The following is a 72,089-nucleotide window of genomic DNA, read 5'->3' as shown; positions in this document are numbered from 1 at the left end:
CAAACACTGACAAGCACTGCACAAAGGTGAACGGCTGCACCCAGGCACTCCAATGACTCCCTCCATAAGCATGCAGGGAGGTTCCTTCCCTTCCAATGGGTGGAAGAGACCTTCCCAGGAGAGCAACGCAGCCTGGTTGCATATTGCACAGGAGGACACAAACACAGATGTCTTCAGGTGGATCAGGCTGCAGTGGCGCAAATCTTTCAATGATCACGAGACATTACTGCAAAGCCACACTCAATTTCATTCTGCTATGCCACTCATCACATCCCCATCACTCTGCCTTCCCTACCCTACTCATACACATGCTTACTCACACCAACTTACTTTGCACTTCCACCCATCCCTCTCTATTTACATTATCACTTCCCCATCTCACTAGCCACCCCTCACACTCACCCTCATCCTTGTCCAATCATACCAACTAACAACACACAAGGGTAGGCACTTGGGTGTTTTAACCAATGTTCATGTAAAGTTTCTGTTAATGTGCTGTCAAACATTGAAATCTTTATTTTCAACACTTTGTGTTCTTGGGACAGATTTGTGGGCACCTTTGGAAGTGGCTTAGTGAGTTGCAGTAAATGGTGAGACATAACGGTACTCCCCGCAATGGTGATGAGTGTGAAAGGAATGGCTTGGGCATTATAAGGATGCTTTATGGTGTTGGTGTGGAGTGGTTCCAACCTGCCGCATCATGTGGCAGCCAGGGTGTACAGCATCAAGTGAAGTAAATCTGGCAATGGTGAGGCCATCCCTGGCCTCCCGGGCAGCAATGTCGTCGGGTGCTGATGTCCTGTGTCCTGTGCAGCATCAATTGATGCGGACAAAGTTGGTGTTGGTGTTGTTGGTGCTGCTGGTGTGCCTGGTGCAGCTGGTGTTGGGGTTGATCGTGGAGGGATCCTGAGGACCAAGGTGAGATAGTTTCAAGGGTACCGATGCTAATGTAATAGATGGCAGATGAACTTGAGATGGCAGAAGCAATCTGTCAATGGTGAGAGAGGTTGTTCTAATGAGGTGACTGTCGTGTATTTCACCATCTTGCAATGACTATAAGTATGTAACTGTAATTCATGCATACTGTAACTGTAATTCATGCATACCCTTGTAATGCACACCCTGACCACAGGAAGTGAGCTCCTCACCTGGGCTTCCAGGTATAAACGGGGAGGTCCCACCCAGGATCAACACTCTTCAGCCCTGGAAATAAAGTGAAGGTCACAGAGTGACCGTGTCTGATATAACCATGCCTCATGTGAATTTGTAATAAGGTGCAGAGACACTACATCTGGCGACGAGAATCGGGAATCACCGAACCACGAGGATGGCCACCAGTGGCACAGAGGAACGCTACTGTGTGGGTGAGGACTGGGACGACTTTGTGGAAAGACTCCAGCAGAGCTTTGTCACAAAGGACTGGCTGGAAGAGGCAACGTCTGACAAGCAGAGGGCGCATCTACTGACCAGCTGCGGTCCACAGACATATGCGCTGATGAAAGACCTGCTCGCACCCCAAAAGCCAGTGGACAAGTCCTTCGAAGAGCTCAGCCAGCTGATCAGTGAGCATCTCAAGCTGACAAGTAACGTACACATGGCCCGGCACCGGTTCTACTCTCACCGGCGTCGGGAGGGTCAAAACATCTCAGACTTCGTGGCAGAACTGCGGCGTTTGGCCAGTCTCTGTAAGTTCTCCGATGCCTGCAGGGGGGAGATGTTAAAGGACTTTTTCATCGAGGGCATTAATCATGCCGGCATTTTCAGGAAGCTCATAAAGACCAAGGATTTGACTTTAGAAGGGGCGGCGTTGATAGCTCAGACCTTTATGGCGGGGGAAGAGGAGATCAAGCTAATCTACGCACACAGCCCTGGTTTTAAAGTTGCGTTGAACCAGGGAATCAATGTTATAAAAATGACACAGAACTCCACAGGCAGGCAAGGGCAATTCGATACTGTCCAGGCAGGCAGGCAAGGGCAATTTGACACCAGCCAGCAGCAACAAGCTCCTGGCAACAGGGACAATGGAAAGGGGATCGGTAATTCACGCCATCACGAGGAACAATACATCCTGTGATGGGACAATTAACACCCCCCATCAGAAAGCTTAGAAACAGCCAAAAGGGCCATCAGAGAGGAATGCCTGGGAATAGTCCTTTTGTTAACAGCAATCTCAGCTTATGTTGAAGATGTGGGGGCAGACACACTGCAAAAATCTGCAGGTTCCAACTTTATACCTGTAGGATTTGTAATGTCAAAGGACACCTGGCCAGGATGTGCAAAAAGGCAGTAGCGAGGCTAGTCTGCGAGACAGATGAACCAGACAAGAGGTCTGAAATGCAGGTTGAGGCCTGGGGAACAACCATGGATGCTGAAGTTCAGAGAGTGCATGTGGCCGACGTCCATAGTTCATACACCAAAACGCCACCCATGATGATGAAAGTCTTACTGAATGGCATCCCGGTGCACATGGAGCTGCATACCGGAGCTAGCCAGTCCCTCATGAGTGCCCAACAATTTGAGAGACTATGGCCACACAGAGCTAGCAGGCCCAAATTGGAACGCATTGAGACGCAGCTATGTACGTACACCAAAGAGATCATCCCAGTGCTGGGCAGTGCAAACTTGGTGGTAACGCATAATGGATCACAGAACCGGCTGCCACTCTGGATTGTTCCGGGAAATAGCCCCGCGCTCTTGGGGAGGAGTTGACTAGCTGAGATGAATTGGAAATGCGGGGATGTGCATGCCATTTCATCCATGGAGCGAAGTTCATGCTCGCAGGTATTGCAAAAATTCGAGTCACTCTTTCAACCCGGTGTCGGAACGTTCAAGGGCACCAAAGTAGTGATACACATCACTCAGGATGCTAGACAGTGCACCACAAAGCCAGAGCGGTGCTGTACGTGATGCGTGAAAAAATTGAAAGTGAACTGGATAGGCTGCTCAGAGAGGGCATAATTTCGCCCGTTGAATTCAGCGACTGGGCAAGTCCCATTGTTACCGTCCTCAAAGCAGATGGCTCGGTCAGGATTTGTGGCGACTACAAAGCCACCATCAACCGAGTGTCGCTGCAAGACCAATACCCGCTCCCGAGAGCGGAGGACCTTTTTGCCATGCTGACAGGTAGTAAGCTGTTCACGAAGCTTCGGCCTACATGACTCAGGAACTGGCTGAAGAATCCAAGTTTCTGACCACCATCAAGACACACAGAGGATTATTTGTTTACAATAGGTGCCCGTTTGGCATTCGTTCGTAAGCAGCTATCTTTCAGCGATACATGGAAAGCTTGCTTACGTCCATCCCTGGAACAATCGTGTTCCAAGACGACATCCTTATAACGGGTCGAGACACTGAGGAACACCTCCGCAACCTGGAGGGGGTGCTACGCCGATTGGAACGGGTAGGCCTGCAGCTGAAAAAGGCCAAGTGTATGTTTTTGGCCCCAGAGGTCGAGTTCCTGGGCAGGAGGGTTACCGCAGACGAGATCCGGCCCACTGAATCAAAAACTGAGGCGATTCGCCGGGCGCCCAGGCCCGGCAACACGTCGGAGTTGCAATCATTCCTGGGACTCTTGAACTATTTTGGGAACTTCCTGCCGAACTTAAGCACATTGTTGGAGCCGTTACACATGCTCCTCCGTGAAGGTTGTGAATGGTCTTGGGGGGGATTGTCAAGAACGGGCTTTCAATAAGGCGAGGAACCTGCTGTGTTCCAACAAACTGTTGACTTTGTATGACCCCTGTAAAAAACTGGTTTTAACATGCGATGCGTCATCCTACGGGGTTGGGTGTGTTTTGCAGCAGGGTAACGATGACGGCCGACTCCAACCGGTGGCTTAAGCCTCCGGGTCGCTCTCCCAGGCAGAGCGTGGATACGGCATGGTCGAGAAGGAGGCACTTGCGTGTGTGTACTGTGTGAAAAAGATGCACCAGTACCTTTTCGGTAGACAGTTCGAGCTAGAGACGGACCACAAGCCGTTAACATCCCTGTTGTCCGACAGCAAGGCTGTCAACGCTAATGCGTCAGCTCACATACAGCGATGGGCCTTCACGCTGGCTGCGTATGACTACACCATACGGCACCGGCCAGGCACCGAAAATTGCGCTGACACACTCAACAGGCTCCCACTGGCCACCACCGAGGGGGCGTCGGAGCAGAGTACCGAGATGGTCATGGCCGTTGAGGCTTTTGACACTGCGGGCTCCCCCATCACAGCCCGCCAGATCAAACTCTGGACCAATAGGGACCCCCTCCTATCCATGATAAAGAAATGTGTCCTGACTGGGGACTGGGCGCCCGCACACAAGGCATGCCTCGAGGAAGTCAGGCCGTTTCAGAAACGGATGGATGAACTCTCCGTCCAAGCCGACTGCCTATTATGGGGCAGCCGGGTAGTCATGACCCAGAAAGGAAGGGAAGCGTTCATCAGGGATCTCCACAGCGAGCACCCTGGCATCGTGTTAATGAAGGCCATTGCCCGGTCACACGTGTGGTGGCCGGGGATTGACTCAGACCTGGAACACTGGGTTCGCAGGTGCACGACATGTGCCCAGCTGGGCAATGCCCCAGGGAGGCCCCACTCAGCCCATGGCCCTGGCCCACCAGGCCATGGTCACGCATTCACGTGGACTATGTGGGCCCGTTCATGGGAAAAATGTTCCTGATCGTTGTCGATGCATCATATTGAACTCGTGCACGACATCCATCACTGTGGAGAGTCTGCGTACAGTTTTCGCAACCCACGGCTTGCCGAACATCCTGGTCAGTGATAATGGCCCGCGTTTTACCAGCCATGAATTCCAGGAGTTTATGTCGGGCAATGGGATCAAGCACGTCCGGACAGCGCCGTTCAAGCCGGCCTCCAATGGCCAGGCGGAACGGGCGGTCCAAGTCATAAAGCAAGGCATGCTATGCATCCAAGGACCCTCCGTTCAGTACCGCCTATCGCGCCTCCTGCTGGCCTACAGCTCCCGGCCGCACTCGCTCACGGGAGTCCCGCCAGCGGAACTCCTCATGAAACGCACGCTCAAGACGCAGCCGTCCCTCATTCACCCAGCCCTGGCAGACATTGTTGAGGGCAAGCGCCAGTCCCAAACCGAGCTCCATGATCGAGTCTCAAGGGGGAGGTGTATAGAAATAGATGTTCTTAACCATGCTTTGGGACCCAAATGGCTTGAGGGCACCATAATTGGCAAAGAAGGAAACAGGATCATGGTGGTCAGACTAAACAATGGGCAGATATGCCGCAAACACTTGGACCGCAGACACGGAAGAACCGGAAGAAGAGCATGATGAGATAGCACCCACACCACTGCCAGCGCACGAGCAACAAAGACAGCCCTCAGCATGCACAGTCCCTGCGGCTGGCCCGGACAGGCCAGAATCACCTCAAGTGACAGAGACGTGTGCTGAGGCTCAGCCACCAGAGCCACAACTGCGGCGCTCCACGAGAGAGCGCCGACCACCCGATAGACTTAACCTCTGAAACTAAAAGACCTAAGGGGGGAGGTGATGTCATGTACTTCACCATCTTGCAATGACTATAAGTATGTAACTGTAATTCATGCATACTGTACCTGTACCCTTATAATGCACACCCTGACCACAGGGAGTGAGCTCCTCACCTGGGCTTCCAGGTATAAAAGGGGAGTTCCCACCCAGGATCAACACTCTTCAGTCCTGGAAATAAAGTGAAGGCCACAGGGTGACCGTGTCTGATATATCCATGCCTCATGTGAGTTTGTAACAAGGTGCAGAGACACTACAGTGACACTGGATCGAGAGATTGCTCCAAACACTTGCAACCTGCATAAAGCTCAATGTGCCTTCCAAATGCTGTAAGCAATAGCTTTTGATCTTAGAAAGTGAACAGCTGTGAGATGGGAGCTTTTCTAGCACAACTGCAGCTGTCAAGTAATGAAATGAATTCATGGTCACACAACTCCTGACATCCTTGCCTGACATGATCCCCAGGCAGCGTAAACTTCATGGACAACCTGGTAAAATGGTAAGTTCAGCTCAAAATTATTTTTAATAAGCTCTTAACAAGATCATAATGACCTAAATTGCCTCCCCCTCTGCTGTGTGTCGGGTCTGTTCAGCTTTGACAGATCCGACATCTGGGAAAGTAGCGTGGCGGCGGGTTCCTGATCCACTGTCAATCATTCTAAATTTAACAGTCTGAGCGCTGGCATAATTCCGGCCTAGTTATTTGGAGGGTCTGCTCCTCATGGTATCTCTGCTGGAACTAGTGTGAGCTCTTTGCTGATGGTTATGTGCAGCCTCTTTCTTCCTTTGAACAGAGACTAAAGAGACCATTTGAGGACAAGGAACACCCTAATGACTAGACTGCAGTCCACCTGGTATGAAAGGGTGAGCAGGGCATATTCAAGTAATGCTAGAAGCCATATTGTGAGTTGGTGAGAAAAACATTCTAGAGTTGTGTCAGTAAAAGGAAGTCAATCCCTTTGGCAGCCACCAAGTTGAAGGTGCAACTTCAGTTCTTTAGGGTGTTTAGAAAGTGAGAGGTGGGGTCACTACGTTGCTAGCTGCATTGTAATTGTGACAGCAGATTCCAGCTGAATGCTTGGTGCATGCATAGTACAGCTTACTTTGAGTGGACACTTACTAGTCTTTCCTACCTTGGCACTCTTCCTCAGTCTGGAGAACATTTCCTCATTTGCTTCCATGAGTGATACAAAGGAGTGTGTATTCACCCAATTGGCCTATTCTTGCCATGCCTGCTGCATAGTAGCTCTGTTAGGAGGGTACCCCTTTGCCCCCAAAATAAGCATTTTCCTGAGCATCACTTCCTCCAGGAGAACCTCCAGACTCTTTCTACTCAGTGAAGGAGGCAGTTCTTACAACTCAAGTTTAGTATCGACTCAATTCATTTCATGTTAAAATTGCTAATTGAGACCTGCTCTAGATTGAAATGGAGTCCAGATTGGTTTGGCTAAAAACTGATGACTCCATTTGAAATTTTGAAAGCAGACTCAACATGAGCAGCCAATGTAAAATCCTGCAGTACTGATAGTAAATAATTCTAAGTAATTTCCTATTTACAATGGATCAGACCAACCATCAATAATATTGCCTACAGAAATGTGGTCTGAACTGACGATATTATTGTAGTACAATATTCTGGACAATAGTTTTGGTTAAATCAATATATTTAAGTAATATTTATCTACATTATATCTTTCAACTTCTGCTAAATAGTATGAACAATGTATTTCAATACAAATATGCACAAAATTAATAAGTCACAAAAGAAATAGCCTTAGAAACATAGAAACAGAGAAAATAGGTGCAGGAGTAGGCCATTCGGCCCTTCGAGCCTGACCACCATTCAATATGATCATGGCTGATCATTCACCTCAGTATCCCTTTCCCGCTTTCTCTCCATACCCCTTGATCCATTTAGCCGTAAGGGCAATATCTAACTCCCTCTTGAATATATCCAATGAACTGGCATCAACGACTCTCTGCGGCAGGGAATTCCGCAGGTTAACAACTCTCTGAGTGAAGAAGTTTCTCCTCATCTCAGTCCTAAATGGCCTACCCCTTATCCTAAGACTGTGTCTCCTGGTTCTGGACTTCCTCAACATCGGGCACATTCTTCCCGCATCTAACCTGTCCCGTCCCGTCAGAATCTTATACGTTTCTATGAGATCCCCTCTCATCCTTCTGAACTGCAGTGTATAAAGGCCCAGTTGATCCAGTCTCTCCTCATATGTCAGTCCAGCCATCCCAGGAATCAGTCTGGTGAACCTTCGCCGCACTCCCTCAACAGCAAGAATGTCCTTCCTCAGATTAGGTGACCAAAACTGAACACAATATTCCAGGTGAGGCCTCACCAAGGCCCTGTACAATTGCAGTAAGACCTCCCTGCTCCTATACTCAAATCCCCTAGCTATGAAGGTCAACATATCATTTGCCTTCTTCACCGTCTGCTGTACCTGCATGCCAACTTTCAATGACTGATGAACCATGACACCCAGGTCTCGTTGCACCTCCCTTTTTCCTAATCTGCCACCATTCAGATAATATTCTGCCTTCGTGTTTTTGCCACCAAAGTGGATAACCTCACATTTATCCACATTATACTTCATCTGCCATGCATTTGCCCACTCTCCTAACCTGTCTAAATCACCCTGCAGCTTCTTAGCATCCTCCTCACAGCTCACAACGCCACCCAGTTTAGTGTCATCTGCAAACTTGGAGATATTACCCTCAATTCCTTCATTTAAATCATTAATGTATATTGTGAAGAGCTGGTATCCCAGCACTGAGCCCTGCAGTATTCCACTAGTTATTGCCTCCCATTCCAAAAAGGACCCGTTTATCCCGACTCTCTGCTTCCTGCCTGCCAACCAATTCTCTATCCACGCCAAAACATTACCCCCAATACCATGTGTCTTGATCTTTTACATCAATCTCTTATGTGGTACCTTGTCAAAGGCCTTTTCAAAGTCCAAATACACCACATCCACTGGTTCTCCCTTGTCCACTCTACTAGTTAGATCCTCAAAAAAGTCCAGAAGATTTGTCAAGCATGATTTCCCTTTCATAAATCCATGCTGACTTGGATCGATCCTGTCACCGCTTTCCAAATGCGCTGCTATTTCATCCTTAATAATAGATTCCAACATTTTCCCCACTACTGATGTCAGGCTAACGGGTCTATAATTACCCGTTTTCTCTCACCCTCCTTTTTTAAAAAGTGGTGTTACATTAGCTACCCTCCAGTCCATAGGAACTGATCCAGAGTTGATAGACTGTTGGAAAATGATTACCAATGCATCCACTATTTCTAGGGCCACCTCCTTAAGTACTCTGGGATGCAGACAATCAGGCCCTGGGGATTTATTGGCCTTCAATCCCATCAATTTCCCCAACACAATTTCCCGCCTAATAAGGATATCCTTCAGTTCCTCTTTCTCACTAGACCCTCGGTCCCCTAGTACACCCGAAAGGTCATTTGTGTCTTCCTTCGTGAAGACAGAACCAAAGTATTTGTTCAATTGGTCTGACATTTCTTTGTTCCCCATTATTAATTCACCTGAGTCTGACTGCAAGGGACCTATGTTTGTTTTCACCAATCTTTTTCTCTTCACAAATCTATAGAAGCTTTTACAGTCAGTTTTTATCTTCCCGGCAAGCTTCCTCTCATACTCTATTTCCCCCCTCCTAATTAAACCCTTTGTCCTCCTCTGCTGAATTCTAAATTTCTCCCAGGCCTCAGGTTTGCTACTTTTTCTGGCCAATTTATATGCCTCTTCCTTGGATCAAACACTATCCTTAATTTCCCTTGTTAGCCACGGTTGAGCCACCTTCCCCGTTTTATTTTTACTCCAGACAGGGATGTACAACTGTTGAAGTTCATCCATGTGATCTAAAATGTTTGCCATTACCTATCCACCGTCAACCCTTTAAGTATCATTTGCCAGTCTATTCTAGCCAATTCACGCCTCATGCCATCGAAGTTAGCTTTCCTTAAGTTTAGGACCCTAGTTTCTGAATGAACTGTGTCACTCTCAATCTTAATAAAGAATTCTATCATATTATGGTCACTCTTCCCCAAGGGGCCTCGCACAACAAGATTGCTAATTAGTCCCTTCTCATTACACATCACCCAGTCTAGGATGGCCAGCTCTCTAGTCGGTTCCTCCACATATTGGTCCAGAAAACCATCCCTAATACACTCCAGGAAATCCTCCTCTACCGCATTGCTACCAGTTTGGTTAACCCAATCTATATGTAAATTAAAGTCGCCCATGATAACTGCTGTACCTTTATTGCACACATCCGTTATTTCTTGTTTTATGCTTTCCCCAACCTCACTACTACTGTTTGGTGGCCTGTACACAACTCCCACCAGTGTTTTCTGCCCTTTGGTATTCCGCAGCTCCACCCATACCGATTTCACATCATCCAAGCTAATGTCCTTCCTTACCATTGTATTAATTTCTTTTTTGACCAGCAACGCCACCCCACCTCCTTTTCCTTTCTCTCGATCCTTCCTGAATGTTGAATACTCCTGGATATTGAGTTCCCAGCCTTGGTCACCCTGGAGCCATGTCTCTGTGATGCCAATTACTTCGTATCGATTAACTGCTATCTGCGCAGTTAATTCGTCCACCTTATTCCGAATACTCCTCACATTGAGGCACAGAGCCTTCAGGCTTGTCTTTTTAACACACCTTGCCCCTTTAGAATTTAGCTGTAATGTGGCCCTTTTTGTTTTTTGCCTTGGGATTCTCTGCCCTCCACTTTTACTATTCTCCTTTCTATCTTTTGCTTCTGTCTCCCTTTTATTTCCCTCTGCCTCCCTGCATAGGTTCCCATCCCCCTGCAATATTAGTTTAACTCCTCCCCAACTGCACTAGCAAACACTCCCCCGAGGACATTGGTTCCGGTCCTGTCCAGGTGTAGACCGTCCGGTTTGTACTGGTCCCACCTCCCCCAGAACCGGTTCCAATGCCCCAGGAATTTGAATCGCTCCCTTCTGCACCATTCCTCAAGCCATGTATTCATCTAAACTATCCTGCGATTCCTACTCTGACTAGCACGTGGCACTGGTAGCAATCCTGAGATTACTACTTTTGAGGTCCTACTTTTTAATTTAGTTCCTAGCTCCCTAAATTCGTCTCGTAGGACCTCATCCCGTTTTTTACCTATATCGTTGGTACCTATGCGTACCACGACAACTGGCTGTTCACCCACCCTTTTCAGAATGTCCTGCACCCGCTCCGAGACATCCTTGACCCTTGCACCAGGGAGGCAACATACCATCCTGGAGTCTCGGTTGCGGCCGCAGAAACGCCTATCTATTCCCCTTACAATTGAATCCCCTATCACTATAGCTCTCCCACTCTTTTTCTTGCTCTCCTGTGCAGCAGAGCCACCCATGGTGCCATGAACTTGGCTGCTGCTGCCCTCCCCTGATGAGTCATCCCCCTCAACAGTACCCAAAGCGGTGTATCTGTTTTGCAGGGGGATGACCGCAGGGGACCCCTGCACTACCTTCCTTGCACTGCTCTTCCTGCTGGTCACCCATTTACCTGCGGTGTGACCAACTCGCTAAACGTGCTATTCACGTCATACTCAGCATTGTGGATGCTCCAGAGTGAATCCACCCGCAGCTCCAGTACCGTAATGCGGTCCATCAGGAACTGGAGGTGGATACACTTCCCTCACACGTAGTCATCAGGGACACCGGAAGCATCCCTGACTTCCCACATAGTACAGGAGGAGCATAACACGTGTCCGAGCTCTCCTGCCATGACGTAACCCTTAGAAACAATTAAGTTGGCAACAACAATGCTAAATGTTACTTACTGATAAAGAAAGAAAAAGAAAAGCGACTCACCAATCACCAGCCAATCACTTACCCCCTTGGCTGTAACTTCACCTTTCAATTTCTTTTTACTTCTTTTTTGCCTTCTCCCTGCAGCTGCACAAGCCACGCCTCTCCACGCACCTCCCGAGCCTCTCGCCGACGCACCACAACTCCCAACGACTCTCGGACGCTGGGCCTTTTTATAGGCCTCTCCACGCACCTCCCGAGCCTCTCGCCGACGCACCACAACTCCCGCAACTCTCGGACGCTGGGCCTTTTTATAGGCCTCTCCACGCACCTCCCGAGCCTCTCGCCGACGCACCACAACTCCCGGCAACTCTCGGACGCTGGGCCTTTTTATAGGCCTCTCCACGCACCTCCCGAGCCTCTCGCCGACGCACCACAACTCCCGCAACTCTCGGACGCTGGGCCTTTTTATAGGCCTCTCCACGCACCTCCCGAGCCTCTCGCCGATGCACCACAACTCCCAACGACTCTCGGACGCTGGGCCTTTTTATAGGCCTCTCCACGCACCTCCCGAGCCTCTCGCCGACGCACCACAACACCCAACGACTCTCGGACGCTGGGCCTTTTTATAGGCCTCTCCACGCACCTCCCGAGCCTCTCGCCGACGCACCACAACTCCCGTCGACTCTCGGACGCTGGGCCTTTTTATAGGCCTCTCCACGCACCTCCCGAGCCTCTCGCCGACGCACCACAACTCCCGTCGACTCTCGGACGCTGGGCCTTTTTATAGGCCTCTCCACGCACCTCCCGAGCCTCTCGCCGACGCACCACAACTCCCAACGACTCTCGGACGCTGGGCCTTTTTATAGGCCTCTCCACGCACCTCCCGAGCCTCTCGCCGACGCACCACAACTCCCAACGACTCTCGGACGCTGGGCCTTTTTATAGGCCTCTCCACGCACCTCCCGAGCCTCTCACCGACGCACCACAACTCCCGACGACTCTTGTTTAAAAAAAAAAGCCACAAATTCATATCATATATTTTGTGAGTTATTTGACTTAAGTTCATTGGTAGTAGTAAGACTAGATCTGTACCCTGTCATTATGGGTACTACAGCTGGCATCAAAAGTCACTTTCTGAGCCAGCTGAAATTAAATATTGATTCAGTCTTGTTTTGGAAAGACACAAGTTCTAAACATCTTGTTTTATTAACCCTAAGCCTGCTGAAAACTCAATGCTGTTTGAATACACAGTAGAAATCAGTAGGCTAAGGATTAAATGTAATTATCACTTGTGTGATTTACCTTTTGATCGTGCACTTCAGAGATGAGAAAATGCTACAGGCCAAACTCGCTATTTCCATGTGCAGCTGAACCACATCTTCTGAGACTTACTAAAATCCCAAAATTTAGAAAATCACAGGACCACCCCAGAACAAGTAGTATTACACACCATAATAATGCAGGGAAGTGCTATGGGTGTTCTTTTTCTTATATAGCTGCAGTAGAACAATTACAACGACCGTTAAAGTCATGAATGATTCCAAGAAGCTTTAACAAGTTAGTGACATTATCCTGTGATATCTACTTTCACATCGTTTAAAGTGGGGTAATATGATGTGCTTCAAATTCTGTGTGGGAGGTGTAACCACATGCGTATGTTAAAGGCCCCTGGGGACTTTCTCACACAGAGAAGGCAGTACAGCCACAGCCACTAAATGAATCCTAAATACAGCCGTCACTCAAGCCTTGCCACCCACCACAACAGGCTCATGCTATGGATATACATTGCTCCCCTGAGATGAGCAATGCCGAACAACTGCAGAATGAAGGCAATTCTGCATAATACAGTTAAACCAAATCACAAGACACCTCTAGATAAGGAAGGTCATTTGGCCCATCTTAATTCTTCTATCCAGAAGGACCCGACAGCTCTGCTCATTGCCACAATTAATTATTTCTTACATGATTCCAGAATCTTTGCCTTCACTACTCTATCTGGGAATCCATTCTAAGTCTTGATCACTTTTTGTGTGAAGAAAACTTTCTGGTTTCAGTCCTAAATTTATCTTTTACTAATTTGAACCTGTGTACTCTCAAATTTAATTTAAAGCAGTATTTTATATTTACCTTTTCCATTCCCTTAACTATCTTATGTTCCTCTATAAGAACACCTCTTAGATGCCTCCTGTTCAGGCTGAAAAGCCAAATTCTCCTCATAACTCAGACCCTGACACTCGGGATCAGCTTCATGGCTCTGCTCTGCACTGCTTTCAGTGCTTGAATGTCTCCCTTATTTATCTGTGACCAGAACTGGAAACAGTATTCAAAGTCTGGTCTGACCAGAATATTGTACAGTTTGATTACAACTTCTGTAACTTTATTCTACTGTTCAATGTTCTAATGTTTTTCTTTGATTGCTGCTCTCGATTGGTTGTACATGTTAAGTATCAACTGCACTAAGACACCTAGGGGCCGAAATGCATGTGGCAGCCTAACCGTCGAAATTCAGCACTTTGAGGACTTTTCTGGAGCGGGGCAGAAGTGGCCTCATCATGGGGACAGAAATGGGAACGGGGCAGAATAGCCGAGGCTGTCAGTCATCAGCGCCGCGCTGATGACATCATTGCGCTGGCACATCACAACTTCTCTCCCCTTCAGTTAAAGGGGAGGGCCACTGCAAACTCTGCAGCCACGTTAGTGGCAAACACTGGGCCGCCCTTTAAGGGCGGCTGGTGCTGCCACACCACAGAGAGTACCGACAGCAAAATCTGTCGGGGGCACTGACCGGCAGCAGGGCTGCTCCCACAGGGCAGTTCCGGAAAAGGGCCAATTTCCCGAGGGGCAATTTCGGGAAGGGCTCCCCGCCAGTCGGTAAGGGGTCTACACATGCATGCCGCAGTGGCAAAACAGGCAGAGCGGGTCCCGGACACCGCTCCAAAACTGAGGAAGAGCAATTTTCAAAATGGCGGCCTCTCCGCGGAGACTCAGTGACCATTCCGCATCGACACGTGGCCGTCGCTTTTAGGCGGCCAAAGGCCTTATTAGAAGGGCCAATTTGACCCTCTAGGCTTCTTTCAACTTTATCTTTTAGCTATTTCAGTACCTTTCATGGAGTACATGCATAACACTTAAAAACATTCTTGGGATGTGAGTGTCACTAACAAGGCCAGTATTTGTTGCCCATCCCTAGTTTCACTTGAGAAAGTTGTAGAGAGCCTTCATTTTTCTTTCCTATATTCAGTACTTGACACTTGTTTACATTGGATTTTAGCTGCCATTGTTCTACCTACTCACATATTTTGTTTAATGCATTCTGTAATTTCTGGCAGTGCCTTCGATTCCACTGTCCCTCCTAGTTTGGTATCATCTGTAAATATCGCCATTTTACATTGATTTCTGAATCCAAGTCAGTGATGTAAGTTAGAAACGGTAGTTACCCCAATACCAACCCTGGGGCATCTCACTCAATACTGCCTCCATCCTGACTGACTCCTCTAACAAGTACCTGTTATTATTTTCTATCAGCAAATTTCTTAACCAGTCTCAAGTTTTATCCTGAATCCCCACAACTTTGAGCTAAAATAGTAGTCTTTTTCATGAAACTTTATTAAATGCCTTTTGGAAATCGAAGTACACAACATGATAGGGTCTATGACAGTCCACTTGGATTGTCACTTCTTTAAAGAAGTCAAGTACATTTGTCAGGCAGGATCTTCCCCTTCAAAGCTGTGTTGACTGCTTATTATACAGGTTATACAGATAATCTTCAAATTTATTCCTGATAATCTATTCCATTATTTTAAACGGAATTGAAGACTATAATTAATCTACCATTTAACAACAACTTTTATTTATATAGCGCCTTTAACGTAGTAAAACATCCCAAGGTGCCTCACAGCAGTGTTATAAGACAAAACAGATACATTTGAAACCGAGCCACATAAGAAGAAATTACGGCAGATGACCAAAAGCTTGTTTAAAGAGGTAGCTTTTAAAGGAGGAAAGAGAGGTAGAGAGGCGGAGAGGTTTAGGGAGGGAGTTCCAGAGTGATATGTCTTTGCTATACAGTATAAATGCACATGAGGCCCATACCTGAGAGAAGGTCACTCTGTGACCAGTTACCTTTATTACCAAGACCTCAAGTGATGAAGGTGGGTGGAGCTTCCCCTTTTATACCTGGAAAGTCCAGGTTAGGAGTGACTCCCACAGGTTCACCCCCTTGTGGTCAATGTTCTCAAGGTGTACAACTTAGGTCAGTTTATACATGGGTTACAATGATAGTTGAATACATGACATCACCTCCCCTCCAAAGTCTTATTGGGATCACAGGTTAAGTCTCTCTGGTGGTTTACGTTCCCTTGTAGAGCGCCTGAGTTGGGGCTCCGGTTGTTGGGCGCTGGCCTGAGTGTCTGCTGTTTGCGGTGCCTCAGGCCTGTCCGGACTGCCCAGAGTGACTGGGCTCTCCTCCACTTGGTTCCGGTGTTTGGTCACCTGTGGTGGAGTAAACTCTACGTCGTGTTCTTCCTCTGCTTCTTCTATGGGGTTGCTGAACCTCCTTTTTGTTTGATCCACGTGTTTGCAGCAGATTTGTCCATTGGTAAGTTTAACTACCAAAACCCTATTACCCTCTTTGGCAACCACAGTGCCTGCAAGCCATTTGGGCCCTGCAGCGTAATTAAGAACAAAAACAGGGTCATTGACATCAATACATCGCGCCCTCGCATTCCTGTCATGGTAGTCACATTGTGACTGACGCCTGCTCTCAACAATTTCTTTCATAGTAGGGTGTATAAGGGATAACCTGATTTTGAGCATCCTTTTCATTAGCAGCTCTGTGGGTGGAACCCCTGTGAGTGAGTGTGGTCGGGATCTATTGGCCAACAGGAGGCGTGATAAGCGGCTTTGTAGGGAACCCCCTTGGATTCTGAGCACCCCCTGTTTGATTATCTGCACTGCTCGTTCTGCCTGGCCGTTTGAGGCCGGCTTGAAAACTGCCATTCTGACATGGTTGATTCCATTGCCTGCCATGAAGTCCTGGAATTCAGTGCTTGTGAAGCACGGGCCATTGTCACTGACCAAGACATCCGGTAGACCATGGGCGGTGAACATTGCCCGTAGACTTTCTACCATGGCAGAGGATGTGCTTGAATTTAAAATGGCACACTCAATCCATTTGGAGTAGGCGTCTACTACAACCAAAAACATTTTTCCCATGAAAGGACCTGCATAGTCCACATGGATGCGTGACCATGGCTTGGCGGGCCAGGACCAGGGGCTAAGGGGGACTTCATTGGGTGTGTTGCCCAGCTGAGCACAAGTGGTGCTCCTGCGAACACAAAGTTCCAAGTCTGCATCTATCCCTGGCCGCCAAACGTTGACCTGGCAATTGCCTTCATCATGACAATGCTTGGGTGTTCATTGTGAAGTTCTCTGATAAACACCTCTCTGCCCCTCTGGGGCATGACTACTCGGTTTTCCCACAGAAGGCAATCGGCCTGAATCGAGAGTTCATCCTTGTGCCGATGAAACGGTTTAAATTCCTCAGGGCATGTCCCATACGTGGCTGCCCAGTCCCCATTCAGGACACATTTCTTAACTAAAGACAGTAGCGGGTCTTTATTTGTCCAGACTTTAATCTGAAGAGCTGTCACAGGTGAGCCTTTGCTTTCGAAAGCTTCAACAGCCATGACCATCTCAGCATCATACTCAGTTGCCCCCTCAGTGGTGGCTAGTGGGAGCCTACTGAGTGTATCGTCGCAGTTTTCAGTGCCCGGTCTGTGCCAAATTGTTAGTCATAGGCGGCTAACATAAGTGCCCACCTTTGTATGCGGGCCAATGCATTCACATTTATGGCTTTGTTGTCGGCAAAAGGGACGTTAGGGGTTTGTGATCTGTCTCCAGCTCAAATTTCCCGCCAAACAGGTACTGGTGCATTTTTTTTACTGCATATACATATGCTAGCGTTTCCTTTTCTACCATCCCGTAGCCTCTTTCTGCTTGGGACAGACTTCTGGAGGCATAAGCTACCGGCTGTAACTGACCATTGGCATTCACATGCTGCAACACACACCTGACCTCATAGGACGAGGCATCGCACATTAGAACAAGTTTCTTACACGGGTCATATAACGTTAACAGTTTGTTGGAGCATAACAAGTTGCGTGCTCTATCAAAAGCCCTTTTCTGACTGTCCCCCCAGACCCAATCGCGACCTTTGCGTTGGAGTACGTGTAGCGGCTCTAACAACGTGCTCAATTTAGGAAGAAAGTTACCAAAATAGTTCGGGAGCCCCAGGAACGAACGCAGCTCCGTCGTGTTACGGGGTCTGGGTGCTCTCTGGATCACTTCCGTTTTGGAAGCAGTGGGTCTGATCCCGTCTGCTGCTATCCTCATCCCCAGGAATTCTACCTCTGGAGCTAAGAAGACGCACTTAGTCTTTTTCAGTCCCAGCTCTACCCGGTCCAGAATGAGTAGCACCTCCTCCAGGTTGTGGAGGTGTTCTTCAGTATCGCGACCCGTGATGAGGATGTCGCCTTGAAAAACCACCGTCCTTGGAATCGACTTGAGGAGGCTTTCCATATTTTGCTGAAAGATGGCGGCGGCCGAACGAATCCCGAATGGACATCTGTTATACTCAAACAACCCCTTGTGTGTCGTGATGGTGATCAGCTTCTTTGACTCACTCGCCAGCTCCTGGGTCATGTAAACTGAGGTCAGGTCCAATTTTGAAAAAAGATTGCCACCTGATAGCGTCGCAAAGAGGTCCTCCGTTCTCGGTAGCGGGTACTGGTCTTGGAGTGACACCCGATTGATGCTGGCCTTGCAATCGCCACATATCCTGACCGACTCATCCGCCTTGACCGGCATGATCGGGCTCGCCCAGTCACTGAATTCGACTGGCGAGATGATGTCTTCCCTCAGCAGGCGGTCCAATTCGCATTCTATCTTTTCCCGCATCACGTACGGCACCGCTCTAGCCTTGTGGTGTACTGGCCTGGCGTCCGGGTTTATGTGAATTACTACCTTGGCCCCCATGAAAGTGCCGATGCCGGGTTGAAATAATGAGTCAAATTTGTCCAGGTCCTGTGAGCATGATACTCGCTCCACAGAAGAAATTGCATTGACATCGCCCCATTTCCAGTTCATGACAGCAAGCCAACTCCTCCACAGCAGGCGGGACCATCCCCCGGGACAATCCACAGTGGCAACCTGTTCTCCGAATCTTTGTGGGTCACGACTACCGTGGCGCTGCCCAGCACCGGAATGATCTCCTTTGTATATGTCCGTAGCTGTGCGTCAATCGGCAATAATTTTGGCCTCCTGGCCTTGGACACCCACAACCTTTCAAACTGTTTGCTACTCATCAGGGACTGGCTGGCCCCCGTGTCTAGCTCCATTAATACTGGGATGCCATTGAGGAGCACTTTCATCATTACGGTGGAGTCCTGGTATATGAACTGTATATGTGCTCCACATGAACGCGCGATTTCCCCCAGTATTCATTTGGCCTCGTAGGGCTTACATCGGGCCCGTCCTCCTTGTACATCAACCTGGCTGCAGGCTTCCTGCACATACGCGCCACATGACTGCTGACGGTGCAGTTTCTGCAGGTATATTGCTGATACCTGCAAGCTCTGGCTGGGTGTTTGCCTCCACACCTCCAGCATGAACTGGAGGCCCCGTTGTTGGAAACAAAAGGTCCATTACCAGTCGATCGTCTCTGACAGTCTCTGTAACTGTCCTTAAGCGCACCATTAACAGGTGTTGATGGCCCCATTACTGGCCGCATTGTCCATTGCGATGGCATGAATCGCCGTTCAGCTAGCCATTGTCTCTGTTGAATTCCCCTTTGGATTCGACTACATGCTGGGGCATGTCCGATTGCCCTTGTCTGCCTAAAGAACTGTGTGCCGCGTTAACAATGTTGACTCCCTGGTCGTTTGCCGCATTTGAGCCAATCTTCTAAGGGACCAAGTAAATGTTGGTCCCTTAGAAGATGAGAAGGGGGATTTAATAATGGGAAATGTGGAAATGGCTGAGACCTTAAACAATTATTTTGCTTCGGTCTTCACAGTGGAAGACACAAAAACCATGCCAAATATTGCTGGTCACAGGAATGTGGGAAGGGAGGACCTCGAGACAATCACTATTACTAGCAGGGTAGTGCTGGACAGGCTAATGGGATTCAAGGTAGACAAGTCCCCCGGTCCTGATGAAATGCATCCCAGGGTATTAAAAGAGATGGCGGAAGTTATAGCAGATGCATTCGTTATAATCTACCAAAATTCTCCGGACTCTTGGGAGGTACCAGCGGAGTGGAAAGCAGCTAATGTAATGCCTCTGTTGAAAAAAGGGGGCAAACAAAAGGCAGGTAACTATAGGCCAGTTAGTTTAACATCTGTAGTGGGGAAAATACTTGAAGCTATCATTAAGGAAGAAATAGCAGGACATCTAGATAGGAATAGTGCAATCAAGCAGACGCAACATGGATTCATGAAGGGGAAATCATGTTTAACTAATTTACTGGAATTCTTTGAGGATATAACGAGCATGGTGAATAGAGGTGTACCGATGGATGTGGTGTATTTAGATTTCCAAAAGGCATTCGATAAGGTGCCACACAAAAGGTTACTGCAGAAGATAAAGGTACACGGAGTCAGAGGAAATGTATTAGCATGGATAGAGAATTGGCTGGCTAACACAAAGCGGAGAGTTGGGATAAATGGGTCCTTTTCGGGTTGGAAATCGGTGGTTAGTGGTGTGCCACAGGGATCGGTGCTGGGACCACAACTGTTTACAATATACATAGATGACCTGGAAGAGGGGACAGAGTGTAGTGTAACAAAATTTGCAGATGACACAAAGATTAGTGGGAAAGCGGGTTGCGTAGAGGACACAGAGAGACTGCAAAGAGATTTAGATAGGTTAAGCGAATGGGCTAAGGTTTGGCAGATGGAATACAATGTCGGAAAATGTGAGGTCATCCACCTTGGAAAAAAAACAGTAAAAGGGAATATTATTTGAATGGGGAGAAATTACAACATGCTGCGGTGCAGAGGGACCTGGGTGTCCTTGTGCATGAATCCTAAAAAGTTAGTTTGCAGGCGCAGCAGGTAATCAGGAAGGCGAATGGAATGTTGGCCTTCATTGCGAGAGGGATGGAGTACGAAAGCAGGGAGGTCCTGCTGCATCTGTATAGGGTATTGGTGAGGCCGCACCTGGAGTACTGCGTGCAGTTTTGGTCACCTTACTTCAGGAAGGATATACTAGCTTTGGAGGGAGTACAGAGACGATGCACTAGGCTGATTCCGGAGATGAGGGGGTTACCTTATGATGATAGATTGAGTAGACTGGATCTTTACTCGTTGGAGTTCAGAAGAATGAGGGGTGATCTTATAGAAACATTTAAGATAATGAAAGGGATAGACAAGATAGAGGCAGAGAGGTTGTTTCCACTGGTCGGGGAGACTAGAACTAGGGGGCACAGCCTCAAAATACAGGGGAGCCAATTTAAAACCGAGTTGAGAGGGAATTCCTTCTCCCAGAGGGTTGTGAATCTGTGGAATTCTCTGCCCAAGGAAGCAGTTGAGGCTAGCTCATTGAATGTATTCAAATCACAGATAGATAGATTTTTAACCAATAAGAGAATTAAGGGTTACGGGGAGCGGGCGGGTAAGTAGAGCTGAGTCCACGGCCAGATCAGCCATGATCTTGTTGAATGGCGGAGCAGGCTCGAGGGGCTGGATGGCCTATTCCTGTTCCTAATTTTTATGTTCTTATGTTCTTATGTAAGATTTTTGTCATACATCATTCTGGTCTCTTCCTCCCCTGAGATAAATGTCTGGGCTATCAGAGCCGCCGCTTCCAAGGTCAAGTCTTTGGTCTCAATCAGTTTCCTGAAAACCCCAGCGTGCCCGATACCCTCAATAAAAAAGTCTCGCAGCATCTCCACTCTGCATGCATCTGTGAACTTACATAGGCTCACCAGTCGCCGGAGATCTGCCACGAAGTCTGGAACGCTTTGCCCTTCTCGCCGCCGGTGCGTGTAAAACAGGTGTCTCGCCATGTGCATGCTGCTCGCCGGTTTAAGGTGTTCCCCGATCAACTTACTGAGCTCTTTGAACGTCTTGTCCGCTGGCTTCTCTGGCGCTAGAAGATCCTTCATCAGGGAGTACGTTCTGGATCCACAAACCGTCAGGAGATGAGCTCTGCGTTTGTCGGCCGAATCCTGTCCCAACCATTCCTTCGTGACAAAATTTTGCTGTAGTCTCTCAATAAAGTCGTCCCAATTATCACCAACACAGTACCTCTCTTCTGTGCTGCTAGTGCCCATGCTCGCATGGTTTAAATCCCAGTTTCTCGTCGCCAATGAAATGTCCTTACTATACGGTATAAATGCACACGAGGCCCATACTTGAGAGAAGGTCACTCTGTGACCAGTTACCTTTATTACCAAGACCTCAAGTGATGAAAGTGGGTGGAGCTTCCCCTTTTATACCTGAAAGCCCAAGTTAAGGGTGTCTCCCACAAGTTCATCCCCTTGTGTCAATGTTCTCCAGGTGTACAACTTAGGTCAGCTTATACATGGGTTACAATGATAGTTGAATACATGACACAGAGCCCAAGCAGCTGAAGGCACGGCCACCAATGGTTGAGTAGTTATAATCAGGGATGCTCAAGAGGGCAGAATTTGAGGAGCGCAGACATCTCGTGAGGTTGTGAATCTGAAATAGATTACAGAGATATGGAAGGGCAATGCCATGGAAGGATTTGTAAATAAGGATGAGAATTTTGAAATCAAGGCGTTGTTTAACCGGGAGCCAATGTAGGTCAGCGGGCACAGGGGTGATGGGTGCGAGTTAGGACACGGGCTGTTGAGTTTTGGATGACCTCAAGTTTATGTAGTGTAGAATGTGGGAGGCCAGCCAGGAGTGCATTGGAGTAGTCAAGTCTAGAGGCAACAAAGGCATGGATAAGGGTTTGAGCAGCAGACGAGTTGAGGCAGGGACGGAGGCGAGCAATGTTATAGAGGTGGAAATAGGCCGTTTTAGTTATGCCGTGGATACGTGGCCGGACACACATTTCAGGGTCAAATATGACGCCTAGGTTGTGAACAGTCTGGTTTAGCCTCAGACTGATGCTAACGAGAGGGATGGAGTCAGTGGTTAGGGAACGCAGTTTGTGGCAGGGACCAAAGACAATGGCTTCGGTCTTCCCAATATTTAATTGGTGGAAATTTCTGCTCACCCAGAAAATTTAGAGACCAGGGAGGGGTCGAGAGAAGTGGTGGAGAGATAGAGCTGGGTGTCATCAGTGTACATGTGGAAACTGACGCCGTGTTTTCGGATGATATTGCCAAGGGGTGGCATATAGATGAGAAAAAGATCAAGGATCGTTGGGAGGCACCAGAGGTAACGATGCGGGAGTGGGAAGAGAAGCCATTGCAGGAGATTTTCTGGCTATGATTAGCTAGATAAGAATGGAACCAGGTGAGTGCAGTCCCACCCAGCTGGACGATGGTGGAGAGACATTGGAGGAGGATGGAGTGGTCAACTCTGTCAAAGGCTGCAGGCAGGCCCAGGAGGAAAAAGAGGGCTAGTTTACCTTTGTCAGTCACAGAAGATGTAATTTGTGACTTTGATGAGAGCCGTTTTGGTACTGTGGCAGGGGCAAAAACCAGATTGAAGGGATTGAAACATTGCGTTCCGGGAAAGATGGTCACGGATTTGGGAGGCGACAACACGTTCAAGGACTTTGGACAGGAAAGGGAAGTTGTGGAGATGGGGCGGTAGCTAGCAAGCAGTGGGGTCAAGGGTTGGTTTTTTGAGGAGGGTGGTGATGACCGCAGATTTAAAGGAGAGGGAAACAGTACCCGAGGAGAGAGAATCGTTAACAATGTTAGCTAACACGGCACTCAAAAAATGAAGTTGTGTGGTCAGCACTTTAGTGGGAATAGGGTCAAGGGAGCAGGAAATGGGTCTCATGGACAAGATGAGCTTGGAGAGGTCAAGAGGGGAGATCAAAGAGAAACTAGAGAAATATGCGAGTTTAGGACTAGGGCAGGTGGGAGCCTCAGAGGAAGTTTGGCCCAGTGGGCTAGGGGAAGGAAGGGATCTCGCAGAAGCAGCTGATTGGATGGTCTCAATCTTTAAGACAGAGAAGTCCATGAGTTCCTCACACTTGTTGGAGATGAGTGTGGTGGAGATGGTGAGAGAAGTTTAAGAAGACGGTTAGCAGTAGAGAATAGTAGCCGGGGGTTACCTTTGCATTCCAGAATGATCCTGGAATAGTGAGCCATTTTTGTAGACAAGAGTAGGACCCGATAATGCTTTATGTGTTCGAGCCAGATCTGGCGGTGAATGTCGAAACTAGTTGTCGGTCACATCCATTCAAGTCTGCGCCCCTTGAACTTGAGGGAGCGAAGATGAGGGCTGTACCAGGGAATGGCCAGGGTGAGAGAGAGTAATGGTTTTAATAGGGACTAGGGCATCAAAGGTGGTGGTGAGGGTGTGGTTGAGCAGATCGGTGGCTGCAGAAATGTCATTGTGAAAGGAGGGCCAAAGGTTGGACAGTTTGGAGTTGATAAGTGCAGTTGTAAGAGAGTTTGGAGAGAGTTTTTTTCCAGTGGTGGATGCAGAAGGAAGTAGGGTTGGATTGGGGAAGGGGGATGTGGGTAGAGAGCGATATAAGGAAATGGTCAGAGATGGCCTTATCTTTAATGGACATGGTTGGAATAGCGAGGCCAAGAGAGATTGCAAGGGCAGGGGGTGGCAGGGCAATATGGGTTGAGGAATTCACATGGAGGGCGAAATTAAGGGAGGACAGGAGGGTAGTAAATTCACAGGAGAGAGCACGATGAATTGAGATGGAGATTGAAATCATCGAGGATGAGAAGTCACTCGGTGCATAGGCTGAGGGAGGAAAGCAGTGAGGATATCTCCATGATAAAAATGTTATCATACTTGGGTGGACAGTAGAGAACGATAATTTTAAATGAGAGGTGAGAGGGGTAGAATAAGATGAGATGTTCAAAGGAGGAGAAAGTGCCAGAGCAGTAGGGGGATAGACAAAAATATGATTTGGTGATGAGAGCCACACTGCCACCACGCGGTCTGGGTGGGGTAAATGGTGAAAGGTGTAGTCGGCCGGGGAGGCTTCATTTAAAGGTAATGTGTCATCATCCCTCAGCCAAGTTTCCGTCAGTGCCATGATGTCGATGCAAACATCCACGATAAGGTCATGGATGACAAGGGCCTTGTTCGCAAGTGAACGGACATTCTGCAAGGAGACCCGGAGAGGATCGATGATGGCTGATCCACTGCGTCAGTGCTTGGAGGGATGAGTTGGACAGGGAGGAGATGGCAAGATTTCCCCCCCTGGGCAAACTGGGTGGCAAGGTTGGTGAGAGAGTAGGGTGGGACAGTTGGGATTGCTGCTTGTGAGAAGACAGTGATGAGTGCCATGGTGGGCCCTTCGGAGAATGCCAAGTCTTATGTATTCAATAAAGGGACAAACTGAGTACTGTTTAACTGAACAAAGTTCAACCTTGTTCTGCTTTATTACAGCCCAAAGTGCTTGATTCACAAAATGGCTGGCCTTTTATACCAAAGCAGCACCATGTGTGTGCTGCTCAGTGGCCTCCAACAATGACACCATCTGGTGACTACAAACAGCATGTACATACATGACAATACCCCGCTCTGAGATCTTATCACAGTCTTTCACAGGTTGAGACGGTCCGGTGCTTTATGCTCCCGGGTTGACCGTCTCAGTTCGATTCCGGCCTTGGGTGAATGTGCGGAGTCTGTTGTGGCTGGTGGCTGGATGGCTGACTTGTTGGGGGTGGCAGTGGCCATGTCAGGAATTGCAAGTCCATTTTTATTGAACAAGTCCGTGATGGTACTTCCAGGTTCACTGATGACTCTTGAGTCCACTGAAGTCTGCTGGTAGGTTGGTTGGTCGACGGTTTCTTCGTCTGACTGCTCTGGCTCGTCTGTGTGCCTCAGCTTTGTTTGATCCATGTTGTTGTGTATGTAGAAAGAGTCAGACTGAACACTGTGAGCTCAAAGTAAAGTGTGACCATAGTCTTTTATTGCAGGTCTCCAGAGTGCCTCTCCAACCAGTGAAGCCTCCTTAAATACCTATGCTCCCAAGGGATTATGGGATCCCTTGGGATTCCAGGGAATGAGCCCTCTGGTGACTGTACAGAGTAAATACAAGTTCACATATATAACAACACTCCCCCCCCACCCCCCGCCCAAAGTCAATAGTGTAACTATTTACAATGTGAGTCGATCTGGGACCCTTCTTGCCCTGGTTGATCGTCTCAGTGTGAAAGCTGGTATTGTTGAATCATTTATTGGGCCCTCGCTGGGCTGCTGTGCAGCTGGCCTTGCTGGGCTGCCTGGTGTGTTGGGCCCTGCTGGGCTGCTGTGGATGATGGGTTCTGCTTCGTGGTCAACCATGGTGCTGGTTGCCACTTGTGAGTATGTTGGGGGATCTACAAAGGTAGGCTCCAAGGTGGGTTGCTCAGGATAGTCCGTGAATCTGAGTTTGATTTGGTCCAAGTGTTTCCGGTGAATGAGTCCATTTGAAAGTTTGACCTGAAACACCTTGCTCCCCTCTTTGGCCACGACACTTGGGACCTTGTCCATAATTTAATACAAATACAGGATCATTGATTTCAATCTCATGTGACACATTTGCGTTATCATGGCATGCACTTTGTTGAAGCCGCCTGCTCTCTACCTGTCCATGTAGATCAAGGTGAACTAACGAGAGCCTTGTCTTAAGTGCTCTATTCATGAGCAGTTCAGCAGGTAGGATCCCAGTGAGCGAGTGGGGTCTCGTGCGGTAGCTAAACAGGACTCGGGATAGGCGAGTCTGCAGTGAGCCTTCAGTTACCCTCTTCAAGCCTTGCTTGATGGTTTGCATTGCTCTCTCTGCCTGACCATTGGACGCTGGTTTAAACGGGGCAGATGTGACATGTTTGATCCCGTTACGGGTCATGAATTCTTTGAACTCAGCACTGGTAAAACATGGCCCGTTGTCGCTCACCAGGACATCGGGTAGGCAGTGTGTGGCAAACATGGCCCGCAGGCTTTCAGTAGCGGCAGCGAACGTGCTAGCCGACATTATCTCACATTCAATTCACTTGGAATATATGTCTACAACCACAAGGAACATTTTACCCAAGAACAGGCTTGCATAGTCGACGTATAGCCTAGACCACGGTTTAGAGGGCCAAGACCATAAACGTAACGGCGCCTCCCTGGGTACATTGCTTAACTGCAAGCATGTATTACATCTGTGAACGCAGGACTCTAAGTCCGCATCGATACTGGGCCACCACATGTGTGATCTGGCTATCGCTTTCATCATTACGATGCCTGGGCGGGTACTGTGGAGGTCATTGATGAAGGTGTCTCTGCCCTTCTTGGGGACCACTACTTGATTGCCCCACAGAAAGCAGTCTACCTGTATAGACATTTCAATGTTGCGCTGCTGGAACGGCTTTATCTCTTCCTGCATTTCCATTGGGACACTGGACCAGCTCCCGTGAAGCACACAGTTTTTGACTAGAGATAATATGGGGTTCTGGCTTGTCCAGGTTTTGATCTGCCGGGCAGTGACGGGTGATTGCTCACTCTCAAATGCTTCCATAACCATGGCTAGATCTGCGGGCTGCCCCATTTCCACCCCCGTGGTGGGCAATGGCAGCCTACTGTGAGCATCGGCACAGTTTTCTGTGCCTGGCCTGTGGCGGATGGCGTAGTTGTATGCGGACAACGTGAGCGCCCATCTCTGGATGCGGGCCGATGCATTGGTATTTATCCCTTTACTCTGGGAGAACAGGGATATAAGTGGCTTATGGTCAGTTTCCGATTCGAATTTTAGCCCAAACAGGTATTGATACATTTTCTTTACCCCATTTACACACGCTAACGCTTCTTTCTCAATCATGCTGTAGGCTCTCTCAGCCTTAGACAGACTCCCAAAATCTTTAGCTTGTTGCAATACACACCCAACGTCATATGACGACGCATCACATGCTAGTACCAAACGCTTACATGGATCATACAACACAAGCAATTTGTTTGAGCACAACAATTTTCTCGCTTTTACAAAGGCATTTTCTTGGCTTTTGCCCAAAACCCATTCATTCTCTTTTCATGGTAAGACATGCAGTGGTTCTAACAGTGTGCTGAGACCCGTTAAGAAATTACCAAATTGGTTCAGGAGTCCCAGAAACTACTGCAGCTCCATCACGTTCTGTAGCCTCGGTGCGTTCTCGATTGCCTCCGTCTTCGCGTTATTGGGCCTGATGCCGTCCGCCGCAATCCTCCTTCCTAGGAACTGCACTTCAGGTGCCAGGAAAATGCACTTCGAGCATTTTAACCTGAATCCCACGTGGTTGAGTTGACTAAGAACCTCCTCCAGGTTCTGCCGCCGATCGGATTCCAAACAGGCATCTGTTAGAAACAAAAAGACCGTTGTGCGTGTTGATGCAGCTAAGGGCCTTCGAAGATTCCTCCAGTTCCTGCGTCATGTAGGCTGAAGTCAGATCCAGCTTCATGAACGTCTTTCCTCCCACCAGTGTGTAAAGAGGTTGTCAGCCTTTGGTAGAGGGTATTGACCCTGCAGAGAGAAACGATTGATAGTTACTTTGTAATTGCCAGAGATTCTGATGGTGCCGTCTCCCTTGAGGACTGGGATGATAGAATTGGCTGACTCGTTGAACTCGATCGGGGAAATGATGCCCTCTCGTTGCAGCCGGTCTAGCTCGATCTCTACCCTTTCTCTCATCGTGTACGGTACTGCTCTCGCCTTGTGATGGATGGGTTGCGCCCCTGGAATTCGGTGGATCTGCACTTTTCCTCCTTGGAATTTCCCGATTGAAGACAAACGTAGGTCCCTTGCAGTCGGATTCAGGTGAATTTATAATGGAGAACAAAGAAAAGGCAGTCCAATTGAACAAATACTTCGGTTCTGTCTTCACAAAGGAAGACACAAATAACCTTCCGATTGTACTAGGGGACAGTAGGTCTAGTGAGAAGGAGGAACTGAAGGATATCCTTATTAGGCGGGAAATTGTGTTAGGGAAATTGATGGGATTGAAGGTCGATAAATCCCCGGGGCCTGATAGTCTGCATCCCAGAGTACTTAAGGAAGTGGATGTATTGGTGATCATTTTCCAACAGTCTATCGACTCTGGATCAGTCCCTATGGACTGGAGGGTAGCTAATGTAACACCACTTTTTAAAAAAGGAGGGAGAGAGAAAACGGGTAATTATAGACTGGTTAGCCTGACATCAGTAGTGGGGAAAATGTTGGAATCAATCATTAAGGATGAAATAGCAGCACATTTGGAAAGCAGTGTCAGGATCGGACCAAGTCAGCATGGATTTATGGAAGGGAAATCATGCTTGAGGAATCTTCTGTAATTTTTTGAGGATGTAACTAGCAGAGTGGACCAGTGGATGTGGTATATTTGGACTTTCAAAAGGCTTTAGACAAGGTCCCGCACAAGAGATTGGTGTGCAAAATCAAAGCGCATGGTATTGGGGGTAATGTCCTGACGTGGATAGAGAACTGGTTGGCAGACAGAAAGCAGAGAGTCGGGATAAACGGGTCCTTTTCAGAATGGCAGGCAGTGACTCGTGTAGTGCCGCAGTGCTCAGTGTTGGGACCCCAGCTCTTTACAATATACATTAACGATTTAGATGAAGGAATTGAGTGTAATATCTCCAAGTTTGCGGATGACACTAAACTGGGTGGCGGTGTGAGCTGTGAGGAGGATGCTAAGAAGCTGCAGGGTGATTTAGACAGGTTAGGAGAGTGGGCAAATGCATGGCAGATGCAGTATAATGTGGATAAATGTGAGGTTATCCATTTTGGGGGAAAAAACACGAAGGCAGAACATTATCTGGATGGCGGCAGATTAGGAAAAGGGGAGGTGGGAGACCTGGGTGTCATGGTTCATCAGTCACCGAAAGTGGGCATGCAGGTACAGTAGGCAGTGAAGAAGGCAAATGGTATGTTGGCCTTCATAGCTAGGGGATTTGAGTATAGGAGCAGGGAGGACTTACTGCAGTTATATAGGGCCTTGGTAAGGCCCCACCTGGAATATTGAGTACAGTTTTGGTCTCCTAATCTGAGGAAGGACGTTCTTGCTATTGAGGGAGTGCAGCGAAGGTTCACCAGACTGATTCCAGGGCTGGCTGGACTGTCATATGAGGAGAGACTGGATCAATTGGGCCTTTATTCACTGGAGCATAGAAGGGTGAGAGGGGATCTCATAGAAACGTATAAGATTCTGACGGGACTGGACAGGTTAGATGCGGGAAGAATGTTCACGATGTTGGGGAAGTCCAGAACCAGGGGACGTAGTCTTAGGATAAGGGGTAGGCCATTTAGGACTGAGATGAGGAGAAACTTCTTCACACAGATAGTTGTTAACCTATGGAATTCCCTGTCGTAGAGTGTTGTTGATGCCAGATCATTGGATATATTCAAGAGGGAGTTAGATATGGCCCTTACAGCTAAGGGGATCAAGGGGTATGGAGAGAAAGCAGGAAAGTGGTACTGAGGGAATGATCAGCCCTGATCTTATTGAATGGCGGTGCAGGCTCGAAGGGCCAAATGGCCTACTCCTGCACCTATTTTCTATGTTTCTATTTTTCTATGATGCCTGGTTCGAACAGCGAAGGAAATTTGTTTAAGACCTGGGCACACGAAGTGTCGTCAGTGGGCGATAGCGCTCGGGCGTCGGCCCAGTTCCAGCGTATCTTATCCAGCCAGATCTTGCCGAGCAGCCAGAGTGGTAGCTTGTGCACCACTCCATCGTAGGAGACCTTTACGGTAGCACTGCCAATTACAGGAATCAGTTCTTTCGTGTAAGTTCTTAGTTTCGTGCGAACTGGAGTTAAGACTGGCCTTGAGGCCTTGTTGCACCACAACCTTTCGAATGTCTTTTTGCTCGTGACCGTGTCCAGCTCCATTGATATCAGGAGTCCATTTAGTTAAACATTCAGCATTATCGGGGGACAATTCGTGGTGAATGTGTGCACCCCATGTACCTCTGCCTCCTCAATCTGAGGCTCTGGTTCATCATAATCCTCTGTGGATCTGTCCTCCTTTGCAACATGGTGGTTTGCAGGTTTAACAGGCTTTGCAGCTCGCCTGCACACTCGTTGGAGGTGTCCCATTGTTCCACAGTCCTTGCAAACATAATCTTTGAATCGGCATGAATGGAAACGATGATCACCCCCGCAGCGCCAACAAGGTGTTAATGGCCTTGCATTCATCACCCTTGATGGTGGACTCTAAGATATCTGCGGACGTGTATTTGCAGGCATGTGTGACCTGCCCTGTGATTTACGATTTGAAAATAACATCCCTTTGTTCACACTTGTAGCAGCATTTGTGTGCTGAGAGATTTGCTTCGTATTGTCAATGGTGGCAATGAATGCCTGGGCTAGCGCTATGGCCTTATTCAAGATTGGGGTCTCTACATTCAAAAGTTTACGAAGTATGGTTTCGTGACCAATGCCAAGTACGAAAAAGTCTCTGAGCATGTGCTCCAAATGTCCTTCAAATTCGCAATGTCCTGCAAGGCGTCTTAGCTCGGCGACATAACTCGCCACTTCCTGGCCTTCAGACCTTTTGTAGGTGTAGAATCGGTTCCTCGCCATCAGAACGCTTTCCTTCAGGTTCAAATGCTTTCGGACCAGTGTGCACAAATCGTCATATGAATTCTCCGTGGGCTTCGCTGGAGTGAGCAGATTCTTCATGAGGCCATATGTTGATGTCCCACAGACGGTGAGGAGGATCGCCTTTCATTTGGCAGCGCTCTTTTCCCCATCTAGCTCGTTGGCCACGAAGTATTGGTCCACTCCACAAAAGTTTCCCAATCATCTCCCTCTGAGAATTTCTCCAGGATGCCCACTGTTCTCTGCATCTTTGGGTTCGCTATCTGTATCTCATTGCCAGTTGTTGCGTATGGAGAAAGAGTCAGACTGAACACTGTCAGCTCAAAGTAAAGTGTGACCTTAGTCTTTTATTGCAGGTCTCCAGAGTGCTTCTCCAACCTGTGAAACCTCCTTAAATAGCTGTGCTCCCAAGGGATTATGGGATCCCTTGGGACTCCAGGGGATGAGCTGTCTGCTGGCTGTACAAAGTAAATACATATATAACACATGTGATTCCTGCAGGTTTGCCCATTCTTGAGCTTAATAACAACTACTCTGTTGCCCTCCTTGGCCATGACCGTACCAGCGATCCATTTGGGACCCTGATCTTAATTCAACACATATGCAGGATCATTAACAGAAATCTTGCGTGACTCAGTTACGCGATCGTGGTACCCTTGTTGACTCTATCTTCTGTATTCAACATGATTACTTAAATCTGGCTGTACAAGAGATAACTTGGTCTTAAGAACTCTCTTCATCATGAGTTCAGCAGATGAGACCTCTGTGAGTGTGTGGGGTCTTGTCCTGTAACTCAGCAGTATGCAAGACAAGCGGGTTTGCAGTGACTCTTTGGTTACTCTCCTCATGCTTTGCTTGATAATTTGTACTGCGCGTTCTGCTTGCCCATTGGACGCAGGCTTGAACGGTGCTGACCTTACATGTTTTATGCCGTTATGTTTTACAAACTCCTGACTGGTGAAGCACGACCCATTGTCACTCACCACTATGTCAGGCAGACCATGTGTCGCGAACATGATATTGAGATTCTCTATGGTTGCTGTGGACGTACTGGATGACATGATTATGCATTCTATCCACTTCGAATAAGCATCCACCACCGCTAAAAACATTTTGCCCAGGAAAGGACCTGTAAAATCTATATGGATCTTGGACCAAGGTTTGGATGGCCATGACCACAGACTCAGCGGTGATTCCGCTGGTGCTTTGATGAGCTGCATGCAGGTGTTGCACTGATGCATGCATGCTTCCAGCTCAGAATCAATTCCTGGCCACCATACGTGGAACCTGGCAATGGCCTTCATCATCACTATACCAGGATGTGTGCTGTGTAACTCACGCACAAACTTCTCTCTCCCTTTCTTAGGCATTACAACTCGATTGCCCCACAATATGCAATCTGCTTGAATAGACAGTTCGTCCTTGCGACAAATATATGGTTTGGCCTCCTCGTACATTTGCTTAGGTATGGCAGACCAATCCCCTTTGAGGATGCAACCCTTTATCACCGATAATATTGAGTTCTGGCTGGTCCAGGTCTTAACTTGTTGAGCCGTGACAGGGGTATCTTCACTCTCAAAAACATCCATGATTAACATTAAATCTGCCAGTTGTGGCGTTTCCATCTCCGGTGTGGGCAACGACAACCAGCTCAAAGCATCGGCACAATTCTCTGTGCCAGGTCTGTGGCGAATGACATAATCATAGGCAGATAATGTCAGCGCCCACCTTTGGATGCAGGATGAAGCATTGATATTGATACCTTTGCTCTTGGAAAATAACAAAATGAGCGGCTTGTGCTCGGTCTCTAATTCAAACCTCAGACCGAACAGGTATTGATGCATCTTTTTAACACCGTACCCACACGCTAAAGCTTCTTTTTCTACCATACTGTAGGCTCTTTCGGACAAACTTTTGGATGCATATGCGACAGGTTGAAGTTTCCCCGACTCATTGGCTTGTTGTAACATGCAACCAATTCCATATGACGATGCGTCACAGGCCAAAACTAAACGTTTACATGGGTCATAATGTACCAGCAGCTTGTTCGAGCAAAGCAGATTGGTGCTTTCTCGAAAGCTCTGTCTTGCAATGCGCTCCACACCCAGTTGTTGTCTTTTCTCAATAGCATGTGCAGTGGTTCAAGTAAGATGCTCAATTTAGGTAGGAAGTTACCAAAGTAATTGAGTAGACCCAGGAACGAACGTCACGTCCTGCGGCTTGGGTGCATTCTTGATGGCTTTGGTTTTCACGACATTAGGTCTGATGCCATCAGCGCCAATTTCCCTCCCGAGGAATTCAACCTCTGGTGCCATGAAGACGCACTTCAAGCGTTTAAGTCTGCGTCCCACTCTGTCCAAACGCAGTGGAACCTCTTCCAGGTTGTTCAGATGTTTCTTGGAGTCATGACCGGTGATCAGGATGTCATCTTGGAACACGACGGTTCTGGGAATGGACTTCAGCAGACTTTCCATATTCCTCTGGAATATTGCTGCAGCCTAGCAAATTCCAAACGGGCACCCGTGGTAAATAAACAGTTCTTTGTGCGTGTTAATGCATGCAAGTCTCTTCGACGTCTCGACCAACTCCTGCGTCATATAGGCCGACATCAAGTCCAGTTTGTGAATGACTTCCCTCCGGCTAGTGTCGGAAACAAGTCATCAACCTTCGGTAACGGGTACTGATCTTGTTTTGAAACCCTGTTGATCGTAGCCTTGTTATCTCCACAGATTCTGACTGTGCCATCACTTTTCAGCACAGGAACAATGGAACTGGCCCATTCATTAAATTCGACCGGTGATATGATCCCTTCACGCTGGAGTCTGTCCAGTTCAATTGCGACCTTCTCCCTCATCATATACGGCACTGCCCGAACTTTATGATGGACAGGTCTTGCATCTGAGTCCATGTGGATCTGCACCTTGGCTCCATGAAGTTGCCGATACCTGGTTCGAACAGCGAGGGGAACTTGCTCAATACTTGGGCACATGTATCTTCCGACGACGACAATGCCTTTACAGTTCCAGTCACATCTAATTTTCTCCAACCAGCTCCTGCCGAGCAGCGTTGGGCCATTGCCTGGAACAATCCACAGCAGTAAATCGTGAACCACACCGTTATGCGACACATTAATTTGTGCACTGCCAATCACATTTATTAGTTCTTTGGTGTACGTGCGCAGCTTGGCATTAACAGGGCTCAGCCTGGGCCTCACAGTCTTAGTATCCCACAGCTTATTAAATGCCTTCTCGTTCATGATCGATTGACTCGGCCCTGTGTCCAGTTCCATCGATGCTGGTATCCCATTAAACTTCACATTAATCAAAATTGGTTTACTCTTGGCTATAATGGAGTACAGTCCATACACTTCCTCCTCTGGCATCTCGGATTGCGTATCCGGATCCACGCTAGTCTGACTCTCATCCTCCATGTGGTGTGTCGCAGCTCGCTTGCTCATCTGCGGACACTTGCGCTGGAGATGCCCCACTCTCAGACAGCCTTTGCAACTATATTGCTTAAATCGGCACTGCTGGTGCCGATGATTTCCCCCATAACGCCAACACGGAGAAGTCGGATACACTCCCGCTGGCGGACTTTGGGCAGCCACAGATTTCGCGAATGCAGTCAGATGGGCCCTGTCATGTGCCACTCTGCAGAACACCGAATCATTCGCGAAGGCAGCCGGATAGGCCCTGCCATGTGCCGCTCTGCCGAACGAATCGCATTTACAGTACTGACCGAGATTCGATTCTTCACCGATATTTGCTTTAAACTCCTGTGCGTCGTCATACATGATTGAGCGATCTGGATGTCCCTTTTTAAATCCAACTCCTCCACCGCCAGAAGTTTGCGCAGCATCACCTCGTGGTTGATACCGATAACAAAGAAGTCCCGCAGCATGTCTGCCAACACCGTCCCGAACTTGCACGGTCCCGCTAGACGTCTCAGGTCGGCAATGAATTCCGCCACGCTCTTGCCCTCCGATCGATCGTGTGTATAAAACCTGTATCTCGAGATGATGATGCTGTCATCTGGCTTGAGGTGCTCCCGTACCAATGTACACAACTCCTCATACATTTTCTCTGTTGGATCACTGGGCATGAGTAGATTCTTTATCAGACCGTAGATCTTTGAACCGCACACAGTGAGGAATACGGCCCGGTGCCGATCTGCATCATTGACCCCCTTCATTTTGTTGGCTACGAAGTACTGGTTCAAACGGCTCACAAAGTCTGCCCAATCTTCTCCTTCCACGAATCGCTCTAAAAATCAAATCGTGCTCATTTTGCAAACAAAGGCTCTTGTATTCTCATCGCCAAATGTTATGTATGCAATAAAGGTACAAACTGAGTACTGTTTAATTGAACAAGGTACAACCTTGTTCTGCTTTATTACGGCCCAAAGTGCCTGACTCACAAAATGGCTGGCCTTTTATACCAGAGCAGCACCATGTGCGTACTGCTCAGTGGCCTCCAACAATGACACCATCTGGTGGCTACAAACCGCATGTACATATATGACACCAAGAGAGGCACAGAGGGAAGCTGCAGGCTTGTCTAAAAGGGAATCGAGCCTGGGGCGGCAGCAGGATAGTAGGAAGGTCGAAGAGTAATGAAGGATTGGGGTAAGGATTTGGGAGGTCAGAGTATCCGAGAGAGGAGAGATGAAAGGCGTCATGATGACAGGAGAGATTGATCAGGGAGAGATAGAGAGAAAAGGCGGGAGAAGGAAGTGGAAATAGAAGTCAATGGCTCGGGTCCGAAACAGCAACCAAAATGCGCATGCAAATAGACACGGGGAAAAATTAACTCAATTTACATAGTGAATACTACAATAGAGATTTTACAATAGAAGAATCACTATAATCAAGAACAATTATATTAAAACAAAATTGATTAATATGTAGAATAATTATAAATGAATTTAAAATCAGAACTTCAGTAATTGAAAAGTTAAATCAGTCTTTAGCTGTCTTAATAAATCAATTCACCTGTAGATCAAAAAGTACAATGAGAAGTAATTATTCCAAAGACTGTTGATCTAACTTCTTTCCTGCGATTGTTTGAAATGTCACTCTCTGTCCTGTGATTGCTATAACATGGCGCTTTCCACTGTCCTGTCCTGTGACAGTTGGAACTGATGGAGGCCGAAATTCAGGGTCCAGATAAGGCCCGTTTGCGGCGGCCATGCGGCGGAATCAAATGGCCGCCACGTTGCAGTCGATTGGCCGCCACGACCCAAATTCAGCTCAGGGATTTTTAGGCCTGTCCCCACTTCCGCCCCGCTGCTGCCAACTGCTGCAAGCATGTCATAAAAGCATACACCGACGATCTCCCGCACTTCCAGCACACCCCGCCCCAAATTTACCTGAAAAAATCTTTACTCCGCTGTTCGATGCCCCCGACATGTTTTTATTTTTGCCAGCTGACTTCCCAATCGGCCAGCCAATTATTGCCCCGGGTTCGGCTGAGTCGCCAACAGGCAGTCTGGCACTCCTTCTTCGGTGCCAGGTCGCTGGCCCAGCCGAAACCCTCCCCGGTAGCCCAGTGGCCGAACCTACAGAATCGCCGATTCGCTCCCCTTTAAATGAAGGGAGAGACATGGTGACACACACATGCAGTGATGTCACCACCGCGCCGCTGAATGACAGCGGCGGAGTCTCGGTCCCGCCCCAACTTCCGCCCCTCACCAGGACTTACCGCTGCACTTCCGCCCCCGTTATGACTGACTTCCGGTCTTGTCGAAAAAACGACAAAGACCTGAATATCGGTCAGGAGGCGACCTCTTCCCATGCAGCGGTAAAACCAGATAAGAAATCATAGGTGCGCCAGGTTTCTGGCGTGCCTGAATTTCGGCCCCATGCCCTCTACTCTCCTGTCCTGTGATTCTATGAACTGGCACTTTCTGCTCTCCTGTCCTGTGATTCTTTGAAATTGCGCTCTCCACTTTCTTGTGACAGTTTGAACTGGTGCTCTCGACTCTTTGACCTATGATTATTTGAATATCCACTCTCCTGTTCTGTGAGTTTCAACTCAGAGATATAGGGCCCAAATTTGGTCCCGGCTAAGGCCCGTACATTTCTCAGCGGCCCCCGGGTGGGAGGGCCGTTTTTACTGCCTGCTGCTGTCGGGTCCCATCAGGAGTCATTTTCGGCACCGTTGTGTGGGCGGGAGTGGCAGTCGGTGGCCGGGACCGGGCGGGAATGGGACTCGGCGGCCAATGTCACTACTGTGCATCAGTTGGAGGCCTCTCAACTTGTGGATCTTTGCGTGAGATTTCGGGTTTTGGTTTTTTTGTAGTTTTCTTGATCCGACATGTAGTCCTTTCATGGTCTTTGGAGGCTGATTGGGGAACTGCACATGCGCATAAAAGGAGAGCACTTTATTCCACCTGTGAGTGTGAGAGGGGAGAGGAGAGAGTTGGAGGTTAGAGAGCAGAGAGGTGGCATTACAGAGGACAGAGTTGGAGGTTAGAGAGCAGAGAGGTGGCATTGGAGAGGAGGCAGTCTGAGTTGCAGAGGGGCAGTGTGAGAAATTTAAACCCACAAACTCTTCAATAGCCATTCATCATCATTGAGGATGACTGGCCAGGAATCTTCAATGAAGACTGCCAAAACCAGGCCCAGAGCTCCGTGGTTCAATGAACAGGATTTGGAGGAGCTAGTGACAGAGGTGGAGCGCAGGTACAACTAACTCACCCGGGATGGTCGTGGCAAGCCTCCACCAGCCCAATACTGACACCTTTGGATGGACATCGGTGAGATGGTGACTGCAATGGGCAACGTTGAGCGGGATGGGGACCAATGCCGCAAACATTGGAACGATTTGCTGCCGTCAGTAAGAGTGAGTACAAATTTATTCGCCCCCTCCTCTCCAAGACCAAAAACGTTGTGCACCAGATGTGTGTGTGTGTGGGAGTGTGTAGGGGGGGGGGGGGGGCATTGGCAAAGGGGCTATAGGTTGCAATGTTTCTTTGTGCAGAGAAAACAAGCAGCCAAACAAGCAAGCCTGAGTGCAGTGGGAGGGGGCCAAGAAGATGTGGTCAAATCGACCAGACTGGAGGAGCGTGCATTGGAATTGGTGAGTGACCACCGCCGTGCAACCACAGACATTGATGCAGATCCGGTGCTACCGTGCGGTAAGGTTATACTCATCTCTGGTGTCAGCGATGCTCATGGCATGAAAGTACATGCAATGTTAAGGCACTAGTGGTTGAACGCACACTTTGTGGCCCATTATTGGTGTGGACATGTACAGATGGAACACTTTGCTGGCATAATGTGAGATGGAATGGCTCACATCTCAGCTTGACCACCATCACCGCCCCCCCGCCCCCTGACAGACTGAAATGTTGTCCTCTACTTGCAGGTGATGAGTCGGACAGCACGGATCTAGAGACCATCGACCTCTGGCCTTCACTGAAGCCATCGGACCCCAGCATCTCCCACCCCGACATCCTCCACACCCGAAGACACTGGATCCTTCCTGCACCACCCTCCCCCCCACCCCAACAGATCACCCATTTCCGCTGCTGCCACCTCCACCATCCAGGGCCAGGAAGAACAGGAGAGAGACGAGGGAAAAGGGCCCATCTTTCTGCCTCTTGACCTGGAGGAGCCGGAAGCTGCTGACATCAGTCTCCTGCCATGTGAGCCAAGTGTCCACAGAACCTTGGCGTCGGGCTCCGATTTCCTGGGCTTTCCAACGGACTCCACAGACGCAAGCTCAACCAAGTGCAGAGGCCATGGCTCAATGGGAAGCAAGGCGCCAGCACCCAGCAGCAGCGAGCATCCACCTACGGATGAATTACGGCTCTCTGTACTCAACCAGATGGTGCAACTATCAAGCACCAGCGTGGGGATAGGTCACGTCATGCTGCAGACCATAGCTGGGATAGCTGGCAGCATCACCTCCTTCTCCCAGTACTATGGGCGAAGGTGTGGCGAATGAGGGTACGGGCCCAGAGAGCCGAGGGCCTAGGGGCAGCACGGGCCTGCCCACACTGCGATATGTGTGTGCACTATGTCCATACAGCAAAGCAAGTCTCCAGTCATCCTGGTTCAACCCTTGCCACTAGATAAAGGCCTAGCTCTGTCGAGCCTGTGTGGTGGCTGATGTGCAACGGTCACCACACGTTAAAAAAAATCCACACACCGGCATCTTCCACCCCCTCAACTGGAGTTCAGGACTCGAACATCGGGTCCTTCATTGAAATATCTGTGAACTCTTGTGGAAACAAATCATCCTCGTTAGAGGGACCAGCTATGATGATGAGTATGATCAGAGGGTGGACCGGCTCATTACAGTCTTGGAGCGCACAACGGAAAGCATTGAGGCCATGAGGCAAGAGATGGCTTCTACACACGTAGTACAAGCCCCTGACCCCATACCCTTAAGGCAGACAGATCTGGAGGAGCAGGAGATCCCTGCGCCTTTGGTCCCGCACCCGACCTTTTCACCAAGACGCACACGTCTGCACACATCCCGCTGCCCTCCTGCACAACCTCCTCAACCAGAGGCAGTGATGGGCAGGGAATCGCCACGCCATCGTGTAGGCGTGGGGAGGAAGAGGACATCGGGCATCGCTGCAAGGAGGGGGAAGGGAGGTGATGGTGCCGGGTAGAGGGGTGGGTGTTGCTCCTGTAAATTTATGTAAATGCAATAATCTTATGTAACCTTTGTTATTGTGCACTTGTAAATACACTAACATTGCTGACCTTCTGTTGGTGCGTGTGTCATTTTAACGTCATGTGTGGTGTGTTGCGAGAAACACACATTTGTCCCTCAGGTCATCTGCTTCATCAGGAATATCTTTCCATCCACATCTGACTGCAGTGTATGGGTCCTGTCATCAGGCCATCGCAAGATAACAAGGAAGGATCACCAATGCAGGAAGCCTGCCAATCAATTACTCTCAGTTTACCTACTTGCAGGGCAGACCTTAAGGCTTGCATTTCAACCCTATTTTTTCGAGGCCAAACATGGAGGATTGCCACCCCTGAGATGAAATGGTCATCAGTGACAAAATTAATTAATCAGCTTGGATGTACAAAATGTGACATGCTGAACACTTTTCAGTTGCTCATAATAATTTTCCCTTCACCATTGGACTTCTCAATGAAGGACTTTCAGCAAGATTCAACAAAAAAGCCTCCATCAGCTTAGATACATTTCAGTCGCTTTTATGACATCCAATTTAAACATCACCATCAGCAATAAAGTAATGCAACATGCACCCAACTTTTTTCCAGCAGTCCCACTCATATGGTGCAGCATCCGCTCGGCTGCCGTGATGTGATGGCCTCCAGCACTCCCTCCCACCCATTCTCCATGTTGCCCGACTGCCATCAGATCACCAGCCTCTCGTTCTCCGTGCTGCCCGACTGCCGTCCACCTCTCCCTCCCTCCCACCCGATCTCACTGCTGCCCGACTGCTCTCCACCTCTCCCTCCCTCCCACCCGATCTCACTGCTGCCTGACTGCTCTCCACCTCTCCCTCCCTCCCAGCCGATCTCACTGCTGCCTGACTGCTCTCTATCTCTCCCTCCCTCCCGCCCGATCTCACTGCTGCCCGACTGCCGTCCATCTCTCCCTCCCTCCCGCCCGATCTCACTGCTGCCCGACTGCCGTCCAGGTCAGACCTGCTTTTCCCGAGCGGTCCTTCTGGCAGGTGGCAGGACTTTTCCAACATCCAGCATGAGCGGGCGGCACGATCTGATGTCGGCGGAACCCTTCCCCACCAATCTTCCGCTGGGCAGAATCTCGATGGCAGATGGGCGGTTCCGGAGGAATCGCCCAAAAAGCCGACATTTGTGGCGGGACCTCGGCAGATACAGGCAGAACATCGACCAATTTCGGCCCCATAGTTTCTAAATAGTTTTGGTTTCAAATACAGAGTAAAGCTCCTTACACATTGTCCCATCAGACAGATCCTTTTCTGCTCATTTTATTATTTACACCTACACACACTTGTGTAACGTGGAAGATGAGTTGCTCACAGAATTTAGATAAATACTTTAATCACAGAAGCTTTTAATCTAACTCTCAAGAGCTCTTCAGATATACACTAATCTTAAACCCTGTTCACAGGAGCTATAAATTTAGATTTGATGCTAATTTATTGGTTAATCTAATCCCAACATCATCATTGGTGCAATTCAAAATGATTCAGATAACAATACTCTTACTTAAACATTCTAGATTAAAACTTACTTTAACTTACTCACCTCGATTATCATAATGCAGGCTAGCATGTATCGACACAATGATGCATATATATGATGTCATCTTTTCTTAATCATAGAATCTTACTGCACAGAATGAGGCCTGTTGGTTTAGCGTGCACGTGCCGGCTCTTTGAAAGACCTATCCAATTAGTCCCACTCCCCTGCTCTTTCCCCATAGATCATCATTTTTTCCCTTTTGTGCTAAGGAATGACAGGTCAATTGCAATGTAAATAAATGTGAAGTTAAGCATCTTATAATAAAGCATACACATGAAGAGCAGTAATACTCTCCACAATCGAATAGCCTGCTAACACTCATTTTTTATTAAGAATCAGTACGTGTGTGATATACCAGAGCATTGTCGATCTGTGTAGAACTGAACTCCACCAGGAGTCTATGTCATCAGGACAGACGATAAGGGGATTAGGGGTTATGGTGGCGGAGCTGAGTCCATGATCAGATCAGCCATGATCTTATTGAATGGCGGAGCAGGCTCGAGGGGCCGTATGGCCGACTCCTGTTCCTAGTTCTTATGTTCTAATGACAGGAGTGGAGAAAAGGCAATAAAACTGAGAGAAAAAGCTTGGAATGAGAAAAGATGATTGGCCTCATCAAGTCCATTCTTTTCATAGGCCATTTCAGATTCACTCTATCATGGACATTACCGAACGTATTTAATCTCCTGAGGAAAAGCTTTGAAAAGCTGCTCTCTCGTCCCAAGTATATCAAGCAAAATACTTGTGTAAATGGAGAAGAAAAGCAGGAAAATTATGTGTTCTTTTTTAAGTGGGAATATTCCCTCAAAATCGAACAAATAAATAAATAATAAACAATCATTCAAGCTTTTAGATAGCTCTCAAACATTTTACTACAACAAAAATTTACACATTTTCAGTACTCTACTGGACCACTAACAATAAATGCAATAATATAAAACCGTCAACATTTTAGAAATGTTTCATTACAACTACAAATCTGCAAACAATTGTAACACAGAAAATTACTTCTATTTCATTTGTATATTACTGATGGATGCATAGTCACGATATCTAAATAACATTTTGAGACAAATCAGTCACTTCAAAAGAATATTCCTTCCTGGTTCCAATGGGCTAGAAATTGCAGTGGCTCACCGCCCGGTTTCTGGGTGACATTGACCGTTTTGGGCGATAACCAGGTCAGCGAGAAATTGCCCAGCTGAGTTATGCCGGTGGTTTTGAGGTACCGCTGGGGAGCGGACCGCCGGCGTGCACCATCCACAGATCGCCATGGCGAGATATTTGGCTCCGTGGTGACCCGTAGGTAAGTATTAAAAAACCGCCCATTGGAATCAGTGGAGCTGGGTGGTAGGTGAGTAGCTCTGCAAGAAGAAGATAAGTAATTGGTTTTTTACTCAATATTTTAAAATTCTGTTGTAGTGTTTTAAGTTAAAAGGGTCCTAAGAATATTTTTATGATTTTTATGTTCTGTTTTAAATATATATATATTTAGTGTTTTCCTACTCCTAGGCTCAACCCACAGCCTCGGGGTAAATTTTTAGTGAATTTTTAAATTATCGCCCACTTTCTTTAAGAATCGCCCAATCAGCCCTAAATTCCACTTTTTCACCAAGAATCAGGGTGCAACGCCCATTTTTTTCACTGGGCGAATTTTTTCTTTTTTGGGGGGAAGTTTTCATCGACGATAATCTTGGGAATCTTAGCGGTCTTTTGGGCAGGAATCGGGCGCTGGTGGGTTGTAAGGAAATTCTAGCCCGATGAAACAAAGATAAAAATTAAATACCTCACTAGTTTTGTGATATTTTTCAACAGTCTTGATTAACCTGTGAATCAGCTGACACAGACCAGAATTCTCAGTCCTCTAGAAGGAATATATCAGCAGTGCACACTGGGCAAGATTCTACGCTTTGGGAAATGCAAAGGGAGAAAGAGTGCTATTTTTATCGCAAATGTTAGCAGTGAGTCTGGGATTCCACACAATTCCCCAATACGGGTAGAATAAAATCATACTTCACTGTGTTTCTTGATCTTACAGGTCTTGTGTAAACCTCTGTTGCAATCTATATGGCTCCAAATTAAAAAGCAGGACCTCAAGGGTAATAATCTCTAGATTATTGCCCGAGCCACATGCAAATTGGCAAAGAAGCAGACAGAACAAGAGAATTAACACGAGGCTGAAGGGCTGGTGTGGGAAAGAGGTTAATTTTCATGGGACACTGGCAGCAGTTCTGGAACAGGAAGGACCTGTACCAATGGGACGGGCTCCACCTGAACCGGGATGGGACCCGTACCCTAGTGGAAAGGGTAAATAGGGAGATGGCAAAGGCTTTAAACGAATAAGGGGGGGGGGGAGGGGCGGGGGAGAGGGATCTACAAGAAATATAACCAGCCTAAATATAATGAAAACAGAAAAAGAGAGTATAGGAAAGAATAAAGTAAGGGAGGACATTGATGGCAAGGGAATAAATAGAGTTATAGAACAGATGTCTAAAAAGATAGTTAAACATAAAGTGAGAAGAAATCCTATTAAAAATGAGTTAAACTGTCTATACAGCCATGCACACAGTATCCGTAATAAAAAAGGGGAGCTGGAGGAAATCATGCATTGCGAGGAACCAGACATAGTAGGTATTACTGAAAAATCAGGACTCGGAATTAAGCATTGCAGGGTATAATATATTTAGAAAAGATAGAGAGAGAAAAGGGAGGTGGAGTAGCTGTACTTAATAGGGATAACATAATGGCAGTAGAAAAAAGTGACGCAGCTATCAGCAAGACAAAAATAGAATCCATATGGATAGAGATAAAAGATAATAATGAATCAATCACACTAATAGGTATAGTCTACAGACCACCTAATAATTGAAGGGAGGTGGAGGAAGAATATGCAGACAAATTAGGGGAATGAGTAAAAAACATAGAATAATAATCATGGGGGATTTCAACTACCCCAATATTAATTGGATAGAAGAGGCAGGTAAAGAGGATAAGGGAATGGAGTTCCTACAATGTGTATAGGACTCCTTTTTAACCCAATATGTTAAAAGCCCAACAAGGGAGTATTCGCTATTGGATCTAGTAATGGGGAATGAACCTGTTATAAATGTGGACTTGTATTTATTCTGTACAGCCACCAGAGGGCTCGTTCCCCGGAGTCCCAAGGAATCCCATAATCCTTTGGGAGCACAGGTATTTAAGAAGGCTTCACTGGTTGGAGAGGCACTCTGGAGACCTGCAATAAAAGACTACGGTCACACTTTATTTTGAGCTCACAGTGTTCAGTCTGACTCTTTCTCCATACACAACAACTGGCGACGAGATACAAATAGCGAACCCAAAAATGTAGAGAACAGTGGGCATCCTGGAGAAATTTTCGGAGGGAGATGATTGGGAAACTTTTGTGGAGCGACTCGACCAATACTTTGTGGCCAACGAGCTAGATGGGGAAGAGAGCGCTGCCAAACGTAGAGCGATCCTCCTCACCGTCTGTGGGGCACCAATGTATGGCCTCATGAAAAATCTGCTCACTCCAGCGAAACCCATGCAGAAATCGTACGACGATTTGTGCACACTAGCCTGAGAGCATCTGAACCCGAAGGAAAGTGTTCTGATGGCGAGGTACCGGTTCTACACCTACAACAGGTCTGAAGGCCAGGAAGTGGCGAGTTATGTCGCCGAGCAAAGATGCCTTGCAGGACATTGCGAATTTGAAGGACATTTGGAGCACATGCTCAGAGACTTTTTTGTACCTGGCATTGGCCACAAAATCATACTTCGCAAGCTTTTGACTGTAGAGACTCCAACCTTGAGTAAGGCCATAGCAATAGCCCAGGCGTTCATTGCTACCAGTGACAATACTAAGCAAATCTCCCAGCAGACAAGTGCTGCTACAAGTACTGTTGTACAAAGTGATGTTGTTTACGAATCGTAACGTACAGGGCAGGTCACACATAAGCCAATTACCTGCAGCTACACGTCCGCAGATGTCTCAGAGTCCACCATCAAGGGTGATGAATGCAAGGCCATTAACACCTTGTTGGTGCTGCGGGGATGATCATCGTTTCCATTCATGCCGATTCAAAGGATACGTTTGCAAGGGCTGTGGAACAATGGGACACCTCCAACAAGTGTGCAGATGAGCTGTTAAGCCTGTTAAACCTGAAAACCATCACGTTACAGAGGAGGACAGATCCACGGAGGATCACTATGAACCAGAGCCTCAGATAGAGGAGGCAGAGGTACATGGGGTGCACACATTCACCACAAATTATCCCCCGATAATGCTGAATGTTGAACTAAATGAACTCCCAGTGTCAATGGAGCTGGACATGGGCGCGAGCCAGTCCATCATGGGCGAAAAGACTTTCAAAAGGTTGTGGTGCAACAAGGCCTCAAGGCCAGTTCGCACGAGACTAAGAACTTACACTAAAGAAGTGATTCCTGTAATCGGCAGTGCTACCGTAAAGGTCTCCCCTAATGGAGCAGTGCACAAGCTACCATTCTGGGTGGTACCGGGCGATGGTCCCACACTGCTTGGCAGGAGCGGGCTGGGAAAGATACGCTGGAACTGGGACGACATCCAAGCGCTATCTCTGCTGATGACACCTCGTGTGCCCAGGTTTTAAACAAATTTCCTTCGCTGTTCAAACCAGGCATCAGAAAATTCCAAGGAACAAAAGTGCAGATCCACCTAATTCCGGGGGCGCGACCCATCCATCACAAGGCGAGAGCAGTACCGTACACGATGAGAGAACGGGTAGAGATCGAGCTAGACTGGCAGCAATGAGAGGGCATCATTTCACCGATCGAGTTCGGCGAGTGGGCCAGTCCTATTGTCGCAGTCCTCAAGGGAGACGGCACCGTCAGAATCTGTGGCGATTACAAAGTAACTATCAATCGTTTCTCCCTGCAGGACCAATACCCACTACCAAAAGCCGACGACCGCTTTGCAACGCTGGCAGGAGGAAAGACGTTCACGAAGCTGGATCTGACTTCAGCCTACATGACGCAGGAACTGCAGGAATCATCGAAGGCCCTCACCTGCATCAACACGCACAAAAGTCTTTTTGTTTATAACAGATGCCCGTTTGGAATCCGATCAGCGGTGGCGATATTCCAGAGAAACATGGAAAGTTTACTGAAGTCGGACCCGTACACCGTGGTCTTCCAGGATGACATCCTGGTCACAGGTCGGAACACAGTCGAGTACCTGCAGAACCTGGAGGAGGTTCTTAGTTGACTCAACCGCATGGGGCTCAGGTTAAAACGCTCGAAGTGCGTTTTCATGGCGCCTGAAGTGGAGTTCCTGGGAAGGAGGATTGCGGCGGATGACATCAGGCCCACCAACGGGAAGACAGAGGCAATCGAGAACACAGCAAGGCCACAGAACGTGACGGAGCTGCGGTCGTTTCTAGGACTCTTGAACTAATTTGGTAACTTCTTACCGGGTCTCAGCACCCTGCTAGAACCACTACATGTTTTACTACGAAAAGGGGGCGAATGGGTTTGGGGTAAAAGCCAAGAAAATGCCTTTGTAAAAGCGAGAAAATTGTTATGCTCAAACAAATTGCTTGTGTTGTACGATCCATGTAAGCGTTTGGTATTAGCATGTGATGCGTCGTCATATGGCGTCAGGTGTGTATTGCAACAAGCTAATGATTTTGGGAAATTGCAACCGGTTGCTTATGCATCCAGGAGTCTGTCTAAGGTAGAGAGAGCCAACAGCATGATTGAAAAAGAAGCATAGCGTGTGTCTATGGGATAAAGAAAATGCATCAATACCTGTTTGGGCTAAAATTCGAATTGGAAATTGACCAGAAGCCACTTATATCCCTGTTTTCCGGCAGTAAAGGGATACATACCAATGCATCGGCCCACATCCAGAGATGGGCACTGACGTTGTCCACATACAACTATGCCATCCGCCACAGGCCAGGCACAGAAAACTGCACCGATGCTCACAGCACGGGGGTGGAAATGGCGCAGCCCGCAGATCTAGCCATGGTTATGGAAGCATTTAAGAGTGAGCAATCATCCGTTACTGCCCGGCAGATCAAAACTTGGACAAGTCAGGACCCCTTATTATCTCTAGTCAAAAGCTGTATGCTTCACGGGAGCTGGTCCAGTGTCCCAGTGGAAATGCAGGAAGAGATAAAGCCGTTCCAGCGGCGCAAAGATGAAATGTCTATACAGGCAGACTGCCTTCTGTGGGGCAATCGAGTAGTGGTCCCCAAGAAGGGCAGAGACACCTTCATCAATGACCTCCACAGTACCCACCCAGGCATCGTAATGATGAAAGCGATAGCCAGATCCCACGTGTGGTGGCCCGGTATCGATGCGGACTTAGAGTCCTGCATTCACTGATGTAATACATGCTCGCAGTTAAGTAATGTACCCAGGGAGGCGCCACTAAGTTTATGGTCTTGGCCCTCCAAACCGTGATCTAGGGTACACGTCGACTATGCAGGCCCGTTCTTGGGTAAAATGTTCCTTGTGATTGTAGACGCGTACTCCAAGTGGATTGAATGTGAGATAATGTCAGTTAGCATGTCCGCTGCCACTACTGAAAGCCTGCGGGCCATGTTTGGCACACAAAGCCTACCCGGTGTCTTGGTGAGCGACAACGGACCATGTTTTACCAGTGCTGAGTTCAAAGAATTCATGACCCATAATGAGATCAAATATGTCACATCTACCTCGTTTAAACCAGCGTCCAATGGTCAGGCAGAGAGAGCAATGCAAACCATCAAGCAAGGCTTGAAGAGGGTAACTGAAGGCTCGCTGCAGACTCACTTATCCTGAGTCCTGCTTAGCCACCGCACGAGACCCCACTCGCTCATTGGGATCCCACCTGCTGAACTGCTCATGAAAAGAGCACTTAAGACAAGGCTCTCGTTAGTTCACCCTGAACAGGTAGAGAGCAGGTGGCTTCAACAAAGTACATACCATGATAGCGCAAATGTGTCACGCAAAATTTAAATCAATGATCCTGTATTTGTATTGAATTATGGACAAGGTCCCAAGTGGCTTCCGAGCACTGTCATGGCCAAAGAGGGGAGCAGGGTGTTTCGGGTCAAACTTTCAAATGGACTCATTCACCAGAAACACTTGGACTAGATCAAACTCAGATTCACGGACTATCCTGAGCAACCCACCTTGGACCCTACCTTTTTTGATCCCCCAACATACACACCAGTGGCAACCGGCACCACGAAGCAGAACCCATCATCCACAGCAGCCCAGCAGGGCCCAACACACCAGGCAGCCCAGCAAGGCCAGCTGCACAGCAGCCCAGTGAGGGCCCAACAAATGATTCAACAACACCAGCTTTCACACCGAGACGATCAACCAGGGTAAGAAGGGTCCCAGATCGACTCAAATTGTAAATAGTTACACTATTGACTTTGGGGGGGAATGTTATTATATATGCGGACTTGTATTTATTCTGTACAGCCACCAGAGGGCTCATTCCCCAGAGTCCCAAGGGATCCCGTAATCCCTTGGGAGCACAGGTATTGAAGAAGGCTTCGCAGGTTGGAGAGGCACTCTGGAGACCTGCAATAAAAGACTAAGGTCACACTTTAAATTGAGCTCACAGTGTTCAGTCTGACTCTTTCTCCATACACAACGGAACCAGAGCTGATAAGAGAAGTAAAAGTAGGGGAACATCTAGGCAATAGTGACCATAATATAATACGCTTTAAGATGATAATTGAGAACGACATAAGTATGATGCAAACCAGGATAATAGATTGGAGAAAAGCTGATTTTTGAGGGCTGAGGATAGAACTTAGGAAAATAAAATGGGCAACAATATTGGCAAACAACGATGTAGAACAGCAATGGAAAACATTTAAAACGTTCAACAGAGTACAGGAACAATATATTCGGCTAAATGGAAAGAACAAACTAAACACCAATGAGACTCCATGGATGAATAAAGCCATAAGGGAGCAATTGAGGGTAAGGAAAGAGGCATCCATTAAGTACATAGACAGCAGGGGAGTGCATGATAAGGGAGAATATGAAGAGATTAGGAAAAGACATAGGGGAACTATGAAATTAAATTATCAAAGAACATGAAACAAAATAGTAAAATATTTTATGGGCATATCAATAAAAAAAGGAAGGTTGGGATTGGAATAGGGCCATTAAGGGATAGACAGGATAATGCCACAGGTAACGATAGAGAGATGGCAGAAATATTAAATAATTATTTTGCTTCAGTATTTACCAGGGAGATAGAATAGGTGGACATGACATTGAATGATAAGATTAGTAATGAGATAAGTGCATTTTAAATAAAAAGAGGGGATATATTAAATACACTAATCAAACTCAAAGAGGATAAAACTCCTGGTCCGGATGGATTGCATCCACACATTTTTAAATCATCTAGGGAAGAGATAGCAGAGGCATTACTACACATATTTAATAATTTGTTAGAAAAAGGTGTAGTGCTGGAGCACTGTCAGATAGCTGACTTAATACCTATATTTAAGAAGGGGGATAGAACATGTCCAGAGAATTATAGACCAGTCAGCTTAACATCAGTGTTAGGAAAGATAATGGAATCCCGACTAAAGGAGAAAATAGAAGAACATCCAGAAACCAAAAATAGAATAATGAATAGTCAGCATGGATTTCAAAATGGAAAGTCTTTCTTGACCAACCTCATCGAATTTTTTGGAGAGGTAACAGAGAGAGTAGGCAATGGTAGTGCAGTAGATGTAATTTATCTAGATTTTTAAAAAGACCTTCGATAAGGTACCCCATAATAGACTGATGAACAAGGTCAGAGAATGAGGAGTGAGGGGACAAGTAGCAGAATGGATAGCTAGCTGACTTCAAGACAGAAAGCAGAGAGTAGGGGAAAAAGTAGCTATTCACAGTGGCAGAAGGTGGGTAAAGATGTTCCACAAGGATCAGTGCTGGGACCACTGTTGATCACATTTTATATTAACGGTTTAGACTTTGGAATCCAAAACGCAATTTCTAAATTTGTGGATAACACCAAATTGGGGGCAATAGTCAATACTGAGGAGGACTGCAACAAATTACAAAAGGATATTAATAAACATGCAGAATGGGCATACAATTGGCAAACACAGATAAATGTGAGGTATTACATTTTGGTAGGAAGAATAAGGTCACTTATTACTTGGAGGGTGTGAGTCTAGGTGAGGTAGAGGAACAAAGGGATCTCGGAGTACAAATACACAAATCACTAAAAGTTGTGACACAAGTTAGCAAGGCCGTAAAAAAAGTAAACCAAGCACTAGGGTTTATTTCTAGAGATCAAGGGCTCAATTTTCCCTGGTCATTTGCGCCGTTTTTTGGCAGCGCTGTTTTTTCTGCCGTATTTATTTTTTTCAAAGTTTCCCCCTGCGATCTGCACTGGCGTACCTGACTTAATTACGATTTTTCCAGACCAGTTGTTTTTGGCATCGTGTCTGCACCGGTTTTTTCAATTGTTCACAGTTTGGCCAACGTTTTTTTCTCTTAGGTCGGCGTACCTGGCCACTCCCGAAAAACATTCTGGTGAGTTAAGAAAACCAGCGCACAATCACAAATCTGTGCTGAAAGATGCCATTGTTTTTAAATTGAAGATTTTGGAAGGAGTCAAGAACACTGTCAAAATCAATAATAAAGTTCAACTTTTTTTTACCTGTCAATGTAGAAGTGTAAATTTGTTGGATTTCAGAAGTTTTCTCATTTTTTAACTCACTCACACGCCACCAACGGCGTCTTGAAGAAGGCCTGGAGCGTTGTAGATTTGGCCGGCAGAATCGGCCTCACGCCCAGACACAGCAGCTTGGGGTTCAGCTACAAAACAAGCCGCGGGGGGGCGGGGGCGCGAAGAAGAGAGAGAGATCGAGGTGCCGATCGGAAGGCTTGGAGCCCGGGGAGGGGGAGGGTGAGAGAGAAGTCACAAACAATTAGTAAAGGCTGGGGGGGTGGGGCAGGGGAAAGAGGAAGAGGAGAGGAGAGAGAGAGAGATGCCGATCAGAAGGCTTGGAGCCCGGGAGGGAGGGAGGGCGAGAGAGAAGTCACAAGACTCAATGGGCGGGGGGGGGTGGAGAGCAGAAGTCACAAGACCTTTGAGTGTGGTCCATCCATCCAGACCTGGAGACATACAACTGCGAACCTGTGCTGCGCTGCCTGCTTTCCTGCTGTTTTGAGTTTCTTTCAAAGGTTTAATTTAAGTCAGCAACAACTATTCCATATGGACATATTTACTGTTTGGAGCTGTTCCGTAATGTTGTGTTGTGTTAATGGAACGTGGTTCAGTTTTAATGTAAAATATATTTTATTCAAAAGTTTACAATAACTTAACTTTAATAAAATTATTCTTGTACTTTAAGATCACTCTTTAAGATCACTTAAAAACTTTAAGATCACTTATTAACTTGTAAATTTACATACTTACAAAAAACTTTTAATTTGAGAACAGTTACAACAGTAACAATAATTACAACAACAACAGCATCAAAGAAAGGCTGCACCCAGCTCTCATCTCCCTTATTCTAAGACCACCCGCTGCGCTTGGTCTTGGACACTCCATCACCTCTGCCCACAGGTGGTGGTGCAGTGTTTCTGGGCTTGATACCAAGCTTATTCTTTCTAACATCTCAGGTACTGCGCATCTCTTGAGAGTAGAAGGCGTTAGCGTCAGGCCGCAAGTTGGAGGGCCCCGGTGGCAAGTTGTAGGGCCCGGCTTTGGGCTCTTCAGAGGCTGGTGTGGGGATTGGAGTGGGAGTGACAGTTGATTCTGTCAATGGGAGTGGGGTCGGGGCGTGTTCCCTTATTGCAGCAGCTAACTCCAACATGCTGTCCCTCATGCACCCTGACAGTGTCTCAATAACCTGCAACATTCCCTCCCTCATGGCCAGTGACGTGGTTTACACTACCTCTGACATTCCCTCCCTCATGGCCACTATTCCCTCACTGATGGCCCCGGTCAGTGTTCCCATTTCTCGTGAGAGTGTTGTTACTTCTCCCGACAGTCCCACTACCTCATCACTCACCCCACTGATGGCGTCCAGGAGTGGTCGGGTAAGGTCAATGCTCTCCGCACTCAATGACATCATCTGAACCACATTTGTTACATCCTGTATATCAGGAGAGCGCTGTCGAGCTCTCCTTCCGCTCCCCCCCATGGGTGTGGCTCACACCACACCACTGGAACCCGCAGCCTGGGACGATGGGGCCCTGGGTGTGTCTCGCAGCATCACACCACTGCGACCCGCAACCTCGGAAGGTGGGGCCCTGAGTGTGCTTCGCTGCACCACACCACTGGGACCTGCAGCCATGGAAGGTGTGAAACCATGGAATGTCCATCCAACACTCAAACCACTAGTCACGGAAGGGGCTGTCACCTCCATGAGCGGCATCTCCTTCAAAGTCAGTACAACAGTAGGAGCTTCATCCAGCTCCATTCCCTCCCCCTCACCCCCATGGATGGATTGGAAGATGATCTCCTCTTCTGGCTCGTCCGCGTCTGAATCTTCTTCAGCATCGTCAGGGTTGGCCTCAAGTTCTGCAAAATATAACAGAACAGTCAAATGGTTAGCAGCAGAGGAGGGGGCAGGATGGGTGGCATGAGTAGACTCACACATCGCAGGCCAGGCAGCAGGTTGATTTGAAGAGCCACGATGAATTTGCAGGACTTACCCTCTCCTTTGAGTGTGAGCCCAGCTTGTGCAGTACTGATTGCTTTTTTCCAGGCAGGACCCATCAAAGCAGCGACCCTCTCTTCCAAAGGTGTCAATGGGTGCAGATTTGCCGGGCCTCCTCCTGTTCGAGTTCTTTCCCTTTCGTTGTGTGCCACTTTCCTCTGCAAAGATGAAAATGCAACTATTTAGAGAGGGTGTCTTTCTGCTGGATGTGACATATACAGATGGTCACATTTACAATTGCAATTCCATTGAAAAATGAAACTATTATTTACATTAACTACTTGACCAAGGTCCTGCCACTTCTTTTTACACTGGCCTCCAGATCTCATGGTGTTCACCACTGCACAGTAATCTTCTGTAACTTGTTTCCAGCGTTTCTTCATTTCTTTGGGTGGAACTTTTATGTGACCTCTACTGGTGTCCAGCTCCTGCCATCTGTTCTCAATCACAATAACTAGTGCCTCCACTTCTTCCAGTAAGAAATTCTTGGTCCTTGCACCGCGTTGCATCTTGTATTGCTGCAGCTGCAATTTTTCCAATGCTCTCACACAGCACTTGTAACACACACAACTGGCTTTTTAAAGATGGCCAATTGCCAAATCCGAGCTGTACTGAACATAAGAACATAAGAATTAGGAACAGGAGTAGGCCATCTAGCCCCTCGAGCCTGCTCCGCCATTCAACAAGATCATGGCTGATCTGGCCATGGACTCAGCTCCACTTACCCGCCCGCTCCCCGTAATCCTTAATTCCGTTATTGGTTAAAAACCTATCTATCTGTGATTTGAATACATTCAATGAGCTAGCCTCAACTGCTTCCTTGGGCAGAGAATTCCACAGATTCACAATCCTCTGGGAGAAGAAATTCCTTCTCAACTCGATTTTAAATTGGCTCCCCCGTATTGTGAGGCTGTGCCCCCTAGTTCTAGTCTCCCCAACCAGTGGAAACAACCTCTCTGCCTCTATCTTGTCTATCCCTTTCATTATTTTAAATGTTTCTATAAGATCACCCCTCATCCTTCTGAACTCCAACGAGTAAAGACCCAGTCTACTCAATCTATCATCATAAGGTAACCCCCTCATCTCTGGAATCAGCCTAGTGAATTGTCTCTGTACCCCCTCCAAAGCTAGTATATCTTTCCTTAAGTAAGGTGACCAAAACTGCACGCAGTACTCCAGGTGCGGCCTCACCAATACCCTGTACAGTTGCAGCAGGACCTCCCTGCTTTTGTACTCCATCCCTCTCGCAATGAAGGCCAACATTCCATTCGCCTTCCTGATAACCTGCTGCACCTGTAAACTAACTTTTTGGGATTCATGCACAAGGACCCCCAGGTCCCTCTGCACCGCAGCATGTTGTAATTTCTCCCCATTCAAATAATATTCCCTTTTACTGTTTTTTTTTTCCAAGGTGGATGACCTCACATTTTCCGACATTGTATTCCATCTGCCAAACCTTAGCCCATTCGCTTAACCTATCTAAATCGCTTTGCAGCCTCTCTGTGTCCTCTACACAACCAGCTTTCCCACTAATGCGTGTCCATTGGAACGATGTCAAAAATGTAACTTTTTTCCCCCCACGCATACGCAGAAGGTGCATTCATTGTTTTTTGGCGCAGACAGCAAGTTTCACCCCCCGAGGCAACTGGACACGCTGCGTGGCGCCAACTTCGAATTATACATCGGGGTAACTTTGGAAAAATATTTCTGCCGCATTTCTGGCCTAGCAAAACAGGCGTAACTCTGGCAATATGCCAGAAAATGGGCTTGGGGAAAATTAAGCCCATAGAATTGAAAAGTAGGGAAGTTATGCTAAACCTGTATTGATCCTTGGTTAGACCACACTTAGAGTACTGCGTACAGTTCTGGTCGCCATATTATAAAAAGGATATAGAGGCACTGGAGTGGGTGCAGAGAAGATTTACAAGGATGATACGAGAAATCCTATCAGGAAAAGATGAACAGGCTGGGTCTCGTTTCTCTTGAAAAACGGGAGGTCTTTAAAATTATGAAAGGTTTTGATAGAGTGGATATAGAGAGAATGTTCACTTGTGGGAAAGAGCATAACTAGAGGCCATCAATATAAGATAGTCACCAAGAAATCCAATAGGGAATTCAGAAGAAACTTTTTTACCCAAAGAGTGGTGAGAATGTGGAACTCGCTACCACAGGGGGTGGTTGAAGCGAATAGTATCGATGCATTTAAGGGGTCGCTAGACAAGCATATGAGGTAGAAAGGAATAGAGGGTTATGCTGATAGATTTAGATGAGAAAAGACAGGAGGAGGCTCGAGTGGAGCATAAACACCGGCATGGACTGGTTGGGACGAATGGACTGTTTCTGTGCCGTATACCCTATGTAATTCATTTGTTCACTATCCCTTGTATGAATTGCTGCAATAATTTCACCTAAAATGTTTTAAAATTATTTATCACCTATGAAATCATGGGGCTGAAATTGCCCCCCTCCTTAAGGTCCATTATCGCCTCTAAGAGGCGGTAATGTGGCGGTAAGGCCTTTCCAATCAGGGGCAGGAGGATGGGCCGGCCCATCAGAAATTGCCCCCGGGCTGGGAGCAATGGAAACAGGTTTCTGCACTGCCTGTGTTCCTGCCCGGTCGGGCACGCGTCGACCCCTTACCGCCCGGCAGCGACCCCTTTCCGCTCTGCGAGGGAAATTATCCCACGGGAGCCGAACGCCACCGCTCGGTGCCCCGACAGCTTTTCCCGGCGGGAAGCTGCCAGTGGCTGGGCGACACATCTGCTCTTAAAGGGGAGAGCGCTCCACCACGGCCGCCATTTTATTTTAATTGTCAGCCCAACAATGGCGGCCACGGTTTCGACCGGGCCGCCAACAGGCAGCCCAGCACCCTCTCTTGGCCCAGCCGAAATCCTCCCTGGTGGTGCAGTGGTTGCAGAGCTCGCAGCAGCCCTCCCCTTTAACTGAAGGGGAGGGATGTTGCTACGTGTCAGCGCAGTGCTGATGACACCACCCGTTTCCTGCCCCACTCCCGACACACTTCCATCCCTCAGCCACCCCAAACACCACCACCACGGACAAAATAAAAAATGTAAAGACCCCAATTTCACTCTATTTTCCGCCCCGTGGATTGGGGCGGAGAATAATCACTTATTTCGAAAGATGCGCCCCGTTGGGGCAGAGGGCAATTTCGGCTCCCATGTCTCTTCTACCAGCAATTATAAAACAGTTACTGTTACTGCTGCCTGTGTCCTATCCTACGCTAAGTCCTGCTTGCCCATCACCCCTGTCCTCGCTGACCTATATTGACTACTAGTCCCCCAATGCCTTAATCTTAAAACTCACATTGTTGTGTTTAAATCAATCCCTGGCTTTACCCTTCTCTATCGCTGTATCTTTGTCCAATGCTATAACTGCCCCAACCTTGCCGATCCTTTGACTCCAGTTTTTTGTGCATCCTGCTCCTATTACCCTCATCTTTGGTGGCCATGCCTTCAGCTATCTAGGCCCAATACTCTCAAACTCCCTTCCTAAACATCTCCCCCTCTCCAACTCCCTCTTCTCCTTAAATTCAATTTTCTAACCCTTCCTAATCTCTCCTTCTTTGGCTCAGCGTTCACAATTTTCTTTACGCTCTGTGAAATGCCGTGGGATATTTTTCCAAATTAAAGACATTGGGGCCGAAATGGTCCCTCTATAAGCTAGTTGGCAATGAAGTAGATAGGCTTTACCGACTGGGGACAGACAGATGGGCCGACCCATCCAAAATTGTCCCCGGGCCAGGAGTGGCAGGAACACGTTTCCGCACCTCCCGTGTTCCCGCCCCGTCAGGCACGCGCCGACCCCACACCGACCGGCGGCAATCTCCGTTATGACCCCCGCGGCAAATTGCCCCGCGATAAATTGCACCGCGGGAGCGGAGCGACCACCAGTCGGTGCCACTGACAACTTTCCCCTGCAGGAAGCTGTATGTGCCTGAGCGGCGCATCCGCCCTTAAAGGGGAGGGCGAACTGTCGCTCCTCCATTTTATTTTAATTGTCAGCTGACACTGAGGTCGGCCCGACAATGGTGGCCACCGATTCAGCCGGACCACCAACAGGCACCCTGGCACCTCCTCTCGGGTGCCAGGCCGCTGGCCCAGTTGAAAACCCTCCCTCGTGGCCCAGTGGATCTAACTAAAATATATGCAGAGTGCGTAGCTGCCCTCCCCTTTAACTGAAGGGGAGGGACGTTGTGACGCGTCAGTGACGAGCTGAGCGTGGCGCAGATGACTCGGAGCAGCGGCTGACCCGACAGAACTGCACTTCCGCCCCACACCGCACCGCTGCAAAAAAAATTGAAGTGCTCAATATTGGTCGAGTCTCCGCCCCATGGATTAGGGAGGAGAAAAACATTAAAAATCGGTAAATGCGGCCCGTTTGGGGCGGAGGGCAATTTCTGCCCCATTGTATAACTGCAAATTGTTGTTGACTTTAATTGCCAAATAGTCTGAACTCTAGCATCATTGTAATTTGCTATTTGCTGCACAATTTTGCTGTCTGCAAATGATTCCTAATTAATGCTCCAGAGGAGGGAATGGAAGGAAACCAAGGACAGCAGGAAAGGTAGGCAGGAAATTCAAGCACTGATTGAGGAAATGGCCTCAGACATCTTTCCTATCCTGACATTTCTTGCATCCACATAATGGCCAACCTGCCTTTTTAAGCTGTTGCAGGCACATAAATGCTGGAGCATTGCTAGATTTCTCTCCCCACAGAGGCAAGCTCCCAATAGAGGCGCACACCATTGGGAGCCTATCCACAATATTAAAATTAAGCTGACTCAGAAAAATACAATATGTTTAGAGCATTAGAGATGAGGCCCCAATGCATTTCTGGTGACAAATTCATCATAGAAGAAAATCCAGCCCTGGATGTCCAGTAATTCAACAACAGAGGCCAAAGATCTTCCTGGAAATTGAACTGATCACCCAAATCAAAGTGGAATCACATCTTAAACCTCTTGTCTTGCACACAAGACACTTAACAGCCCTCCCACTAAAAGAAAGCTTGTGCTGTTTCTCCAGTTAGTACCATGCAGGTATATTTCCTTTGTACTGATAACAGCTTCTGTGAAAGATAACATAACTGAAAAGAAATCAGAAATCATGTCTCACTGCAAATGTAAGCTGGATTCTCCTCTGAATTATCCCCATTTTGTGGCAGATGGGTATGTAAAACAGAGTAAAATAGGTTCTCTTATGTATGTAAACATTATAATTGTGTAAGACTTGCCACCAGAGGGCACACCTGTTGGCGGCCCAAGGTTCATCTGCACACCTCATGCAAGTGAGTATAAAAGGTTGTCTACCATGCTGCTTTGGCACTCTGGAATTTTAGTAAAAAGACTAAGGTCACATCAGTTTAAGCTTACAGTACTCAGTCTTGTGGAGTTATTCTAAACATAACAATTGGCGACGAGTAACAGATCACGAACTTTCACACGGTTACTGCCATTGGTATTCTTGAGCGATTTGTAGAGGGTGATGATTGGGAAGCCTTCGTTGAACGCCTCAACCAGTACTTCGTGGCCAACGAGCTGGATGTGGACGATAAAAGTGATCAAGCGTAGAGCGATTCTCCTCATCGTTTGTGGGTCTACAACATATGGCCTCATCAAGCATCTGCTAGCACCGACGAAACCAATGGAAAAGACATATGCAGAGTTGTGTACGCTGGTTCGGGAACACCTCAAGCCAAAGGAGAGCATCTTAGTGGCCAGGTATCGCTTCTGTACGCACCATTGCTCTGAGCGCCAGGACGTGGCGAGTTATGTCACCGACCTAAGACGCCTTGTGGGATCTTGCGAATTTGCTGGATATTTGGGGGAAATGCTGCAGGACTTTTTCATGCTTGGAATCGGCCACGAGGTCATTCTTCACAAGCTGCTGTCTGCCGAATCCCCAGACCTGAACAAGGCTATCACGATAGCCCAGGCTTTTCTGTCCATGAACAATAATACTAAATTGATATCGTCTCAGCATCGAAGTTCACCGACAAGTACTGTGCATAAAATAATGCCGTTAGCCGGCAGAACTGTATATGGCAGGGCCTACATGTCTGCAGCTGCAAGACCTAGGATGGCACAGAGTCCGCTGTGGGGTGTGAATGCGAATCCATTAACACCATGTTGGCGCTGCGAGGGTAATCATAGAGCCCATCAATGTCGATTCAAGCACTATGTGTGCAAAGGCTGCGAAACAATGGGGCACCTTCAGCGAATGTGCAAACGTGCTGCGACTCACCACGTGGCAGAGTCGGCAGAAGATGGTCGATCTGAAGCGGATCACACAAAACGAGTAAGGGAGGCAACTCAACCCGAGGCCGAGGAAGAAGTGCATGGGGTACACACCTTCACCACCAAGAGCCCTGCTATAATGCTGAAAGTCAAATTAAGTGCCATTCCAGTTTCCATGGAGTTGGACATGGGGGCGAGTCAGCCAATTATGAGCCAGAAGGCTTTTGAGAAACTGTGAAGCAACAAGGCACAAAGGCCCAAACTGAGCCCGATTTATACAAAGCTGCGCACTTACACCAAAGAGCTCATATCAATCATTGGCAGTGCGGCAGTGAAGGTATCGTACAATGGAGCTGTGCATGACTTATCACTGTGGATTGTACCAGGCGATGGCCCAACACTGTTCAGCAGAAGCTGGCTAGAAAAGATTAGATGGAACTGGGATGACATCAAAGCATTATCTTCGGCGAATGACGCCCCGTGCACTCAAGTGCTGAGCAAATTTCCGTCGCTATTTGAACCAGACATCGGCAACTTCACAGGCGCCAAGGTGCAGATCCATCTGCTCCCTGATGCACGGCCTGTTCATCACAAGGCTCGAGCAGTTCCATATACGATGAGGGAGAAAGTCGAGATCGAACAGGACAGACTTCAACGAGAGGGAATCATATCGCCAGTTGAGTTCAACAAGTGGGCCAGCCCAATTGTTCCAGTGTTGAAATGTGATGGCACGGTCAGAATCTGCGGCGACTACAAGGTAACGATCAACCGAGTCTCGTTACAGGACCAGTATCCACTACCCAAGGCGGATGACCTGTTCACAACATTAGCAGGGGGGGAAGTTGTTCACCAAATTGGATCTAAACTCCACTTACATGACACAGGAGCTGGCTGAATCTTCGAAAAGATTGACGTGCATCAACACGCACAAAGGACTGTTTAGATACCACAGATGCCCTTTTGGGATTCGCACAGCTGCTGTCATTTTCCAGAAGAACATGGAAAGTCTGCTGAAATCGGTTCCACGCATCGTTGTGTTTCAAGACGACATCCTGATCACCGGTCGTGACACCATCGAACACCTGCACAACCTGGAAGAGGTTCTAAGTTGCCTAGACAGAGTGGGACTCAGGCTGAAACGCTCCAAGTGTCTTTTCCTGGCGCCAGAGATCGAAATTTTGGAGAGAAAGATTGCGGTAGACGGGACGGCATCAGACCCACAGACTCAAAGACGGAGGCCATCAAGAATGCACCCAGACCACAGAAGGTGACGGAGCTGCATTCGTTCCTGGGATTCCTCAACTATTTTGGTAACTTTCTACCTGGGTTGAGCACTTTGCTGGAACCATTGCACATGTTGCTACATAAGGTGATGATTGGGTTTGGGGTAAATCTCAAGAGACAGCCTTTGAGAATGCCAGAAACCTGCTATGTTCTAACAAGTTACTTGTATTGTATGACCCGTGTAAACGTTTAGTGCTAGCTTGTGATGCATCTTCGTACGGGGTCGGTGTGTTAGCAAACCAATGTATCAGGCAAACTAGAAGTCTATCTAAGGCTAAAAGAGCCTACAGTATGGTCAAGAAAGAGGCGTTAGTATGCGGATACGGGGTTAAGAAAATGCACCAATACCTATTTGGACTCTGGTTCGAGCTTGAAACCGACCACAAACCGCTCATTTCGCTGTTTTCAGAAAGCAAAGGTATAAACACCAATGCTTTGTCCCGCATCCAAAGATGGGCACTAACATTGTCCGCTTATGACGATGTTATCCGCCACAGAGCAGGCACGGAGAACTGTGCTGATGCCCTCAGTCGGCTACCATTGTCCACCACTGGGGTGGAAATGGCGCAACCCGCAGACTTGCTTCTGGTCATGGATGTTTTTGAGAGCAAGGGGGTCACCCGTCACAGCTCGCCAGATCAGGACCTGGTCTAGCCTGGACCCTGTGCTATCACTAGTAAAGGTTGCGTCCTCAATGGGAGCTGGTCGGCTGTTACCGAGGAAATGCAAGATGAAATTAAGTCGTTTCACCGACGTAAAATGAAATGTCCATCCAGTCGGATTGTCTCTTATGGGGTAATCGCGTGGTTTTGCCAAAAAAAGGCAAGGAAACGTTTATATGCGACCGACACAGTACCACCCAGGCATAGTCATGATGAAGGTTATTGGCAGGTCGCACGTTTGGTGGCCCGGCATTGACTCGGATTTGGAATCATGCAAACACCAATGTAATACTTGCTCACAGTTGAGTAATGCACCAAAGGAGGCTCCACTGAGTCTGTGGTCATGGCCCTCCAAACCGTGGTCCAGGATCCACGTAGATTTCGCTGGCCCCTTTCTAGGAAAGATGTTCGTAGTAGTAGTGGACGCTTACTCTAAATGGATTGAATGTGTAATCATGTCATCCTGCACATCCACTGCCACCATTGAAAGCCTCCGGGCCATGTTCGCCACCCTACGTGCTTGTCAGCGACAATGGACCATGCTTCACCAGCTCGGAATTCAATGAGTTTATGACCCGCAATGGCATTAAGTATGTCAGGTCTGCCCCGTTTAAGCCCGCATCCAATGGTCAAGCGGAACGGGCAGTCCAAACTATCAAGCAGAGCTTGAAACGCCTGACGGACTACTCCCTGCAGACCCGTTTATCTCGGATTCTGCTCAGCTACCGGACGTGGCCCCACTCGCTTACCAGGATTCCCCCGGCGGAATTGTTAATGAAGAGAGCACTCAAAACTCTCCTTAGTCCACCCGGATCTTAATGATCATGTGGAAACCTGGCGTTACCGGCAAAACATGTACCATGAACGCACGGCTGTATTGCGTGACATTGATGTAAACGACCCTGTGTTTGTCCTTAATTACGATCATGGTCCCAAATGGGTTGCTGGCACTGTCTTGGCCAAGGAGGGGAATAGAGTGTTTATTGTCAAACTATGTAATGGACAAACGTGCAGAAAACATTTGGATCAGACCAAACTGCGATTCACTGACTTCCAGGAACAACTTGAAGAGGACATCACCATCATCGATCCACCAACACACACCCAGCCAGCAATCGACCTCGCCGTCAATCAAGAGGATGAACCCACCAAGTCCAACAGTTTGATCAGACCAGCCGTGTTGCAGTGCCCGACCAACTCACCCATGTCAGGGTTCGAACTCAGGCGATCAACCAGGGAGCGAAGGGCCCCGGACCGCCTCAACTTGTAAATAACTTGTATCAAAGACTTTGGGTCGGTGGAGTGATGTTATGTATGTAAATATTATAACTGTGTAAGATTTGCCACCAGCGGGTGCATCTGTTGGAGGCCCAAGGGTAACCTGCACACCTCTTGCAAGCAAGTATAAAAGGTTGTCTGCCATGTTGCTTTGGCATTCTGGAGTTTTATTAAAGAGATTAAGGTCACATCAGTTTAAGCTAACAGTACTCAGTTTTGTGGAGTTATTCTAAACATAACAGGTTCTTAAAGGCCACCACCTCAAAACTGTTACTAAGAAACTATACCAGAACTATCTTTCCAAAAAACTGTCATTCCCCTTGAAGGCCTGCTGGGAAATCTGCCACATGGAAATAGGGTTAGAGGCCCGTGGTTAACCTCTCTGACCTGTTTTCCCCAAACTCTGCCCCAAAGCTGCCCTAAATATTTACCACCACTATATAAGCAATGGTATGAACTCAGCATTAGTAGCTCTGAGGTGGATGCCATATTGAGGATGCCATTTTGTATGCTGTAACAGACAGTTGATGTTACTTTGCCTGCATATCAATCTCTTTCGTACTTTGGAGATTTAGTCAGGACTGTTCCTGATGGTTTTAGTAAGTTCTGCTCAAATTACTGCTTTACTTGGGGATATGGATTTCCCAAAGGGAATCAATCCTTCTATCTATGTTTCTATGTTTCTATCCTATGAAGAGGAAGATTGTGATGAAATAGAAGAGGCTAAACTGGAGGCACTTATATTGATTCAACACGAAAAGTATCTCTTCCCATCCACGCATATGCCTACTCACCAGGGTCTAGAGACTAAGATAGACTTTTCTGACCGGTCAGTGCCTCGGAGGCTGTGCTTCCTCCTAGAGGTCATTGAGGAAATGTATCCAGAACAGCATCGTGTGTACCAGTCAAGGGTCGGAAACTTGTCTGCACTCAGAGGGCGGTCTTGGTGGCAGGTCCGCTGTCAAAATCTAAAAAATTGACAGTGGGGCGGTATCACTCTCTGAACCGCTCTGCCTGCGGTTTGCAGACCCGGCACTTAAAAGTATTTAAGCAGCATTTTACCAGGTCCTAACATTTTTTCCAACTTTTTTTCAAGATCCTGATGCTTGAGGATCATGTCAGGTAAGTGTGTCGGGTTCTCAATGACTCTCAATTGCTGTGAATAGTTGACAGCTGCAAGAGTGGTATAAAAGAGACCATTTCATAGCTGTTCAATTTCCAAACTTGGAAGCTGGAGCCTTCACAATTTGGAATACACTTTTCAGCTTTATGGAGGTTTGCAGTGTTTGCAGTGAACTTTCTATCCTGTGTCACCTCCTTGGAGCAACTTCTCTCACCATCGATAGATCACTTCTGTCACCTCAACTTCAGCTGCCATCTATTCTATCAGCATCGGTGCCCTTGAAAAATTCTCACCTTGTCCCTCAGAATCCCACCACGATCAGCCCCAACACCAGCAACCCCAGACACACCAGCAACACCAACACCAACACCAACCTTCTCCGCAATCACCTGATGCTGCACAGGACATAGGGCATCAGCACCCAGCCACATTGCTGCCCGGGACGCCAGGTATGGCCTCACTATGGCCAGATTTACTTCACTTGACGCTGTACACCTTGGCTGCCACATGATATACCAGGTTGGCCCCACCCAACACCAGCACCATAAAGTATCCCTACAATGCCCAAGCTATTTCTTTCACATTTATCACCATTGTGGGGGGTACCCTTATGTCTCACCATTCACTACAACTTACTAAGCAACTTCCAAAGGTGCACATAAATCTGTCCAAGAACGCGAAGTATTGAAAATAAAGATTTCAATGTTTGACAGCATATTAACAGAAACTCTACATGAACATTGGCTAAAACACCCAAGTGTTAACCCTTGTGTGTTGTTAGTTGGTACGATTGTAAAGGATGAGGGCGAGTGTGAGGGGTGGCTAGTGAGATGGGAACGTGCTAATGTAGATAGAGAGGGATGGATGGAGGTCCAAGGTAAGTTGGTGTGAATAAGGATGTGCAGGAGTAGGGTAGGGATGGCAGTGATAGGGATGTGATGAGTGGCACAGCAGGATGAGGTTGAGTATGGCTTTGCAGTAACATTTCGTGATCTACTAAGATCATTGAAAGGTTTGCGCCACTGCAGCCTTGTCCTCCTGATGACATCCCTGCTTGTCCCCTCCTGTATAATGTGCAACCAGGCTGCGTTGGTGTCTTGGGAGGTCTCCTGCCAATTGATGGAATGCATGTGTCACTGAAAGCCCTTTATGACCATATTTAAATTTATGAATAGGAAGGACTTTCATTCTATTAATGTCCAGCTTGTGTTCAATGCCAATCACCATACCCTGTACATGAATGCTAGATGCTCAGGGAACTGCCATGATGCTTCAGCATGCAACATTCCATCATATCAACCTTCATGACTCAGAGCCATTTATCAGGATAAAGCAGTCATGGCTGATGACTCCAGTGAGGCATCCATAGACAGAGGAAGACAACAAATATAATAAGGCCCATGCCACTAAAAGAGTAGACTGTAGTCATTCATAAATCTCATTTTAGTGCTATTTCAAGAAATCAGGAATAATAATCAATAACTACAAGATGCGTTTGTCCTTTGAACTTACAGAAGTCAGCTGAAATCTTCTGCCAAGGGGGTTCCAGTGATGGTGTTTTCATCAAATGTTCTTTCCTTTGAGTTTGTTTATTAAGCTCACACGAAAACATTGCTCAGCCACTACAAAGATATGTTTGCTCTTTCCATGCACTTCATCAATCCTCAATGTACTTCATGGATTCTGCTCCATGTTGTTGATTGGAGTACAATCCTGTTTCAGTACACTAACAAGCCAATTATTACTGAGTTTGCCTTGTACAATATAATATCCTCTCAATTCATTGGGAACATGCTGACTATACTTAGGCCACTCATCTTTAGTATACCTGATAGCTACTTGAAGTTTTCAGTCTGTAATTGTTGCTTCTCTTATCAGTGCAAATCCCTCTCCAGACATTGGATTATTGGTCTCGATTTGCACCTTATTCTCTGTTCCATCTGTATCATAGACCAATTCCCAGATAGTTTATCAACTGCAATTAACTCTTTCCTTGGAACATGCTCTTCTTTTGCATCCGGTACTTTTGCTACCACCATTCTGTAGATTCAGTAACTTACTCAATGATGGTAGCTTTTTTCATTCTTTTCTTTTTATTCTTCTTACAATTTAGGAATATTGGGAATGGAATATACAAGCTGTAAAGAATAATATAATTCTTAAGTACAATATTTATAGGTTCATGGTTAAGCAGCCCACTGTCAACAAATATATCATAGAATCATAGACATTTACAGCATGGAAGGGGGGCATTTCAGCCCATCATGTCTGTGCCAGCCGACAAAGAGCTATCCAGCCTAATCCCACTTTCCAGCTGTAGCCTTGTAGGTTATGGCACTTCAAGTGCATATACAGGCACTTTTTAAATGTGGTGAGGGTTTCTGCCTCTACTACCTTTTCAGCCAGGAGTTCCAGACTCCCATCACCCTCTTGGTGAAAAGATTTCTCCTCAAATCCCCTCTAAACCTCCTATCAATCACTTTAAATCTATGCCCCCTGGCTGATGACATCTCCGCTAAGGGAAATAGGTCCTTCTTATCCACCCTATCTAGGCCCCTCATAATTTTATACACCTCAATAAGGTCTCCCCTCAGCCTCCTCTGTTCCAAAGAAAACAACCCCAGCCTATCCAATCTGTCCTCAAAGTTAAAATTCTCCAGTCCAGGCAACATTCTCTTAAATCTCCTCTGTACCCTCTCTAATTCAATCACATCTTTCCTATAATGTGGTGACTGGAACAGCACGCAGTACTCTAGCTGTGGCCCTCCTATAGTTTTATACAGTTCAAGCATAACCTCTCTGCTCTTGTATTCTTCATTCTTCATTAATTTTCTCTGCTCTCTGAAACAAAATCATTTTGCATCCTGTTTTTTGCCTAGCAGACCATTGACATATAAATTTGAAAATTGTAATCTTCTCCTTGTATCTAGGTTACATATATTTTACTGAAAAACAATTCACTCTGCTGTACCAGAAGAGCAGAGATGCCAACATTGAAAATGTCAAAATATTGAAACGGCATAAATGAGGGTCCAGGAGACTGCCTCCTGGCAGGCGTCATGGAACAGAAATGCTATCAGACACAGCCAATCGAACAACACCTACTTATATTTATATAGCGTCTTTAACATAGTAAAACGTCCCAAGGCATTTCACAGGAGTGCAATCAGACAAAATCCAGTACTGTGCTCTCTCCCGAGGATCCCATGAAGCCAAACTTCAAACCACCACAGCCCCCTAGAATTAAATTGATCATAAGTTCGAATTTTGTAGTTATTAAAAGTGCATGGCGAATGAGCAGGAGAATGGGACAAAGTGAAGACCTCCTTCAGACAGCCAGCACAGGTGCAATGGATGGAATGACCTCCTTACTGTGCTGCAAGAATCTATGATTTTATGATTCTACAACTTAAATAAACGGAGTGTCACCAAGAAATTAAACGTGATGCTAATACAGAAACAATGCTGACATTTATATATATTTTTAAATGGTCAATGATTACTCGCGACCAACCTCCTATAGGCAAGGCGATCATAAAACTTACAGTTGGGTCAAGTCAGGCAGAGGTCTGCTTTTCCATAACTATTGTCTCCTGCTTCTAAAACTGGTGGCTTACTTCACTAGGCTGCCTTGCTCAAAATTACATCTAATGTGACTTATATGCAGCCTTTGGCCACCTCTGATCCAACAATCAGAAATGTTTTGGTCCTCTGACAGCACCCACCTCTGCCGGACACTGCACTCTCGTTCACCTTATAATCGCGGGGAAGTGGCTGCTGCGCGTTTGCTGCAAACTTCCTCTGAGAGAACTCCCGAGGGAAATCACGCAGCCCCGAGTTCACAGAAGTATGAAAGTGAGGCAGGTGGGGGGACGTGGAATCATGGTTAGATTTTACTAATGAATAAATATTAAAAGATATCATTTATACATAAAATAGAAAGCTGAGACATGCTACTGGAGAACACTCAGCATAATCCGCATCTCCGAAAGGCAAGCCTGTGGTGTTCAGTGAAAGGAGGGGTTAATTTGTGAGAATAAAATTGGATGGGGGGGGGAGAAACAAATTAGAAAATGAAGTAAGATCATACCGCAAAAGCGACAGATTACCCATTAAAAATAAAGAACTAAAGTGTCGATCGGAATGCCAGCCTGACGCCGCCCGGTTCAGCGCCGTTACCGGGGCAACTGACGGCTGTTGTGAGGGCGTTCGCTCGAGTTCGGGTCACGGGATCACGGGCTGACGATGACAGGAAACGCAGCATTTGCCTGCTGCGGTTGAATTGAATGTCTTGGAAGAAGTTGAACGTGGTAGTTTCCGTAGTGTAGTGGTTATCACGTTCGCCTAACACGCGAAAGGTCCCCGGTTCGAAACCGGGCGGAAACATAGCTTTTTGAGGGAGCACAATTTTAATTCAATGATTTGTACTGTTCTGCATTTTACATAAATTTTAATAGGGAGCATTTAAAATATGATTATGTAAAATGGCGAAATAAATCACACGGAGAGTCCACCTGCAGTTTATGGAAGCCTTAATAATCAAATAACCACAAAGTCGCGTACCAGGCCAAAGGTCGCATAAATACAGTATTTATAAAAACCTATTGAATGAGCGATGGGGAGGGGGCAGAGAAACAATGAATACAAATATCAGCACTCTCTAAGTATTTACTGTTCTTTTCCTGAATGCTTTTCAATAATTGTGACATTATGGTTGCCGTCAAGTTTTTTGTAAATTTATAACATTTAATTTATGCCGAAAGCGGTCAATTTAGAGCATCAATAAACTCAAACCAATAAAAACGTCTAAATGTAATCTGGTTCTGAATATGACAAAATGATTATCGGCAAGGGTTTGGCCATGATAGTTTCCGTAGTGTAGTGGTTATCACGTTCGCCTCACACGCGAAAGGTCCCCGGTTCGAAACCGGGCGGAAACATTTTATTCTTTATTGCAATAATAAGATTTTACAATTAAGATTCTTCAAAATGTTTCCCTTTATTCTTATATATAATGAACAATGATATATAAATTTAAGACATTACATTATCAGTCAGATACCATTTATTCATCCTCTAAACCACCGAAAAATAAAGAGGGGGGGAGGTGAGCCTTGGAGTAATCTTATTGGCAATTCAGTTGTCATATGACCATTCTGCTTGTGACGGGCTCTATTAATCTTATTGGCTCCCAGAAAGCATGTGACACGCCTGATTACTCTTGACCAATGAGAGCGAAGAGAGCCAGGTCGGTGATTTGTTGTCGTAATTGATTGTCCGTTCCCCGCCTTGAATGCTCTCAGTGACCTAGACTGTAGATTCTGCAGCTGGCTTATTTCAGGCTGCATTTGTTCGCAGCCTCGTAGTCCAATTTCTGGCGCCACAAACCTCAATTTATATTTTCCAATCCCAGCTCCACGCTATAACATCAAGTCACAAACCTAATTATCAGCACCAAGCCAAAGGAATCTGATCCATACAATTCTGCAGCAATTTCAAGTATTTATTATGCTTAAAAAATAAAAAAGCAAAGAACTATACAAATTGGAGATCTAAAATAGATTTAAAAATGCTAGGATGCTACCATCAAAATTCTACCCATATATCTGTAATCACAGTGTACCGAAAACCAGTTTACAGCATTAGAATAAATGCATCAACCTGGGTTGTGGTAACAATGAATTACATAAGAACATAAGAAATAGGAGCAGGAGCAGACATTCAGCCCCTCGAGCCTGCTCTGCCATTCAATAAGATCATGACTGATCTGATCTTGGCCTCAACTCCACTTTCCTGCCTGTTCCCCATACCCTTGTCTCTCCTATAGTTCAAGAATCTGTCTATTTCAGCCTTGAATATATTCAATAACTCAGCTCCCACAGTTCTCTGGTGCAGAGAATTCCAAAGATTCACGACCCTCAGAGAAGAAATTCCTCCTTATCTCCATGAAATGGGTGACCCCTTATTCTGAAACTATGCCCCCCTACTTGTGGATTCCCCCACGAGGAGAGACATCCTCTCAGCATCTACCCTGTCAAACCCCCTCAGAATCTTATATGTTGCAATAAGATCACCTCTTATTCATCTAAATTCCAATGAGTACAGGCCCAATCTGCTCAACCTTTCCTCATAAGACAGCCCGTTCATCCCAGGAACCAACCTAGTGAACCTTCTCTAAACTGCCTCCAATGCAAGTATATCCCTCCTTAAATAAGGAGACCAAAACTGTACGCAGTGCTCTAGGCGTGGTCTCGCCTACAGTTGTAGCAATATAGAAACATAGAAAATAGGTGCAGGAGTAGGCCATCCGGCCCTTCAAGCCGTACCACCATTCAATAAGATCATGGCTGATCATTCCTTCAGTACCCCGTTCCTGCTTTCTCTCCATACCCCTTGATCCCTTTAGCCACAAGGGCCATATCTAACTCCCTCTTGAATATATTCAATGAACTGGCATCAACAACTCTCTGCGGTAGGGAATTCCATAGGTTAACAACTCTCTGAGTGAAGAAGTTCCTCCTCATCTCAGTTCTAAATGGCTTACCCCTTATCCTAAGACTATGTCCCCTGGCTCTGGACTTCCCCAACATCGGGAACATTCTTCCTGCATCTAACCTGTCCAGTCCCGTCAGAATTTTATATGTTTCTATGAGATCCCCTTTCATCCTTCTAAACTCCAGTGAATATAGGCCCAGTCGATCCAGTCTCTCCTCATATGTCAGTCCTGCCATCCCAGGAATCAGTCAGGTGAACCTTCGCTGCACTCCCTCAATAGCAAGAACGTCCTTCCTCAGATTAGGAGACCAAAACTGAACACAATATTCCAGGTGGGGCCTCACCAAGGCCCTGTACAACTGCAATAAGACTTCCCTGCTCCTATACACAAATCCCCTTGCTCTGAAGGCCAACATACCATTTGCCTTCTTCACCGCCTGCTATATCTGCATGCCAACCTTCAACGACTGATGAACCATGATACCCAGGTACCCTGTACAGTTGTAGCAAGACTTCCCTACTTTTATACTCCATCCCCCTTGCAATAAAGGCCAACATTCCATTTGCCTTATTAATTACTTGCTTACCTGTATGCTAACTGTTTGTGTTTCATGCATGAGAACACCCAGATCCCTCTGTACTGCAGCATTCTGTAGTCTCTCTCCATTTAAATATTTTGTTTTTCTAATCTTCCTACCAAAAAGTGGATAACCTCACATTTTCCCACATTATACACCATCTGCCAAATTTTTGCCCACTCACTTAACCTATGTATATCCCTTTGCAGATTATTTTGTGTCCTCCTCATAACTTGCTTTTCCACCTATCTTTGTATCATCAGCAAATTTGGCCACAATACACTCGGTCCCTTCATCCAAGTCATTAATATAGATTGTAAATGGTTGAGGCCCCTACACTGATCCTTGTGGCCCCCTACTTGTTACAGTTTGCCAACCTAAAAATGACCCATTTATCCCAATTCTCTGTATTCTATTAGTTAGCCAATCCTCTATCAATGCTAATATATTATCCCCAACCCTGTGAGCTATTACCTTTTATGTAGCACCTTATGAAATGCCTTTTGGAAATCCAAATACACTACATCCACTGGTTCTCCTTTATCCATCCTGCTCGTTACATCCTCAAAGAACCTAATAAATTTGTCAAACTCGATTCCCTCTATCAAATCTCTCAATTTTCTCTGCTTCAAGGAGAACAACCTCAGCTTCTCCAGTCTATCCTGAAGTCCCTCATCCTTGGAATCACTCGTAAATCTTTTCTGCACACTCTCTAAAGTGCAGAACTGGACACAATACTACAGTTGAGACCGAATCAGTGTTTTATACAGGTTCATCATAATATCCACGCTTTTGTACTCTATACCTCTATTCATGAAACTTTTTAAATTGCTTTCTTAACCTATCCTGCCACCTTCAATGATTTGTGCATATATATTCCTAGGTCTCTCAGTTCATGCACCCCCTTTAGGATTGTACCCATTAGTTTATATTTCCTCTCCTCATTCTTTCTACCAAAACGTATCACCTCGCACTTCTCTGCACTAAATTTCATCTGCCATATGTCCGCCCATTCCACCAGCCTATGTCCTAGGTCCTCCAAATGAGAGTTAATTTTGTCCCTGATTATTGTTTCTAAAAGCTTTTTCACTACCGAGGTTAAACTAGCCGGCCTATAGTTGCTGGATTTTTCTTTACACCCTTTTTTGAACAAGGGTGTAACATTTGCAATTTTCCAGTCCTCTGGCATCACCCCCATTTCTAAGGAGGATTGGAATATTATGGCCAGTACCTTCGCAATTTCTTCCTTCACTTCCGCTCAGTGTCCTAGGATGCATTCCATCCGGTCCTGGTGACTTATCTACTTTAAATATAGCCAGCCTTTCTAGTACCTCGTCTTTCATCAATTTTTATCTCATCCAGTATCTCCTCTACCTCCTCCTTCACTATGTCTATAGCAGCATCTTCTTCCTTGGTAAAGACAGATGCAAAGTAATCATTTAGTACCTCAGCCATACCTTCTGCCTCCATGCGTAGGTCTCCTT

At 47.1% G+C, this 72,089-nt stretch overlaps 1 long non-coding RNA gene and 2 other non-coding genes across 3 annotated transcripts; 2 read left to right on the top strand and 1 right to left on the bottom strand.

Moving 5' to 3' along the window:
• Positions 1–42,195: 42,195 nt before the first annotated feature.
• On the bottom strand, positions 42,196–67,707 carry LOC139262079 (uncharacterized). The gene is made up of 4 exons (XR_011592883.1): positions 67,623–67,707; positions 65,045–65,670; positions 50,657–50,788; positions 42,196–42,612 (listed from the first exon to the last, which is right to left on the bottom strand). It is a non-coding gene; the product is annotated as an uncharacterized lncRNA (long non-coding RNA).
• Positions 67,708–67,845: 138 nt separating this feature from the next.
• On the top strand, positions 67,846–67,918 carry trnav-aac (transfer RNA valine (anticodon AAC)). The gene has a single exon. It is a non-coding gene; the product is annotated as a tRNA-Val (tRNA).
• A 481-nt stretch (positions 67,919–68,399) lies between these two features.
• On the top strand, positions 68,400–68,472 carry trnav-cac (transfer RNA valine (anticodon CAC)). Its single transcript has one exon. It is a non-coding gene; the product is annotated as a tRNA-Val (tRNA).
• The last annotated feature ends 3,617 nt before the right edge of the window (positions 68,473–72,089 follow it).

The sequence above is a fragment of the Pristiophorus japonicus genome, chromosome 4 (assembly GCF_044704955.1).
Source record: "Pristiophorus japonicus isolate sPriJap1 chromosome 4, sPriJap1.hap1, whole genome shotgun sequence".
Classification (NCBI taxonomy): domain Eukaryota; kingdom Metazoa; phylum Chordata; class Chondrichthyes; family Pristiophoridae; genus Pristiophorus; species Pristiophorus japonicus.
The sequence above is the reverse complement of the archived record's forward strand: the minus strand, read 5'-3'. Positions and strand labels throughout refer to the sequence as shown.